This window comes from Podarcis cretensis (genome assembly GCF_951804945.1).
Source record: "Podarcis cretensis genome assembly, chromosome: 14".
Classification (NCBI taxonomy): Eukaryota; Metazoa; Chordata; class Lepidosauria; order Squamata; family Lacertidae; genus Podarcis; species Podarcis cretensis.
Window position 1 is genome coordinate 25,866,307 of NC_137183.1, and position 71,500 is coordinate 25,937,806.

At 45.8% G+C, this 71,500-nt stretch overlaps 2 protein-coding genes and 1 pseudogene across 5 annotated transcripts in view; 2 read left to right on the plus strand and 1 right to left on the minus strand.

The window, feature by feature from the left end:
• FAM174B (family with sequence similarity 174 member B) overlaps positions 1-2,652 on the plus strand; it is a 14,873-nt gene extending 12,221 nt beyond the window's left edge. For both annotated transcript variants that reach the window (XM_079954377.1, XM_079954378.1), the window contains one exon: positions 1,582-2,652. Coding sequence is in view for 1 of the 2 variants with exons in the window: in XM_079954378.1 (XP_079810504.1) it covers positions 1,582-1,585 (4 nt within the window). In the remaining variant the exon portion in view is untranslated. The remainder of the gene's footprint in view (positions 1-1,581) is intronic.
• An 11,739-nt stretch (positions 2,653-14,391) lies between these two features.
• On the plus strand, positions 14,392-18,667 carry LOC307203494 (F-actin-capping protein subunit alpha-1 pseudogene; annotated as a pseudogene). Of its 2 annotated transcripts, none has more exons than XR_013843922.1 (2): positions 14,392-14,495; positions 17,676-18,667. The product of XR_013843922.1 is annotated as an F-actin-capping protein subunit alpha-1 pseudogene (transcript). The 2 variants fall into 2 exon arrangements; XR_013843923.1 differs by having other exon boundaries at positions 14,410-14,465.
• Positions 18,668-26,837: 8,170 nt separating this feature from the next.
• Positions 26,838-53,835, minus strand: ST8SIA2 (ST8 alpha-N-acetyl-neuraminide alpha-2,8-sialyltransferase 2). Its single transcript, XM_079954358.1, has 6 exons — positions 53,358-53,835; positions 38,954-39,016; positions 38,202-38,324; positions 35,511-35,768; positions 33,981-34,274; positions 26,838-28,263 (listed from the first exon to the last, which is right to left on the minus strand). Exons 1-6 carry the CDS (start codon positions 53,465-53,467, stop codon positions 27,978-27,980), a joined length of 1,134 nt encoding a protein of 377 aa, XP_079810484.1. The 5' UTR covers positions 53,468-53,835; the 3' UTR covers positions 26,838-27,977.
• Positions 53,836-71,500: the final 17,665 nt, after the last annotated feature.

Sequence of the window (71,500 nt, forward strand, 5' to 3'; positions counted from 1 at the left end):
CTCAACAAACCCTTGCCTTGCAAGGCGGTAGAACAGTACAAAAGGAGATAGTTGAATTCATCAAAACTTGGGATGCTTTCCCATCATAGCTGGATCTCCAGAGTACCTTTGTTCCTTCTGATAATAAAGGCCCCTTTAAATCAATACCCGTCCATAGAATATCCCCCCTTTCCAATGCACAGATGCCCTTTTGCATACAGACGCCGAGCATTGTGTTGTTCAAGGGTGTGTGTGTGCGTGCTGTTCTCTGGAGGTTGCTTTTAATTGGGTGTCTTGCAAGTGAGAGCTGAAGGGTCTTTTCTGTACACTGCTAGGTGGATTGTGTTGGGGGTGAAGCTTGTTTTTGAACACATTTATCTCTCAAGCAGGCTGACTTGCCTGCTTGGAAGGCATAATTGTTATTCCAAAATGGGATGTGGTGGTAGGCAGAAGGGAAGAATGACAAGTTTGCTCCCAAGGTGTAACAACAACAACAACAACAACAACAACAACAACAACAACAATGACAGCTACTCAAGATTGCCTTGAATTTTCCACCATCATTGAACTGTTTCAGCCCAAGGGTGGAGGGAAGGAGGAGAAGCATCAAAAGGCTTTTTCTAAGGCAAGCATCTTGCCTGGGTGATGTCCCTGGGTGCCATTAGGAGACAGATCCTGGGGCTGTTTCATGTAGTTCCCCAAAGTGTGTTGCAAGAGTCCTGCTAGCACACTTTGGGAGAAAAAACCTGAAACTATTAAAGCCTCTTATTGACCCTGAAGCCCCTCCCTCGGTTAGGAGGCATCAGCCACACCTTTGGGTCAGCAGTCATCCCTCCTGAAAGAGAGAGATGGAGCAGGTTCAGTCACTGCCCTGTCAGAGAGGTTGCCCACTGAGTCTCTCTGTGAGTTGCCATTCTGGAGGTGCCTCCTTCCATTAATATATATGCTCAGTATTGTTTCTCTGGCATTGCCCATGTTGCCTATTTGTGGATAGTGAATGTGTTGCAAAATACCTCTGTCTTTGGCAAATGTACTTCTGTCTTTCTCTGCCTTTAGTTTTTGAATTATCATCATCATCATCATCATCTTACATCATCATCATCATCTTACATCTCAGCATGCAGGCTCACCATTTAATAGATTCAGCATGTTAAGGAAATAAGGATGGGGATGGTAGAGGAAAACAAACATTGGAGAAACTGCTCCTCCTTTGGCCAATGGTTGGGGCCACCTTCGGCTCCCCTTTGCTTTGTTTTTCTTCCTGGGAGGCAAGGGGTGCAGCATCCCGGTGGACACTTGGTCCTTTGGACAATGCCAGAATGTGCCTCCCTTTAACTTGGCTGTCTCAGGTATTTGGCAGTGGGAGCAAAGTATTCCCCACCCCATGCATGTTGGGGAGCCACAAACTCCCTTCAGCTGCTCCTTCTCTGACTGCTTGACAGAGCCAAGCTGGTTCCCCACTGCCCAAAATGGGTTTGGAGCAAAGAGACTAGGTTGGCCACATACCCAGCTTGTGAGGATGGCCTGCATCTTGTTAAATTTTATGAGACACACTTCTCTGCTGTTTCTAATTATTTCATTTCTCTTCCTCGCTTTCTTCAGGTGAGGCTGTTGCACAAGGCTCATCAGGATGGAGGTCTCCTGTCAAGAACCTTGCAAGAACCTTGGCAACAGAGGGGAAAAGGAAGACAGAACCTTAGCATCAACAAAACTTACAATTTTCCACTGTTCCAAATATATATACATACATGATTTATGAAGGATTTTGACAGGAGACAGCTGAGCATCGGGCATATTCATTGCTACTATGTTCCTGGGTACCAGGTTGGAAGAACTGGAGGTGGTTTTCCTTCTGGACTGCTTTTCAACTGGAAAAAACCCCTCTCTTTTTGTTTTGTTACAGATTTGGTTACCTGCAACGTTTGTAGGCCAACCCAGAGCCCTAGTTATTAGGAGTGCCAGTTTTGTTCGAAGGCACCCAGGCTAACCAACAAACTCTCTGATCAGAAGTGCTAAACTTAGATGGATGGTTATTCTCCATGGCACCTGAAACGCCTGGCATTGTGTGGTTCTGGGTTGTAGCAACCTCTGCTCATCTCACGGAAGCTCAGGACTTGTGCAAACTCTGCTGAATTGATTGAACCTGTGTATTGATGTGTGAATGTGTGTGTGTTTTGCTTTTTGTGGGTGCGATGTGGGCCGCTGTGATGACTTGCTACTACTACTGATAACAATTGCACTAATCATCTGCTCTTGCAATAAGGCTCTCTGCCGTCTCTCTAAGGGGATATCTCCACAATCCTCTGGGGAGGGCAAACTCTGAGAAGCAGGGGGAGAAAAACCCAGCCAGTTCAGGAGGAAAGGAAAGATCTGTTTTGGCAGCCCCTTGCTCCTCTTTCCTTATTCCTGAGGAAGTCAAACCTTACTGCTGGGGGGGGGGGCCCTCACCTGTGACCCTGTGGATGTTGTTTTCACCGTTGGCTGTGCTGGCTGGGGCTAAAGGGAGTTGGGAGTCCAGAAACCTCTGGAGAACTGCAGGTTCCCGATTCCTGCCTTACACTGAGTGCTGTTTTGTGTCTGTGTCTCCCTCTGCCTGTGAGTCGCCTCTCTCTCACCTCCTCTATTGTATTTCACGACAATCTGCAGTGAGGCTATTAAAGAGCAATTAGGATAGTTTTGCTTTTTTTGCGTTGTCATGTGCTCCTGGTCAAATATTCTTGTTACCAACCAAAATGATTTTTAACATTGTTTTCAACTTTGGTCAATCAGGGTCCAGCTTTTGCAATGCATAACACAAAGCCAAATATAGTGGAACCTCGGAAGTCGAATGTAAGCCATTCCAGAAGGATGTTTGACATCCGAAATGTTTGAATTCCGAGGTGCGGCTTCCGATTGGCTGACAGCTAGGCTTTTTGCAGATCGGAAGCCACATCGGACGTTTGGGTTCCGAGGAACGTTCGAAAACTGGAACACTTCTGGGTTTTCAATGTTTGGGAGCCAGAACGTTCAGGAACGGAGTGGTTCGAGAACTGAAGTTCCACTGTAGCTGGTCTCTTTTCCAGCACAGACCAAGTTACAGTGGTGCCTCGCAAGACGAAATTAATCCGTTCCGTGATGCTCTTTGTATAGCGGTTTTTTCGTCTTGTGAAGCAAGCCCATTGACGGCTTAGCGGATTAGCGCTATTAGCGGTTTAGCGGCTTTTAGCGGATCAGCTGATAAGCGGCTTAGGGCTTAGGAAAAGGGGGGGGAAAGGGAAAAAACCCTGCAGGAACTCGCAAGACATTTTCGTCTTGCGAAGCAAGCCCATAGGGAAATTCGTTTTGCGAAGCGCCTCCAAAACGGAAAACCCTTTCGTCTAGCGGGTTTTCCGTCTTGCGAGGCGTTCGTCTTGCGGGGCACCACTGTACCTCTTTGCCATTGTTAACACAGCTGCATGTTTTACCACGGGTCTCTTTGAAAGACTTCATCTTCTGTGCAAAGCAGCCTGGAGAGAACAGTTCCCCTTTGCAATGGCCCTCCCTCTCTCGGCTACATTTCCCCCAGTCCAGGTTGCAGTCTTCTGTTCCAGCAGCCTCTCATTCACCCTGAGACTATGGTGGTACTATTATCAAAATCTTCTCTGTATCTTCATGGAGGGATGCTGACTTCTTTTGATGTTCTCTTCCCAGAACTGGACATTTAGTAGAGGTCAGTGTTAACAGACCTGCTGCTCTTTGAGAAAGGGTTTGTTTTAATCCTCTCTGCATTGCTGCCTTCTGTCCAGTGAACTTAGCCTGCCCTTCTTGGGACGTGGGTTGAGAAATATTCAGGGCTAGCCACGGGAGGCTGGCCTGCCTTTTGCTTCTTTGCTATCACACAGAAACCAAAAACCTCTCATCAACTCTTAGGATTTCCTGATAGCTTGGAACTGGGTGGAGTTCTCCATGGGTGGGTGTTATTCTTGGGGCAGATTTCAAATAAAATAGAACTGTTTTGAGAAAACCCTTGATGTCAGCTCCTCCTTGGAGGGACAAGGCTGATGTTCGTCTCCCCACGCCCTTGAAAATGTGTATCTGGTTGCTGCCAAGTTTTGTCTTTTGAACATACAGAGTGGGATTAAATCCTTGCTCACCAGTGATGGTTAAATCTTGCTGCATTGGCAGTGACTGTAGACCAGGCATGTCCAAAGTCAGTTTAGGGGTCTAAACCGGCCCCCTGTGGCAGTTTATTTCCTGGGGTAAAAGCCTAAAAAAACTCAACAACTTCAATCCTAAAAGGTCAACAACTTTGGTTGGCCCTTTGGTCGACCCTCATGGATGTTCACTTCATCAAATCTGGCCCTCTTTGAAAAGAGTTTGGACACCCCTGCTGTAGACCCCTCAACCCTACCCCAAGCATCAGCTAGGTGAGATTCTGGATTTGATGGTCTTGTAGTAAGCCAATCCTGCTGTGTTTGGATCCCTATTCTATTGTGTGAGTCCCTGAACCTCTGCCCTCAAGTCTTCCCTTGTTTATACTCCCAATTGTCATCTCAGACAAGCTGCCCTGAAAGATCTTGGCCCTTGCCCGAGACCTTGCCTTTTCTTCAAGATCTCCCTTCCATATGTGGAAAATGGCAAACATTTACTTGAGATGGTGCTTGTGAGGGCGAATGGGTTCAAGATTGTCAGGCTCATGATTTCTCTATCTCCGTTAGCCTACCTGGCTTTATTTATTCTCATTAGGAAAAGTTACAGGCCGCTTAATCAAAAGGTGACCTAAGCAGTGGAACTAATAAAACACAGATAAAATCAGTAAAACTTTTGAAAACAAATACACAGAGCTATGTATATGTCTGGGTAGGATTGCTTGAAATTTGAGGAATGTAAGCTTAAAAAGGGACGCGGGTGGCGCTGTGGGTTAAACCACAGAGCCTAGGACTTGCTGATCAGAAGGTCGGCGGTTCGAATCGCCGGGACGGGGTGAGCTCCCGTTGCTCAGTCACTGCTCCTGCAAACCTAGCAGTTCGAAAGCATGTCAAAGTGCAAGTAGATAAATAGGTACCGCTCTGGCAGGAAGGTAAACGGTGTTTCCGTGCACTGCTCTGGTTTGCCAGAAGCGGCTTAGTCATGCTGGCCACATGACCTGGAAGCTGTACGCCGGCTCCCTCAGCCAATAAAGCCGAGATGAGCGCCGCAACCCCAGAGTCGGCCACAACTGGACCTAATGGTCAGGAGTCCCTTTACCTTTTAAGCTTAAAAAGAAAGCAGATTCCTGGTCTGAGGTACTTGATGATGGTGATTTTATATACCACCCTTAAGCATAAGATCTGAGGGCGGTTCACAGAATAAAATACAGGATAAAAACATATACATGATTAAAACAAAACAGCAAAATGTTAACTCTCCCTTCCCACTTAGAATCTAAACTAAGACACCAGAGGGAGATGAGCAAAACCAAAAGAGGAAGGAGATGGAAAGATCATGATGACTGAGGGATGAAAGCTCATGCATTCAGGGTTTGCTTTAATGGTTGGTGATGACTTGAGGGTTTAAACCACAAGCTTCATGGAAAAGGTGGATTTTGGAGGGCAACGGGGGTGGCATCATGGAAGCTTATGTTCTAAATATGACATCAGTGCTCAGTCATAACACTGGAATTCTCCCAACTAGGTTTCGGAATTAAGTGCAAGGATTTGAGCCTGCACACTGTCTGAGCCTTCCCATGACAAAACTGTTTTGACAGCTGGAATAAGCCTTATCTGCCTCAAGTTTCCCTGATTTGTTGCCCTTCCAATCTTTCTGGTTCAGCTCTTTGATCCCAGAGGTGTGTGGTTCTTTCTCCCCCTGCTGTCTCTCATTATCCAGAAAGAAAAAGCTTTTTGCTTTACGGACGCAGGTAATGGCCTTAAAAGAGCTCTGGTCTCTGGATGAAAATCTACTTTCGCTTGCAAGTTCCCCTGCCTTCTCTTCTGGGCTAGGATTCAGACATCTTAAGAGCTGGAAACTGATGTTTAAGACCCAGTGCCGTTTTCAGGTTTTAGAGGGCCTTGAATAGTTGGAGGGGGTGCTTGCTAGAGTAGGGGTCATATCCCCTCTTGAAAATTCACCAGCATTTTAGTGTAAATTTCTGATGAACATTTTTGTACGCAATTTTGCATAAGATACACATTTTTGTAAAGCCGTTTCCCTTAATAACATGCCTTTGGTATGGTATTTCTTTTTGCTGATATATACATTTTTAGGCACACACTAGCCTAGTTCATGCATTTTTTTACTTATTACTTGGCTGCAGAACTGCATTGCAAAATGTGTTAGTGCATGAATTTCACAGGACGGCTTTTGTTTTGGAAAGGGCAACTTTGGTCGGTTTGCCTCTAAATGCTGTTGGTGGCCACACGGACCTCAGTGTGACAACAGTCTTACTTTTTTGCATGTAGGAAGATGTGTGCATACATACAGCACACACACACAAAGAAAGTGAATGCTATTCTAGGCTGCATCAATGGAAGGCTAGTGGTCAAGGGAAGTAATAGGCTCTATTCTGCCTTGGTCAGACCACACCTGGAGTCCAGTGTCCAGTTCTGGGCACCACAGTTTAAGAAGGATATTGACAAGCTGGAATGTGTTCAGAGGAGGGCAACCAAGGTTGAGAAAGGGTCTGCAAACCAAGCCTTATGAGGAATAATTGAGGCAGCTGAATCTATTTAGTCTTGAAAAGAGAAGACTTGAGAAGAGATATGATAGCTGTCTCCAAATATCTGAAGGGCTGTCACATGGACGATGGAGCAGGCTCTTTTGGGTTGCTCCAGAGGGTAGGATCAGAACCAACGGATTCAAATGACAAGAAAGGATATTCCAGCTAAACAGTAGGAAGAACCTGACAGTAAGAGCTGTTTGACAATGGAATGGACCAATTTGGAAGGTGGTAGATCCTCATTCAGGAAATCAGCCCTGAGTGCTCACTGGAAGGACAGATCCTGAAGCTGAGACTCCAATACTTTGGCCACCTCATGAGAAGAGAAGACTCCCTGGAAAAGACCCTGATGTTGGGAAAGATGGAGGGCACAAGGAGAAGGGGACGACAGAGGACAAGATGGTTGGATAGTGTTCTTGAAGCTACCAGCATGAGTTTGACCAAACTGCGGGAGTCAGTGGAAGACAGGAGTACCTGGCGTGCTCTGGTCCATGGGGTCACGAAGAGTCGAACACGACTAAACGACTAAACAACAACAGATCCTCATTGGAGGTTTTTAAACGGAGATTGGTTGGCTATCAGGGGTTCTTCAGCTGTGATTCTTGTACTGGACTAGATGACAATTGGTGTTCCTTCCCACTCCCATTCTATATATTGAAAGGTTGTCGATTTGGGGACATGGCCCTCAGGCTGAAGAAGCTTCCTGTCCTAACATAACCACAGTTAACTAAGAGTACTAGTGAGTTGCAATGGAGAATTCTTCATTTGTTTCACCTCCCTGCTCATCTTTGCATAGCGCTGAGGGTGAGGAATTATCCAGTCACCTCTTTTTATTTATAGCCACTGCATGCTATTTATTAACAAAGCACCACAAAAGAAGAATTTCTTGCCTGGCCATGTTCAAAAGGGAGTTTCTCCTGTCTTGAAATCAGAGCCAGGGCAGATTTGGAACACAGAGCACTCATTTAGCATTTAAAGCGTTTGCTAGACTTGGGAGGATGGGGGAGAAAGAGAAGGAAATCTGTGGCATGATCTCAAGAGGAAATGTTCAAAGGACACTGTGCTCTTGTGGAGCTCTGACTGATAATCAGCAGGGCGTGCAAAGCAGAATTCCCAGGTGATTGTGCTCAAAGCTGCAAAAACAGCCCATTCTGGACGCGCTATTAAATCTCTGGAGTGTGTTCAGGGCATCTGGAAGCAAGGCACTCGGAAATGGACGTGGCCTTGGCCTGCAAGGACTAATGAAGGGTTACATAGGGGCACATGCACACCATATGTTTAAAGCATAGTCAATGCATGTTTAAAACAGATGACCTCCCCCAAAGAATCATGGAAAGGGTGAGGGGGAACTACAGTTCCCAGAATTCTTTGGGGTAAGTCATGTGGGTCACTCCCGAGTCATTCCATTGGTCCATCTCTAGCTCAGTATTGTCTATAATGACTGGCAGAAACTTTGCAGGGTTTCAGGCAGGAGTTGATCCCAGAGATGTCAGGGATTGAATGGGAGATCTTCTGCATGCAAAGTGGGCAAATCTGTAAATTTCACTTTCTGTCTCTCATTTTCCCATTCCTAAATTCAGTTCTCTGCATTTATGCATGCTGGTTTGTTTTTTTAAAAAACTCCTCATGCAAATTCATCACTTTCTCCTAATATACATATGTTTGTAATGTATGGAATTTTGCCCAATATACACATTTTTGCAAAACACATTCTGCCTGCATTCAGGGTTAGTGCCTCTCCTGCATGGATGTTACAGCTGCATAAGAATTCTACTCTCAGAGAAGGAATTTGCTGCTAGTATATTATAGGATGCACTGTTTCTTTTTATTTAAAATCATTGATAATCTCCTTAACATTTTCAAAATCTCCAAGTAGTGTACAACATAAAAACAATAAACAACACCATCAGTAAAAAAACCACAAAACAAAAACGCAGTGTAAAATAGCAGCATAAAAACCTACTAAAAGAAGGTTCAGGGAATCCAAACAAAAACAGGGACCAGTCTTACTGGTCACGGAAAGCCTGGGCAGAAAGACATGGCAGAGGGAAGGACATTTCACAGTATAGGAGCAATAGCAGAAGCCTGCTTTAAGGGTTACCAGTCTATGGTATTTTGTAAGTAGAATTTCTAGGAAACGTATTCTGAACTATGAAATGCATGTTAGTAGGAGACATTAAAATAATGGTGGCCTGGTAAAGGATGGAGGTCTTGATGAGCAGCTGATTCCCCAAATGGAGCATGAACAAAGGTTCTTATCCAGGAGACAAAGGAATATGCACATAAGTAAGTAAACCTGGGAACGCAGTGGATGTAGCCTACCTTGATTTCAGCAAGGCATTTGACAAGGTGCCCCATGATATTCTTGTAAAGAAGCTGGTAAAATGCGGACTTGACTATGCTACCACTCAGTGGATTTGTAACTGGCTGACTGACTGAACCCAAAGGGTGCTCATCAATGGTTCTTCTTCATCCTGGAGAAGAGTGACTAGTGGGGTGCCACAGGGTTCTGTCTTGGGCCCCGTCTTATTCAACATCTTTATCAACGACTTGGATGATGGACTCAAGGGCATCCTGATCAAATTTGCAGATGACACCAAAACTGGGAGGGGTGGCTAACACCCCAGAGGACAGGATCACACTTCAAAACGACCTTGACAGATTAGAGAACTGGGCCAAAACAAACAAGATGAATTTTAACAGGGAGAAATGTAAAGTATTGCACTTGGGCAAAAATAAAAAAATAAAAAAATGAGAGGCACAAATACATGATGGGTGACACCTGGCTTGAGAGCAGTACATGTGAAAAGGATCTAGGAGTCTTGGTTGACCACAAACTTGACATGAGCCAACAGTGTGACGCGGCAGCTAAAAGAGCCAATGCAATTCTGGGCTGCATCAATAGGAGTATAGCATCTAGATCAAGGGAAGTAATAGTGCCACTGTATTCTGCTCTGGTCAGACCTCACCTGGAGTACTGTGTCCAGTTCTGGGCACCACAGTTCAAGAAGGACACTGACAAACTGGAACGTGTCCAGAGGAGGGCAACCAAAATGGTCAAAGGCCTGGAAACAATGTCTTATGAGGAACGGCTAAGGGAGCTGGGCATGTTTAGCCTGGAGAAGAGGAGGTTAAGGGTGATATGATAGCCATGTTCAAATATATAAAAGGATGTCACATAGAGGAGGGAGAAAGGTTGTTTTCTGCTGCTCCAGAGAAGCGGACACGGAGCAATGGTTCCAAACTACAAGAAAGAAGATTCCACCTAAACATTAGGAAGAACTTCCTGACAGTAAGAGCTGTTCGACAGTGGAATTTGCTGCCAAGGAGTGTGGTGGAGTCTCCTTCTTTGGAGGTCTTTAAGCAGAGGCTTGACAACCATATGTCAGGAGTGCTCTGATGGTGTTTCCTGCTTGGCAGGGGGTTGGACTCGATGGCCCTTGTGGTCTCTTCCAACTCTTTGATTCTATGATTCTATGATTCTATGGTTATCAATAGGATACAAAGCATAACTAGCTCTTCCTTTTACTCAGAGAGATGGGATGGCAACAATAGGGTCTGAACTATGAAGGATGCAACGTTCACAACCACAACCCACCTTAACAAAACGTCCCGTTATAAATGTTATAATCCAATAGCCCAAATATATAATATGGTTCATAGAGGGTAATGAAATGCAAAGCTTTCCCTGCCCTCTGATGAACCAGCGAGTGTTTCCCCCAGTCATTAGTCCAAATTAGCGAAGCTGAAATGAGAAGGAAGACTCGGCAGGCTCTCCTAACGGTTCTGATGCAGAGTTCAATCTGTCTCATTGTGTTGTTGGCAGAAAACAGCTTACTTTGTTCAGATTTTTGGAAGGCAGCAAGGGAACGGTTACATAATGGAGGCCTGGTCCCATTCCGTGGCCTTGGCCATCACAAATTTTGCCTAACACAAGCCTGTAATAAACAAAAATCTGCCCTTATTCCCTCATGGGGGACACAAGAACCCTTATGGAGTCCTTTATAGGTTCTCCATTGGTCGGAGAAAATAACAGAGGCCAACCAGAGAATACTGAGAAGCAAAGCAGCTCGTAAGCCTGATCTTTATTGAACTGTTGCAACAGGGTGCTCTCCTCACACGCAGGAAAAGAGGAGGACCCCGAACAAAGAAGTGCCTGCCCTTATATAGACATTTTAAATTGCCCGCCCTGGAGTCCAAGACCACCCCCAGACACATCATATCTACATCACAGAAGGGGTGGTCTACAACAGAAATCTGAGTGCATTGTTTATCTCCTGTCGTTCTTTATCTCCTGTCTGGCAGGTTACCTATTAATGCTTACTTGATTGGCTATCCTGGGGAGCCTGGCCAGTCTTTTGTAGTGACAAATACTTAGTTCCTGAGCCAGGTCACAGGCTCACCCTATTCATACACAGATATACCCTTAAGACAGGTTTTGTGAATGAAAAGACAATGGGGAGGCCTTTCCATTTTCCTTTGACCTTGCAGAGCAAACATTTGGTCAGTTTGGGTGCCAAAATGGCTCCAGGGCTGCCCTCCTGTGCTGCCTCAGACCTGTGGCCCATACATTTATGTACATGTTTGCCTGGCTCATCCATGAACATTTATTATATATATAAGACCTTAATTTGTTTATTTCAAGCCCCTGAAACTTTTGTCACCAGGAGTTCTTTCCAGCTAAGGAGGCAACAGCCTGACCTCTCAGAAACTCCCCAGCCCTCTGGGCTGCATCTTGAAGGCTGGGGTACCTTCCTCCTCGGAGCAAAATTGCACACACTTTTGTGCAAGGAACTCAATGCTATGCATGTGGCTCACTCCTTCCATTGTATCCCCGCAACAACTTTGTGGGCATAGGAGCCAACTCCAAGGTGTTGAGGTTAGTTTGCACCCCCCACAATAAAATATTTGAGTACCCCACCCCAAGTTGATGGACATTGCCATTCAAATGGTGTCCGTGAACTGTGTCATGTGATTGATTATGCAGGGCGGGGCTTACCTGCCCCCCCAATATTTTATTCAAGTTGGCACCCCTGCCAATAATACTACGTATATTGAAACAAATGTCGTATAATAACCGATAACAGGGGTTCCCAAACTGTGGTCCATGGATTCAGGTGGTTCGTGGTGTGTTTGTAAAAATACAAGTAAACATTGTACAACATTTAACATGCTGCACTACATTTGCTACAAATGGAAAACCATTAAGGGGTCCACTAAGACCCTCAGAAATTTTCAAATGGTCTGGGGGGGGGAGAGATTTGGGAACCATTGACCTATAAAACACTCCCCCAAAATAGCTGCAGAAATTTATCAATAGACAGGAAACAGATAGGGTTGTTTGCATCAGAAAATGCACTTTCTTTATCACTGCTTTGCTGAGACCATTCTAATAGGTTTTTCTCTCCATCCCTTTCCCTTCCACAATCAAAGTGTTCAGGTAGCTTTCAAAGGCCAGCCCCGTGGGGACCTGTTAAAAAGGCCTTCATCAATGCCCATCTCCTCCTGCAGGAGTGACCTTTACCTCCTCTCGGCTGCTGCTGCGACCAGATTCATATCACCTTGGAAGGAAGGTTGCCATAGCGATCAGAGATGAAATTCAAAGCTGTTTCTGCTCCATCCCACCTGTGCAAACTGAAGTGCAGTCGCTTCTGTCGCTGCCTCTGCCTTCTGCGGTTGTGTCTTTCTACTCTGTATATATTTGCTGATGCATGCCCAAATTATTTTTTAAGTATACAACTACAATATGAAGGTACTTGCAAAGGTGAGCATTGTGTACGTATCTTCACCTGGAAGCTGAGTTGAGTTGCAGCCCCAATAAGTGCAGTCAGCGGCAAAGCTCTCTCTGTGTGTGTGTGACGCCAAAAAAGGACAGTACTGTGAAGATCTGCCTGAAGAAGTACTAACTGGATGAATATTCTGTGGGGTGAAACTTTCCCCACCCCCCAACACACCTTTATTTAGTCATTGTTTCATCCTTGGGACTGCTCAGCAAATCTCACTGAATATTAGCAACTAATTTCTTCCAAAACCAGCTGCTTACTCTATCTCATTTTACTTGGAGGAATCTCTGGGATTTATGAAGTTGATTTTTGCTCCATGGCTGTTTCCAAAGAGAGCAGGGAGCATCATGGAATGTGGGAACAGCAGCATCCTTTAAAGTAAAGGTAAAGGGTAAAGGGACCCCTGACCATTAGGTCCAGTTGTGGCCAACTCTGGCGTTGCGTTGCGGCGCTCATCTTGCTTTATTGGCCGAGGGAGCCGGTGTACAGCTTCCGGGTCATGTGGCCAGCATGACTAAGCCACTTCTGGCGAACCAGAGCAGCGCACGGAAATGCCGTTTACCTTCCCACCAGAGCAGTACCTATTTATCTACTTGCACTTTGACGTGTTTTCGAACTGCTAGGTTGGCAGGAGCAGGGACTGAGCAACAGGAGCTCACCCTGTTGCGGGGTTTCAAACCGCTGACCTTCTGATCAGCAAGTCCTAGGCTCTGTGGTTTAACCCACAGCACCACCCGCGTCCCTTAAAGTAGCAGGGCTGAATTCCTTGTGGCTATTAAGGAGAGAAGACTCACAACATCCTTCCCCAACCCCATGCCCAAACATCCTTTCTTTTTGCTCTGGAGCTTTCACTGTGATAACTGCTCTTTAAAGCTGAACTGGAGCAAATGGAAATCCATGGAACACCTGAATTGCTGTTTGTTGTGCCTTAGGTTTTTGCTGGGAAAACTCCAGGGGAGGAGCAAAGAGCGCTCAGACAATGAGCTTGAAAGCATGGCACTATGCTTGGGAAGAGCAGAGTAAAAGGTAAGTATGGATAAGCCCTCAGACACTTTTTCTGTGAATGAATTTCAGCCTCCCTCTGAAATGAGCATCTTTAAACACCCAACACAAAGCATCCTGCATTGCTATCTTCACTTTAGTTAGTGAAGAAGAGGTCAGTTGAGAAGCATTTTGATTATCTGGAGCCCCATTTCTAACTGCGTATTAGTTGGTGACCTCAAGAGAACTGCAAAAAAGGGCAAGAACAAAATCCATACTAGAGAAACCGACGTTACCACGATCTGTTTCACATTTAAAAAAAGCATAAATGAAGGCACTGTCTTCCTTCCACCTCCCTGATTATCTCCTTTCCCTCACACAGATAAAAGATAATGAAGGATCCCATGGTGTTAATCTATTCTGTGGCCAAGGAATTGTCTCTCTCTTTCTCATTCTCTCTCTCCATTCCTAATTATGCTTCTTTTCAAATCTGCAATTAGCAAAATGACTTTGTCCAAAAAGAAATTGCAGAGGCTCCCAGGCCCAGAATTACGCTGAATGTCTTTGTCAATTCTTGAGAGTTATAACACTGTTGGCATTTTGCTGACATTTGGTATGACAAATGTGTTAAGTATTCTAGGATTTAAACACGCCCTCCCCCCCAATTCTTTTGGTTCAGAGAAGGGCTCAATTCACTCAGGGCCAAAGAGAATGGAAAGTGTAAATTAAGGTGCAAATCTCTCTCTTGCTCTCCTTTCCAATGGGTTGGGGATTGTTAATGACAAAGAAGGTGTGAGTGTGACCCTTTCCCAAAACATCTAGAGGGAACCAGGTTAAGGAAGATGGTTTTAAAGGAGCAGCTTGAGGGATGCACCATGTGAGAGTCATAGCTGTTAAAAGCTCTGGGGAATGCGTCATTGAGTTATTTTAGTGGGGAACTATCCTCCCTTCATGGGATGGGCAATGCTACTGTTCATATAGGACCCAGGTAAGTATCTCCTGGTTGCTATGGGAACATAGAATGCAACCACTTTGAAATCCCTACTTGAACAGTGCAGCAGAAACAGGTCAGGATAATTCCCCAAGTGTCTTTTCAGGTGTGTACAGCCTAGAGTCCTATTTGATGATTTCAGAGTCTTGTGTGGTCCAGGGTCAAGATTCATAGAAACAAAGAAAATTGAAGAGGAAACATGTGCCATATGACAGAGGTTTTCAAAATCATGAAGTCGGTGGAGACGGTGGCTAAGAAAACCTCTCTCATAATACTAGCACCCAGGAGCCTTAGAGGAGCTTGCAGATGGGTACTTATTATGGGATAGACACCCTTCACACAGGCAAGTTAATGATGTTGTTTGTAGGGCTCTGCACACACTCCAATTTCGGGTCTGATCTGGTGCTTCAGAGTAGTCCCGATCTGACCTAAGACGGCTTTGAAGTCAGGAGATGGCAGCTTATTTGTGGTCTCTCTTGCACTGCTTGCTGTCTGTCAAAGTGACTTTCTCTTGGGGAAAGATGTTGAGTACCTCCCCTCCAACCTGCTGGCTTTCAAAACATCCTCTTGAATGCCAAAAACACTCTACTCATGATAAAGATAAAAGATAAGAGCGGGGGAATACGCTGAAATTGTGAAACATCTTAGTATATTTCTGTTCATTCAGACAGGGTTCAGAAAAGAACTGTTAGGAAACCAAACACATTTCAGATGCACTGAGCAGCAGATCAAAATATCATTATACTCTATTTGTAAATTCCAATCTAGGCATCTCCCATTTAGCAAATTAGGCAGAGGTGCTAATTAAGGTGATCATTAAATGTTCATTTTCCTGAACGCTTTGGTAAAATCAACATCAGAGCAGCTAGATAGCTCGAAAGCACAGGGCGGGGGGAACCTGCAGCCCTCCAGATGTTATTGGACTCCTGACTTCCACCAGTCCCAGTCAGCAAGGCTGTTGTTCAGGCATGATGGGAGTTGTAGTTCAATAGCCTCTGAAGGGCTGTATGTTCCATGCTCTAAAGTCTCAAGTTCACTTGGAATAACTTAGGTCTGCAGTATCCTATAGTCTTAGTGTAATAGTTATTTTAGGCCAGCTTTTGATGACCTGGTGCCGTCCAAAGGTTTTGGATGCAATTCCCAGCAACCTCAGCCAGTGCACATCGTCATAGACTTACAAATGAACTAGAGAGACCACTGGTGGTAGAAACACCAGCTTCTGGGTTGGCTTCTCCTTTTTGTCTTATTTTGACACATAGTAATAAGTCATGAACCCCTATCCGTAGGTGTCTCTTCCAGGAAGGATAATCAGTTGATCCAACTGAAATAGAGGGCGCCAGAATGAAAGAACTCACACCCACACCAGTTACCAAGCTACAGGGGATGCCTAATGCATCCAACAGTTCCCGGGTTCTAAAAACTCTCCCCAGGGTGGTGTCATAACATACATTCAGGCGAAAGGCAAAAGCATTCCTTTTTAGCCAGGCTTTTGGGCTATTTCCTATCTAGGAAAGTGATTGGAAAATGCAGTGGAAAACGTAGGATTGCACTCGCTTTGATGCAAGTTGTGTAACCTCCTGGTAAAACAAATGATGAACAGCTTGTCTGGATGTAACCTGATTGTTTGGCAAAATGCTGTCCTTGAGGCTATCATTTGCATCTGCAGCTTGGACAGAGCTGCCTTTTGGAAAAAGATATGGCTTCTGCTTCACTTAGTGCAGTGCTACTCAAAGTGGTTGTCCATGGGCAAGGGCCACAAGCCATTACTTGCTGGTCTGCAGTGACTCCACACAGCCCAGGTTGTGTAGGCAGCTTCAGGGACCAAATATGGTATCCACCGCTGAAGAGCCAATGCGAAGACAGTGCCAGGTGGCCAAGGAATCCTGCAATGATAGAAGTCATCATGTGATTCTCTCTCAGTTTAATGTTCTATACAGGTATCCTCAGGCCTGTAAGCCCCAGTAACAGCAATTAAACTGTGAGCTCACCCATACTTCTGTTTGTGCTGTGATTTATGGGCACAGGCCAATGATTTACAAGCACAGGTCTGAGCAGGGTCCCCCCCCCTTCCATCCTGTCATTTCCCCCAGGAAAACCTGCTGTTTACTGCGGAATTGGAAGAAACACCAATCAACTTTTCTATAGGTTGCCAATCATTCTAATTCAGTGATAAACGTAATTGTTGGACTCGTGACTGAAAATCATAGATCTGAGACCCCACTCTCAGTTAAGTGTACATAGGATTACAGACACAGACTTGTCTCCAACTAAGTTTTACTCAGAGTAGGCCTATTGAAATTAATGGAACTAAAATAACCATGCCATTGAGTTTAGTGGGCCTGCTCTAAGTTAGTTTGAGAAAATCCTCAGTCTTCTCAACAAGGGAGGGTTTGAACAATTCTCTTGATTCCAGAAGGTTCCTGGTGGTAAAATGTAATAATTTATCATTACTACTACTTCTACTTGTACTCAGTTGTTGCTCAGGGATTCTGAGAAACCAACAAAATCAGTACAGTTTTTAAATAAGTGGTTTAAAATGAGTGCAGTTTTGAAAGGTTCAGTCCACCACCATGGTTGCAATATACTGTATTAAAACGTGTCCAAAAGCATAACTTTCAAAAATATATCTAGATCAACTTTCAAAAATATATCTAGATTAAAGATCCTCCAGGTGTCCCTATTTTTCAGGGACAGTCCTGGATTTACAGAAGATGTCCCAGTTTCTGAATTGATCCCAGAATGTCCCGCTTTCCCCTAGGACATCCCTATTTTCATCGGAGAAATGCTGGAGGGTGTGGAGTTAGGCGACTCCTGAGCCAAGGAGATAACTAACTATACAACCTTTAGAAGACATCTGAAGGCAGCCCTGTATCACAAAGTCTTTTAATGTTTAATAATGTTTTTATGTATGTTGGAAGCCACCCAGAGTATAAGATTATTATTATCCACCTGTCACCAGAAGGTCCCAGGGCAGGTTACAACAATGTAAAACACAACAATTAAAAACAGTATCTGAAGAAGTGTGCATGCATACGAAAGCTCATACCAAGAGCAAACTTAGTTGGTCTCTAAGGTGCTACTGGACAATTTTTCAATTTTTTTTAAATATATTTCTACTGTGTCAGACCAACACGGCTACCTACCTGAGTATAAAGCAAAGTACTGTAGTAACTAGGGTGGGTCCTTATATATCACGTGTCATAGGCCAGTGCATCAAAATAAGTCGATCCATTTGGGCTTTTTGCAAGTCAACTGCATTCAAAATCCTATGATTTGTCATTTGCAGACTGGGCAAGCATGTCAAAGGAACAAGAGTCTGGGGACCACACCCTAGCAAAGCCAGAGAAAGCCCAGGTGGTGAGCCGACTCTTGAAGCAGGCGCCACCGGGAGAGTTCAATGAGGCCTTCAGCGACCTGCGCATGCTGGTGGACGATGACACCATGATGTGTGAGGAGGTGGCCAGCCTTTGCGCTGTGCACAACAAAGACCATTTCACTCCAGTCAAAAGCAAAAAGTGTGAGGTGTTGCTGACCCGCCACAATGAACTGGAGGAGAACCGCTTCCTGGACCCTCAGAACAGAGTCTCCTTCAAGTACGACCACCTGAAGAGAGTGCCGAGCAATTTCCAGGATCAGCCTGAGGAGGATGAGAAAGGTGAACTGTGGAGGAGAGCACTTCAAGAGGCCTTGAAGGTCTATGTCAGCAACCACTACCCTGAGGGGCTTTGCAGCGTCTTCATCAAGGACACAGCTGTCCGGAAGATCTTTGTGGCTTGCATCGAAAGCCACCAATACAAGCCCTCTTCTTTCTGGAATGGACTGTGGAAGTCGGAATGGACTTTTGCATTGGCACCGGCCTCCACTTCTACCGAGGTGTCTGGCACCATCATGGTCCAAGCCCATTACTTTGAGGATGGCAACACACACCTGACGGTCATCAAGGATGTCGAGGAGACCCTGCTGGTCACGGATGAGACCCAAACAGCACAAGACTTTGCAAAGCTGGTGGAGAAGGCAGAAAACGAGATCCAAGGTGGGCTGATGGAAGAGTATCAGCACATGAATGGCACATACCTGAAGTCCTTTAGGAGACAGCTGCCCATCACCCGCACCAGCCTTGACTGGGAAAAGGTTGTGATGACCAAGATTGTTGCGGCTCGTGCTAGCCAGTGAAGGTCCCACTTCAATGTGGCAGTAGGGATGAGGGAAGGGAGGCAATGCCTGTGGAAATGTGAGATGTTTGGAATAGCATTTTAAAATAAAGTGAGGTCACTTCCAGGCTGTTGCTGGTTTCATGTGGGATTCAGTTAGGTAAAGGTAAAGGACCCCTGACAGTTAAGTCCAGTCGCAGACGACTCTGGGGTTGCGGCACTCATCTCACTTTACAGGCTGAGGGAGCTGGTGTTTGTCCGCAGACAGTTTTTCCAGGTCATGTGGCCAGCATGACTAAGCCGCTTCTGGCGCAATGGAACACCAAAACCAGAGTAGTGCATGGAAATGCCATTTACCTTCCCCTTGGAATGGTATCTATTTATCTACTTGCACTATTTTGGCATGCTTTCGAACTGCTAGGTTGGCAGGAGCTGGGACCGAGCAACGGGAGCTCACCCCATTATAGGGATTCAAACCGCCAACCTTCTGATCGGCAAGCCCAAGAGGCTCAGTGGTTTAGACCACAGTGCCATCCGCGTCCCAGCAAAGTCAGGTTGTGAGATTGCCTTACCCTAAATAGGTTTGACCACTTCAATCTGTGAAACTGGCACTGTTACAGGTGCCACAAAAGACCTGCTATGCAGTTGTAAGAAAGCAGGTAATTCCTGAGTGTGGGTGCTGCCACACTGAAAGATCCAATTCTTACAAACGTGGCATCTGTATTGTGTGGCACCAATTTCACAGAGGAGATGTTGGCAGAGGCTGCTGTGTGCATACTGAACACTGTAGAAAGAGACAGTGTTCTGTACTCTCACCGTGGCCAACCAGATGCCCCAAAACAAGGCCCAAAAGCCGAACCTGAGCAGGCACACCTGGTTCTACCCAACACTGTGGGTGCCTGGTGTATGTGTGTGTGTGTGATGTCATGTGCAGCAGCCATGGGGAAATGGGGAGGTCATCCAGAGAGAATACACAGAAGCAGCCTGTCCTATTAGAGGGAAGCCAAAGGAAATGGGAGAAAATGAAGAGAGACAAGGCAGTCCAAAATAGACCTAGAGGCAGACATAAAGCGTGAGTGAGCTGAGGCGTGTGTGTGTGTGTAGTAGCTGGGGAGGGGCAGTCTGTATAGAAAGCTGCTGCTGTCATTTGGGATGTTATTACAGATGCTCACAGTGTGACGCACACATGCAGATTCCCATCTGAGGAGCATGATTCCCCTTTCCCTCCCATTCTCTTTGGAAAACGGGCGTTAATTAGTCACAGAGATATTCATCAAGCTGCTGCCTCTTGGAGCTGGTCAGTCCCAGAGACATCTGGCGAGCCCGCTTTCCACCCTGCTTCCAAAAAAGCAGAGAGTCTGGCTTATGAAGAGCTGCAGTTCTCCCTAGTCCCCGTTCTCTGTCTGCTGGAAAAAGGCAAACTGCAGGATGTAGCGCTGAAATGGCTTTAACAACACAGGCCGAAAATATTTCTTTCTCTTCATCCTTGACCCAGAAGAAGGGTTCTGCAATGCTAAGTTCCCTGTGTACCAGGGATGGGGAACCTCAGGTCCAGGAAGGAGGAGAAGGAGGAAGGAAGCAGAACTCCACGTGGTGCTGGCTGGAGGAGGCTACACCAAGGGATTGGGGCCATGACTGGCTGCTGCTTCGGATCCCAGCTTGCCATGAATGTGTCTAATCTACTTTTGAATCGACATTGGTGGGCATCAACAACGGGAGCAAGTTCCACCATTTACACTGTGTGAAGAGGGACTTTATCTGCCCTGAATCTTCCAACATTCAGCTTCATTGGAAGTCCACAAGTTCTAATATTAGGAGAGAGGGAGAAAACACTTTTCTCTCTACTCTTTCTCCATACCAAGCATAACTGTATAAACGTCTATCACAGGCTTCCTCAACCTCGGCCCTCCAGATGTTTTGAGACTACAATTACCATCATCCCTGACCACTGGTCCTGCTAGCTAGGGATCATGGGAGTTGTAGGCCAAAAACTTCTGGAGGGCTGAGGTTGAGGAAGCCTGGTCTATCATGTCACCTCCTCTTCCTTGTTTTTGCTCTAAACGAAAAAATCCCAAATGCTGCAACTTAAAGGATTTGTTCCCCTTTGCCATGCAGGCCCCTGCATTGACAGACATGGGAGCCAAACAATAAGGGTAGAGACAGAAAGAGCTGGGGAAGATTTAGCTCTTGTATTATCAGTAACCATGGGAAGCTCATGGTAGCCAGAAGCGCAAACCTGCCCAGCTTATACACTGTGCTTGACTTGGTCTCCCTTGAGCCTGAGTGGAGAGAGGGAATGCATTCGCGTTTCCAAAAACAATGAGACACCAGCTGTCCAAACCTTCCTAACCCAGCTCCCAACCAAGTTCTAACTTGGCTTGGCAAGACGCCAAGATGTAGCAAGCTTTTCTCTGCTCAGCTTGGAAATGTCCCACTATTGACGACCTTCCTTTGGCAAATTGTCATGGAGCTTTGTAATGTGATGGCAATTGATGGTGCTTGCCGATTTTTCTTTTCTTTTTCTTTTAATTAAAACTAAACAGAACATTTTTATCCCCACCCAAAGGCTTCCAGAATGGCTTACAAATACCCATGATAAGACAGCCCCTGCCTTCAGATTTACAATCTAATATACATCACACACGGCCCCTGCTCCTGCCAACCTAGCAGTTTGAAATCACCTCAAAGTGCAAGTAGATAAATAGGTACCGCTTCGGCAGGAAGGTAAACGGCGTTTCCGTGCGCTGCTCTGGTTCGCCAGAAGCGGCTTAGTCATGCTGGCCACATGACCCGGAAGCTGTACACCGGCTCCCTCGGCCAATAAAGCGAGATGAGCGCCGCAACCCCAGAGTCGGTCACGACTGGACCTAATGGTCAGGGGTCCCTTTACCTTTACTATACATCACACACAAACACAATGCCAGGGTGGGAGGAGGAAAAAGAAAAGCCCATGCTCTAATTCTTCGCTACAGAGTTGTACCTGGAAGTACTTTCTGTGGGCAAGATATTTTGACAGTGGAGCAGACTCCCTTGGAAGGTGGTCGACTCTCCTTCCTTGGAGGTTTCTACACAGAGGTTGAGTAGCCATCTGTCATGGATGCTTTAGTTCAGGGGTCAGGAAACTTTTTCAGCAGGGGGCCGGTCCACTGTCCCTCAGACCTTGTGGGGGACCGGACTATATTTTTTTGGGGGAAATGAACGAATTCCTATGCCCCACAAATAACCCAGAGATGCATTTTCAATAAAAGCACACATTCTACTCATGTAAAAACATGCTGATTCCTGGACCATCCATGGGCCAGATTTAGAAGGCAACTGGGCTGAATCTGGCCCCCGGGCCTTAGTTTGCCTACCCATGCTTTAGTGGCAATTCTTGTATAGCAGGGGGCTGGACTAGATGACCCTTGGGGTCACTTCCAACTCTACAATTCTATGATTCTATAAGTTATGCTCTTAAACTCACCACCATCTGGCATCAAACAGAATTGATTGTGGGGTTGAGTTATGACAACCGCTAAAACCTCTATTTAACCAACCCATGCCATTTTCTTCTAGTACGCAACAATTGCCGCAACTGAGATTTTTCTTCCTAAGCTTCAGTCTGTGATGTATTATTTTAAACTGTTCACCAATGATTTTGTCATGTCATCAAAGCTGACATTATTTTTAAAGTCAATAGCGAGTTCTCAGCCACAAAGATCACTGGATGACCTTAGGCCAGTCACTTGCTATTAGTCTAATCTACCTCATAGGGTTGTCCTAAGCAAGCCTTCTTTACTGGATTCCCATTTCCCCCACCTTTGGTGGTTCTAAACCCACCCACCACATCCAACGTTTTTCAGCCTTGCACCTTTATGGAAAGAAAAACTTCAAAGAATAGGAAGAGGTTATCAGCTTGGACCACCCCCTTGTGGCTTAGTAAATAACAGAGATTTAAATAATATGTGCTTGTATGCCAGGCGTGTGTTTTGTGGGTTGTTGCGTTGACTTCCCCTCCTGCAGTCACACAAGATTCCCTGAGAATGCTTGGCTTTGAAGGCCCGCTAATGAAGTCATTAATTGAACAGAGCCTTTGATAACTGCAAAAAGGCTTTTTGTGTGTGTTCCAGCAGCACTTTCCCCCACTGATGTTTCTCAAAACGTAATCCATCATGTTCTTGTTGTGAAGACTCAAGGTGAATGTAATAAAGTGCCAGTTCACACACACACAGCAGACACCGGCAAGCGGCTTCACACTGTGGGTTGAAGCAAAAACAACCTGTACAACCTGTAGCATCGTAAAGAAGACTGGAGACCCTCTCTAGTCTATATAAAAAGGTTTTTTCCATATGCGAAGACCACAGGGGAGTTTGAAGTGTAAGAAAATAGCAGAACATATTAAGAAACATGTTAGAGAGGATGAAATTAGATAAGACAGAACCTTAAAACACAGCTGCATGTCATTTGGGTTATAAACATTGATGCTGGGTGAGCGGGAAGTGACTAGTTTTGTTCAATTGGAATATGATTGTTGAGTAACAAATGTAACTTTCCGCATGGAAAAAGGAACAAAATATTATTATATTTAGAAAGACTTCTGTAGCATCTTAGAGAGTCAGGGTGCATCTAGGCTCTTACTATTTTCATGTGGGATTCAACCACATACCAGAAAATTTAATGAGCATTTAATGTGTGTGTGTGTGTGTGTGTGTGTGTGTGATGATTTTAGTTCACAGGGAACGTGTTATGTACTGAGCTAGGATCCTAGACCAATAGGCAGGTAGGATCCTAGAATGCAATAACCGGATTGGCCTGCAGGAGCAGCCCAATCAGGCCCCAGGAGGAAGTTAATCAGCCTATTAGGTCAGGAGGATCCTAGAATGCAACAACTGATTGGCCTGCAGGAGCAGCCCAATCAGGCTCCAGGAGGGAAGCAGAGTCAGCCAATCACATGGGACCCATTGTGTAAATAATGTATATAAAGCCTGACGGGTTTTTTTTTTGGGGGGGGGGACTCAATTCACTGTTACGAGATGCAATACAGAGCATGAAATCACTATGCGACTCCGAGTATATTTCAGAAGGGCTTTTAGCACCTCCCCTCTCACATAGGGAGCTATGATGGTATTCCTGGTTGGAACACTATCAGTCCAGAGCGATCCATTAGCAGCTGCTATCAAGTCGTGTGCTTCCTCTCACATTAGCACCTCAGCATCACCCGGAAAGTCTTTGATCATTTCCAAAGAAAGGGCACTTTTACAATCAGTTAAAACATGCTCCTCCACTGCTCAGGTGATACTCTTCTCACTTCCCTCAGTTGTCATTGCCTCTGCCAGTCTCCAGTGTCACTTCCCATGCGACTCTTGTATCAAGCGAGTAACCACCCTGGAAAGTTGTGGCAATCCTTTGTGCCTGCTACCTCTCCTCTTATATAGTCCTCAGTTGCTGGGCACAGACTCTCCACCTGAGTCTTGGCTTCATCGGTTTCAGGTGCTGACCTGGCCCTTAACTGGTTTCAGGTGGTGAGTCATGAGCTCTCAGTCTGGCACTCCTTCATAACGGTTGCCTCAGCTGTTCTGCCCTCTGCCTTCTGGCCCTTGGAGGCAGCAGGGGTGGGGAGTTATGCTTCTCCAGCATCCTTTAAAAAAAATAAAATTACTCAATTTTACAAATATATTTTAAATTCAAATATCAGTCATACTCTTAAACAAACTAGGATTCCCTGAATCCTAAGACTTCTTTGTTAAAAAACCAGAAGCTTTTTTATTAGGTATAGTGGGTAGAGAGATACTGAGACAAGATAAAAAATTATTATTGTATACAACAACTGTGGCAAGAATTTTGTTAGCTCAAAGATGGGAACAACAGGAGTCACCAACAAAAGAAGAGTGGCAGATGAAAATGATGGACTTTGCAGAACTGGAGAAGAATCCGGAACCAGCAAGACCAAGCATTCCAAAAAGACTGGAACAAATTTATATTATATTTGAAATACAACTGTAAGCAATTAACAACATTAGCAGGGTTATCTGAAGATTTGTAAGGTGAAATTGCTACCTATTCAGGTTGAGTAATATAATATTTTAGGTAATGATATAACAAGGATAGGAAACGAAGCAAAATGTAAAGATGTACAGTTTAATTTTGTAAACCATCAGACGAGAGGGAGGGAAGTCCTTAGGCTCAGTTGAGCCAAAGAGATAAAACAAGAGGATACGATGTTACGTAATGTGATTATATGTAAAACCAATAAAAATCATTTATAAAAATCCTAAGACCTCCCTCTACCCCTCCATGGTTTCCGTTATTCCGTCAGAAGACATCTTAAGGCAGCCCTGTTCAGGGAAGTTTTTAATGTATGACATATTAGTGTATTTTTGGTATTTGTGGAAGCTGCCCAGAGTGGCTTTGGAAACCCAACCAGATGGGCGGGGTACAAATAATAAATTATTATTATTATTATTATTATTATTATTATTACTAGTCTTTTTCAACTGCATCTTATAATATCTTCCGTTTTTTCTTAAAACTCTTACCATAGGTCTTGTTACAAGTGTTATAACAGTCCTGCCAATGTTTTTAATTCTTTAGAGTGTTCTCCAAGGGAACTTATAAATTCCCCCCATTTCCTATTAAAGTTCTTGTCTTCTTGATTTCTGATTCTCCTGGTCATTTCCCCCATTTCAGCATAGTCCACCAGCTACTCCAGCATCCTAGCTCCCTTCGTGTTGGAGGGCTGTGGGATCTCTTCTTCTCTTCTTCCTGCTCTTCCATTGGCTTCTCATCCACCAGCTCCTCTGATGCCCTTCCATGTTCCACTTGGGTGCTGAGGTCTCCTGGCCAGAGTCCCAAGGACCCCCAGTAGTTGCTGGTGTGATTTCCTCTGGGTTATCCTCTATCTGCCAGAACTGTGACCCCCACTGCTCCACAACAGGAAGTGGGCTTGTTGTGCAAGGCATCCCAATTGACTGTAATGGTTCAATATCAATTTGCTGGTATGTGAGCACCGAGTGTGGCTGAGGGCTCCCATGTAGGAATGCTGTTCCATGCAAGCAAAAATCCCGTCTACTAAAAATAAAATGCTGGAGGGAAGTGTTAGCAATTCATTTAAATAATGCTGACAGTGTCCAGAGAGGAAAGTCTGGATATTGCTTTATTGAGGAAACTGGACAGAAAAACAGTGTGTAATTTGTAGAGAAAGGAATGGAGAGGTTTTGTCATTCTTAGTTTAGACCAGTGGTTCCCAATCCTTTTTTTTTTTTTTTTTGGCCATGCCCCAACTAAGCATCTCTAAAATCCTGATTACCCTACCCCCCCCCCCTGTGACATATAATTCTTATTATTCAAAAAGTGAACTCCGATTCACATGGAGGAAGCCTAAAAGACCATTAACTTGGTCTAACTCATTCTCAAATTGCCCCCCTTAAAAATCAAATTGCCCCCCTGTGGGGCATGTGCCCCACATTGGGAACCTTGTGTTGAATGGTTACTTTAAATGTAAAGGTTCATCATTGTTCCACCTAATGTGTATGTCTTTAAGGGGCCAGAGCAAGGGCCAGAGCAAGATAACGAGACCCAGCTTTACAGCTGTGAAACATAGCAGGTGCTGCTGAGTTGCATTGATTAAGGTGTGTCAGCATTTGCTTGTAGTATATAAGGAGCAGCACCTAGCTCTCCCATTACCCTGGGGGTTGGGTTGGTGGTTGGGTCTGGTTTGTTGATGTATTTAGTGTAAATGGAGTTTTTGTTTTTTCGTAATTAAAACCTTGTTATTTTTGAGTCCCTTTCTTTTTAATGCATGATCTCCCCAGCAAGCTCTCTGCAGCGCTACCATACTGCAAAACCCAACATCTTTTACATAGGGAGCACTTTTTACTAAACAGAGGGAAGACACCCTCAGAACCACACAGCCAATCAGAACACATGCTACCTCAGTGAAGATCATGTCACTCTGCTTGGTTGCTAAGCAACACCCCCCTCTTATTTAGCTGATGTACTGGTAACAGAATTAACCCTTAAATTGCAAAGAGAATGATCCCTGCTGCTGGCCTTTCAACAGGGTGGTGTTTCCACCCTACCCATCTCCCTGATGTGATAGTTTTCTACAAAGGGTTCTTCTTTTTGCTTTGATACGAGGAGAGTTCAGTCAATTCAGACCTCAGCTGCAGTCTGCATTGATGCATCTCACATACAGGATTACCTTCTTAACCTGCCGCCTGTGAAAACCAGGCCTATATCCAGAAAAAGTGATTGTTGTAAGTGAGGATGACATACCAACGTTTTAATAAAGAACTACAAGAAGAAACAGAAGGCAACAGTGACTTAAAAATAACTGGTTTAATAACAAATCAGCTAGACCACAGCAAAGCAGTCACTTGGGTGATCTGGAAAATTCAGCTTGTTTTTTGAACTCTGCAGTTTGATTCAGTTAGAGAACTCGGTCATGAGTTCAAATCCACCTCAAGTCTTCTAAAAGCTGGAACTCTTGAAACCAACTGCTTTCGGTAGGCACCTTCTACATACTACATCCCAACGACTTTTGTTAAGAAAGATAGAAAAGGAAAGAAAACCAAGCGGCCTTTCTAAGTCCACCTCAACCGTGTGTGTGTGTGTGTGTGTGTGTGTGTGTGTGTGTGTGAATTTCGTTTATTTTACATCAGCCACATTACATCTTCTTGAGGCCCTGGCATTTTCTCTTCCTGTAGAAATGTCAACAAACCCAGCCATCTAGTTTCCAAGGATCTTCGGTTCGCCTTTCTGCAGCAAGACGCCGGAGAACTTCTAGCGGTTTCCGGAAACCAAAGGGCACCCCTTCACTTAAGAAATAGTCGCAGATTGAAAGGGAGAAGCTCAGTCGACGTCTCTTGGATTGATGCCCTTGGAGAACCGGCCGTGGCTGCTACTCCTCACTCCTCACTCCCCTCCCCTCTTTGCTTTTTCAGGCAGATCTAAGGATTGACCCCCACCCCTATTCCCCCCTTGTTACCACTAAGCCAAGAACACAACACGAGCCAGAAGTCTGGCTTCTTGGCCAAACAGGCCCTACCTACCAACTCACAACACTTGGCCTAACATTTAGTTGTCACGCTAAAGTACCCACACAAACCACAGTGACTTCCCAAGCTTGTTTTTTTTTTTTGTGGGGTGGGGGGAGGCTGCCGTTAAGTACCAACCCCCATCTGCACCCAGCCACTCTCCCCTGCCTGGGTCCGCTTCTCTCACCAGTCCTGTCCCTCACGTTCCACCCGCGAACACCAAACAGCAACACCATCAGAGGTTGAGCACAACCTGTACCCCGGATACAGGTCTCATGCATCCCCCATTCTGGACGTCAACAAAGAAAACCAATCCCACTACTGCCACCACCATCACCACTTGCTGCTCATCTGTGCCTCCCCCTCCCCCTTCCTCCCATGGGGCATAGCCTCTAGGAAAGTGGGTCCCCCAGAAACCCCACCCTACGTGGCCCCCTCGCACTCCCCCACAGTGAGTTTCAAGGCTCCTTGCTGGTGGAGCGCCTTCAGGGCTTTGAACTCCAAGGGCATGGTGTGAGGGCTGGCCTGCGATGTGTAGCCATATCTCAGAGTGTCATAGTAGTGATACTTCACGGGGTTCTGGTCTTGATCTTGAGGAAAGGGCCAGAAGCCGTAGAGATGGATCCGGTTGCAGAAGCGAGTGGCCAGGGTGTACATGAGCAGTCCGGTGGTTGGGCGTTTTATGTACACTTTGTTTGTCAGCCAATACCTAGGAGGGAAAAAGAGAAAAGAAGGCTGGAACTCATCGACCAAGGAAAGTGGACTGCGGCAGGTCAAGGACAAACAAAAGGAAAATGCTGGCCACATCCAATGTGTAAAATTAAAGCGCTCTTAGACAACTTCAGCAGTCAAGAAGACTCCTGGGAACTTCAGTTTAAGGGTGCTGACCTCACAGAGCTATAAATCTCCGTCCGCCCTCTTCTTTCTTCTCTTCCCTCTGTATTTCCTGGGAACCTGTCTCTTTAAGGCAAGGATGGGTACTCCCAGGCAGGGAAGAAATTTGATTCAAATTGACCTCATTTGCACTTTCTGAAACTCTGTGCGATCTGAAACACAGCCATTCTTCAAAATGTGCACACCTCCAAATTTTGCAGTTACAGTTCTTCATGTGTAAATGGGGTAAATGCATCTCTTAGTGAAAATGACATACAAAAATGCATTCTATAGGGTAAATAGTGTGTGTGTGGTGTGCGTGCATGTGTGCATATGAGAAACATTGCAAAAATGTTTATATTAGGCAAAAGTGTGTACAAAATTGTGTTAGGAGGAACTTGCACTAAAATGCTGGAGAATGATCACAAGGATTTGTTTATTTTTAATCACAAACCTGTGGACCTGTGGAAAACTGAACTCGTTTGGAGAAATGAGAAATTGACAGATTTGCCCCTCCTTAGTGTGTTGCAGGATCTCTTGAGGGTGGTGCAAAGGGAGCACTGAGGGCAGAACGTTTGAACTAGGGAGGGAAAATATCCTGGCTAGACTTCTGAATGAGGAACAAATTGCTGCATTATCTCTTTCTTCACACTCAGGTCAGCTTTGACACTGTCCATGTAGGCGCCAAGCACAGCTCTCCTGTTTTGCAAAACAGCTGAGGACCGTAACAAAAGCTAATTAATTTTGCAGACCCAAACGAAGGTGCCTCAAGTGCACGTGGGATGCCACATCAACGATGAACCTTTTGCTGCTGGAGATTCCAGGTTTTAATTAGGAAGGGAGGCTGTCTTGAGGAAGACTGTAATTATTTCCCCCCACTGCCGCCAAATTTGTCATACCAATCAGCCTTGCTGTTAAAACCTGAGATTTGTGTCGACTCAGAAAGCTGGGAAAAGGGCTGAGGGCCTGCCGTTTGATACCTCTTTTCAGCAAGCCATAGTGGCAGGGAGTATTTTCTTCCTAAGCCAGAAGAAGAGAATTTGTAAAAATAAATATCTGATAATAGGGACGTGGGTGGCGCTGTGGGTTAAACTACAGAGCCTAGGACTAGCCTATCAGAAGGCTGGCAGTTCGAATCCCTGCGACGGAGTGAGCTCCCGTTGCTCGTCCCTGCTCCTGCCAACCTAGCAGTTCGAAAGCACGTCAAAGTGCAAGTAGATAAATAGGTACCGCTCTGGTGGGAAGGTAAATGGCATTTCTGTGCGCTGCTCTGGCTCGCCAGAAGCAGCTTAGTCATGCTGGCCACATGACCTGGAAGCTGTACACCGGCTGCCTTGGCCAATAAAGCGAGATGAGCGAAGCAACTCCAGAGTCGGTCATGACTAGACCTAATGGTCAGGAGTCCCTTTACCTTTTAAATATCTGATGGGGGGCTTTAAGGGCACCCAAGAGGTCCTTTTTATTGTGCACCCCTGATGATTTTCTCATGTTGACATAGAAACAGGAGAAGAACCTTCCTTCTCCCCATTTCTGATTCCCAGCAACTGTCATTCAGAGACATATTGCCTCCGGCAGTGGAGGTAAGACCCCCTGGCATCACAGTGACTTAGAGACCCCTCCGGACTGCTGTCCCCCCCACTGCCCCATGCATATACTGCAACAAGTCACTGATGCAACACTAGTGCATTAGTGGTAGAATTACACTCAACCACCGACCCACCATTCTGCTTTCTTAGCTCTCCTGCACTGCTTTCCCAGCATCCCTGCATTGTTGCCACAGGGCACTCCTGTGCTAAAGCGCAACAAACTGGAGTACGAAAAGTTAAAAGGGCTTCAGCAGGAGGTTATGGGGCACACACTGATTGCAAATGAAGCAGCAGGTCTGCCGCTAAATCTTTGCGGCAGCTAGACTGGTGACTGGGGGCGGCCGCCAAGACCACATAACATTCGCTCCCAGTACGTTTCCGAGCACAATTCAAAGTGTTGGTGTTGACCTTTAAAGCCCTAAACGGCCTCAGCCCAGTATACCTGAAGGAGCATCTCCACTCCCATCATTCTGCCCAGACGCTGAGGTCCAGTGCCGAGGGCCTTCTGGCGGTTCCCTCATTGCGAGAAGTGAGGCTACAGTGAACCAGGAAGAGGGCCTTCTCGGTAGTGGTGCCCGCCCTGTGGAACGCCCTTCCATCAGATGTCAAAGAGATAGACAACTACCTGACATTCAGAAGACATCTGAAGGCAGCCCTGTTCAGGGAAGTTTTTAATGTGTGATATTTTAATTATTTTTAATTTTTGTTGGAAGCCGCCCAGAGTGGCTGGGGAAACCCAGCCAGATGGGTGGGGTACAAATAATAACTTCTTCTTCTTCTTCTTCTTTGCAGGTACAAACAGCCTTGAAAGCTCTACCTCAGAGTTTCCCAAACTTGGATCTCCAGCTGTTTTTGGAGGACAACTCCCACCATCCCTAGCTAGCAGGAGCAGTGGCCAGGGATGATGGAAACTGTAGTCCAAAAACAGCGGGAGACCCAGGTTTGGGAAACCCTGTTCTACCTTCACTGTCAGAGGCAAGATTGGAGAGAGATGTGCTGTTGTTCTCAGGTCCTGCTTTTGTGAGCATCTGGTTGGAGAACTGGATGAGAACTCGGCCTTGGCCTGATCCACAAGCTCTTCTTATCTTCTTAGACCCTCACCTGGAGAGTGCACTGGTCAACCGGGTATAGAAGGGATGGGATGATCTCTTGGGGCCCTTGTTACCTGGGCAGGAGGATGCCATGGCATCTTGGGTGCAAAGGAGCAGCGTTGTGTAGTCATCAACCATCTGTTTTCATCCTTGCCTTCCCTCCCCATTGGAGCAGAGTGACATATTATACATGCCCACAAGACAGCTGGTCATCTTGCTGCCTTTTTGGCTGCAAGCGTGGACCTTGTCCGTGGCTTGGAGCTCTAATTGAATTAGCTCTTCCCAGCCCCAGCTGTTGGCTCTCCTCACCCCGCCCTCCCATCTTATTCATTACAGTGCGGACGTGTCTTTGCAACAGACAAGCCCCCTGCGCTTCTCTCGCCATCTGACCTGCTAGCCTGCGGCACCGTTTCATGGGCGGAAAACCAAACAAGCAGAGAAAAGCAACCCCTTGACGGACAATGTACACAGAATATTTGTCAGCTGGACAGCCGGTTCCAAATTTAGATGCAAGTATCTTCCCCGCTGTCACCAATTCCTCCCCCTCCCCTCCCTGTGGCATAGCCCAGGTGGCTTTCAAGGCCCCCAAAATCCAACAGCTGTTGAATTTCTGCTAGGCAATGCCTTAAAGGCACAGCTCCCCTGCCAGAAACAAAGAGCTGGCAGTCCTACTCAATCCCTACCATGATCTGCACAATTACACTTTGGCCCCATACCTTCCTGGCTCAGGATGAGTCAGAAAAGGAGATCCAAATCTGCTCATCCTCCACCTTGTCTGCCCTGGTGGTGCCTCCAGGGATCCAGGGAGCCTCTCCAAATTGCAGCAAGCCTGGCTGATAGCTTATGGCACGAGGCGACAGATGCAAGCACAGGTTTAGGAACCAGTTGATATGCAAAGCTTCTTTCATGAAATCCACTTAATTACAGCCCGGAAAAGAGCAGATTTGAGTAACAGACCCTTGTTTTCCTTCCGGTCCACCCACCCACCAACCTTCTCCTTGCTGTGGAGATGTAGGATTAAGCCAGAGCTGGATTTACGTATAAGCTAAACAAGCTATAGCTTAGGGGCACACTCTCTTGGGGGGGGGGGGGCAAAAAAAAATAAAAGGGGAAAAAACCCTGGATGTACATTTCCAAAATATAAGATAAAAAGCATATAAAATAAAACCTACCTACAGCAACAGTGTTTTGTGTTGTGTAGGCTCTTATGATGTAAGTAATGGGCCCCACCTGCTAGTCTGCTCCCTAAAATATCACTGGTTTGCTCATTTCTATATATAGGGTGCCTACATTCTGCATGTGCAAATGGCTTTAGATACCTATTAGGTCCATAAATTACCATATAGCATATATTCAACACAAAAAACAGCGGTAATTTGTTGTTGACAAAGGACAGCTAGACATATAAAGGGCCCCATTACCTTCAGTAGCTTAGGGCCTCATCAAACCCTGGGTTAAGCCTACTGCAAAATGGAATCTCTCTCTCTCGTATGTTTAGCTACTGTTGACAGTGTCATTCCTGTTGGCAGACAGAGCAAAACTTCACCTGTTGTGGGCTAGTGGGTTCTGCTGTGTGTGTTGCTGGAGCCATTCAGGCTTGTGCACCTGCATGCAATGGGCTGTGATTCCTCTTCTGCTTTTCCTTGTGTTGGCAACAAGGAGCAGAACCACAGCCAAGGGTCGAAATCCCCACCTATATCTCCTACCATAGATGAGGCAGGGATTAATTCATGCATATATGTGTGCATCAATATTTAGTGCCGATCCACACATTCAGAGTAAACATGCTATTAAGCCTCGTGTAGGAGCCAGGGAACACCATACATTTAAAGCACATCCCTCCCTAATAGTTTGCCAAGGGTGCTGGGAATTGTAGTTCTTTGAGGGGTAAACTACAGCTCCCAGAGTTCTTTAAATGTACGATCTGTATAGAGTTATGTGTGCATGTGCCTTCTCTAACCCAACCAACAAACCTCCCTGCACAAAGAAATATAGCTCATGAAGAATTACCCTTGCACTAGTTTTTAGCTCTCTCTTTTTCTTTTTTAAAATGAGCATGGCATTTGAACATGAAACAAACAATCCCAGAACATGCTGTTTTGCTGAAGGCTCTGAACAGCGTACAGTTTTTAAAAGCCATCACTCAAAACTGAATTTGTGAGCGTCATCCCTGATGGGAGATGTGAGGCATGCTTGGTTTAACTGGGATGCCTCTGCAGGGGACTTTATCTTTGATCGGTGCCACCAGAGGATGGCCTGGGAAGAGGGGCATTGCTTTTTCCTTGCAGGCTGTTTGTCTGCTGATCAAAAACAAGCAAGCATGCAAGCAAGGTACCTCTTCAAACTGCTTTATTTTCCAGCAGGGGAAAAAGATACGTGGAGCTAGTATATATTCCCCTACGCGTTAAAACAACAACGACACACAGTTGGGTGTTGGTGATTTTGTTCAGTAAAACAGCCCACAAGGAAAGTTAAGCATCCCTTTCTCTCTGCATCTCTGCTCAAATTTAGATAAATATAAGCTAATGCAGGAGTAAGGAACCTTTTTTGGACTGAGGTATGCATTCCCTTCTCAACAACCTGTTGAGGGCCACATGCTAGAAGTAGACAGGGCCAGAGCAAAGGAGAACAGAGCAATGAAGGTGAGTTTTATTCTTGTAAAGCAGGGCCTGTGAGGGGCGTGGCCTAGAGATTAGAGGTGTGGCCTGGGGAATAGAGAGGCTTGGAGGGCTGGATTTGACCCCAGGGCCTGAGGTCCCCCACCCCACATCCCTGCACTAAAGCATTAAAGACAAAGACCATCAGGAACTGTTCTGCATGTCTCCCAAGAGCCCAATTTTGAGTGCTTTTTTGGCCCGGGGTGCAGAGTTCCTCACCCTCTGACAGCGTGCAGCAGCCGCAGGGATGGATAGGCGGTGTGGACGTTGATGCGGTGCTTGAGGATGAGCTCGTTGACCCACTCCACACGCTCCTTGCCTCCTTTGGCCATGAAGGCTGGGATCCAGAGGATGCTGCCGTTGAGGCTGTGCAGGCGCTGGAGCAGCTTCTCCCGCCAGGTATCGTTCACCAGGTCCTCAAAAGCACGCTGGATGACCGATGGGTTCATGGTCACCAGATCTGTCTTGGTCCCCACGTCCCGGGTGTACTCTTGGACCGGGGCAAGGTTGCACCTGGAAGGGGAAATGTCAGGGCACATATCCAGGAAGTGGACATTAGAGCAGGCACCAAAAGAGGGTCTGAAATGATCAGGGAATGGGTCTATTTTTTGGCAAGGAAAAAACCTTTCTGACCCGAGGGTTCCATTCCTTTCCGGGAAACTTCCTATGGGTTTCATGTCAGGAGTGGTGGTGCATGAGACCATGGGCAGAAGAAGGTTGCCCAGCCAAGAACTGGTAAATCCACAAGAGGAATGAAGCGCCTCAGCCCCCATTGCTTCATGCTTCCTTTCCCATTGTGTAAAAGTCATACAGACAACCCACAGAAGTTAAGAACAAGGCAAGAAGAGCCCTGCTGGACCAGACCAAGGGACATATAGTCCAGCATTCAATTCTCACAGTGGCCAACCACATGGCCCAGTTGGGAAGCCCACAAGCAAGACATGAGCACAATAGCATTCTTCTGCTCAGTTTCCCAGCAACTGCTCTGTCTGATCATGAAGGTGATACAGCCTTCATGTAGTGGTGTAATAGTCTGGAGTCCTTGGAGGTTGAAGACCCTTTACTATTTCTTAATCAGGGTACCTGCCCCCGGCATCCTAGAGCTTTACAGTCAGCATGAAAGGGGAGCTTTTTAGCCACCGTATGTGGCTAAATGAAGCATTTAGGAACACTCAAAACACAAGGGGCTTCCGTTTCAAGAGAATGGTGTTCAAGTTCTGTTACGTACAGTGGAACGTCAAGAAAAACGCATATTAATTCACTCTGAAAGAAGATACTGGAGCACTGCAAATCATTTGCCTATGTATGTGCATGGAAAGTTGCTGAAAGGCAACACATGGAGATCTGCAGTGATGCATCTCTACACAATGCATCTCTTATTATTATTAATGTGATTATTGTATAATTACAAGATTACTGTATAATTTTGGCAGGCGGTATCAGCTTAGAAAAGGTGTGGCTGTGAGTGGGGAGTGGCTGTGACTGTCATGCACTTCTGAATTTCTCACTAACTACTGCCTTCAAAGCTTCAAAGCCTCATCCTCCGTGAACTTGTCTACCCCCCATATCTATTCTGCCTTTGACTAGATGATCCTTGGGGTTCTCTACCAAGTCTATTGTTCATTTAAATGCAAACAGAATTGGATTTCTCCCCCACCCCTAGTTGAGATGCATGGTTTGGTTGGGGGTTATTTTAAAGAGAAGGGCCTTCTTCAAAGCCGAGTGCTGCTTCATGGAAACCACCATTACCTTATCACAAAGTTGTGAGCATCTATCTCCTCTCCACAGCTGCTGTTCAACAGGATGCCTGAGTTGCCCACAATGGCGCATGTCTGAAAGTGTTTGCCTTTCAGTGGTGAAGTCCTGGGCAGGAGGGCGTAGAGGTTTTGGGAAACGTTCATTGTGCTGTCTCTGTCAAACACATAGTGGATAATATCCCCAGGCTTGAGAGTTCCCTTGAGCACTGAGATGTCTTTTTCAGCATCCAGAAATTTCAAGATGTGCTTTCTTTTTAAAAGAAAAAAGGAGGGAGGGAGGGAGAGAGGCAATAAGTCTAGTTAGGAACACAGGAAGCTGTCTTCAACTTAGTCAGAATCATTGTCCTTCTAGCTCAGCATTGTCTACACCAGGGTTGGTAAACCTTTGGTCCTCCAGCTGTTGCTGGACTAAAAAGGTAAAGGACCTCTGACCATTAGATCCAGTCGTGGCTGACTCTGGGGTTGCGGCACTCATCTCGCTTTACTGGCTGAGGGAGCCAGCATACAGCTTCTGGGTCATGTGGCCAGCATGACTAAGCTGCTTCTGGCGAACCAGAGCAGAGCACGGAAACGCTGTTTACCTTCCCGCCAGAGCGGTACCTATTTATCTACTTGCACTTTGATGTGCTTTCGAACTGCTAGGTTCGCAGGAGCAGGGACCGAGCAACAGGAGCTCACCCCGTCGCAGGGATTTGAACTGCCTACCTTCTGATCGGCAGGTCCTAGGCTCTGTGGTTTAACCCACAGCGCCACCCACGTCCCACCGTTGCTGGACTGTTGCTAGTCCACCGTTGCTGGACTACAACTCTCATAATCCCTGACTATAGTCCATGCTGTCTGGGACTGATGGGAATTGTAGTCCAACAACATCTGGTGGGCCAAAGGTTCCTCAGCCTTGGCTGACACTGATTAGAAGCAGCTCTCCAAGGTTTCAGACACAGGACCTTCCCAACTGTGCATGGAGATGCTTGGGATTGAACCAGGGACCTTCTGCAGCTATAACCCTTTCAGAGTCAGGCAGCTAGTTATGTAGCTTGCGGACTCAACAACTAAAGAAGATGAGATGCAAGGACCATCACACTTGAGTAATGCCATTTCTTGCAGTGTTGCTGCACTGTATATGTTATTATGTAATCCAGAGTAACCAATGTGATGTTCTCCAGATGTTCCTGGATTGCACCTTCCATAATTCTTGACCAGTGGCCCTGCTGGGTAATGGGAGCTGCAGTTCACCTACATCTGGAGGGTACCATGTTGGCTACCTCACATGTAAGCTATGGCTTGATGCTATGGTTGTGCTGTCTTAATGGTATGGTTGTGATGTTGAGGGTCCTGTGTCATGGAGCCATCAGTAGACTGCATCTAGAAGGTTGCAGGTTTCCCATCCCAGCCTTACATTTTTTGTATGCCACTCTGCAAGTCTTTGGGGCAAAAGGATAGTGTATAAACAAACAAACGAACATTTTTACAGATATCTAAAAGGCTGCCACATATGCAGCACAAAAGCGTCATTTTCTTGAAGGATCTCTTTACACACACAAGCCATGTGTGCACAAACCCCATTCATGATGACAGGCATTTCACTGTAATAATAGTGAGTCTGCTGTTTGGAATTTATAATGCGAGTGTTTCAAGCAGCTCACATCGAAATTATCTCCGTACTGCTTACATCAGCCACCTTGGTGGCCGCATTACCTCCAGCTGGGAGGCTGAGATGAAGGGATTTGCTGAAGGCTGCCCACTGAGTTGATAGCAGAGACAACATTTGAAATGGCGGCTTCGTGACTTAGATGCTGCACCAGCAATCCTCAGTCCTCACTTCCCATGGTACTCCTACTTTGGTCCCCAGCTCCCTGCTGCTGCTCTGTCTGGAATTACTAGTAATGCTGCCCAAACTCAAAATAACCTGGCTTGTAGATCTAATGCTTTAGTTGAGATTCCTACATTGCAAGGGGTTGGACTAGAATTATAAGGGGTCAGCAAACTTTTTCAGCAGGGGGCTGGTCCACTGTCCCTCAGGCCTTGTGGGGGGCTGGACTATATTTTGGAGAGAGAAAAAAGAATGAATTCCTATGCCCCACAAATAACCCAGAGATGCATTTTAAATAAAATCACACATTCTACTCATGTAAAAACATGCTGATTCCCGGACCATCCGCGGGCCAGAGTTAGATGGCGATTGGGCCAGATCCGGGCCCTGGGCCTTAGTTTGCCTACCCATGGACTAGATGATCCCTGGGGTTCCTTCCATCTCTACAATTCTATGATTCCATGAAATCTGCCAAGTTTGTAAATTCCCAAATAGAGAACGAGCTTTGCTACAACGGAATTTAATATTTTTTCAATATTTTTTTTGAATAACTGAGATCAATTATGGGTCAACTTATTCTTATCTGGGTGAAGCGGTTGTTTTATGTTGTTGGGTGCTATTTGTGGATGAATGCTTTTATTGCTTTTCTGTTATGTTATTAGTGCTTGTCTTCTTTATAAATATTTTTATATTTTCTCCGTAAATGGCCTCAAGCCTTCTGCTGACTGTGTGAAATGATGCACAAATTGAATAAACTAAACCAAACGGAAGAAAACCTGTAGATACGTCAAAATCTCGAAACAAACGCCAAACTTTCATCCAATCTTGTAACACTGGATTTTGATGTGCCCATTCTTAGAAATTAGATAGTACCTGATCTTCAAAGAGAGTGTCTGGTTGTGTTGCCATTTGGATGGAGCTGGATGGTGCTTAATACTTTCATTGCTTCTGTCAACAACAGCTGGAGATAAGGAGCCATTTATTAACACTTCAGCTCTGGAGAGGAGAAAAAGAGAGAAAGGGAGAGGTAGTGGCGGAGGAAGAAAAAGAGCAGGATCCATTAGCACAGATTCCAGCAAGATCTCTCAAGATACCCAAAAGAATTATGGGCGCTGTAGTTCACCCTTCACAGAGTCACAGTTTCCAGCAACCCTGAACAAACTGCATTGCCCAGAATCCTTTGAGGGAAATCACGTGCTTTAAAGATATAGTGTGTACACAACCCTTGTGGAACTCAGTAAAGTGAGGGGCAAAGCTAGAATTGTTTGGTGCTGCCTGCCATTGGCTCTGGCGCCACCTACTGTTGATCTCCCTGCTTTCTGCCCAATCAGTCTCAATGACTACAAGCTGCTGGTGGTAATAAGATAGGAGAGTACTGCGGGAGAGGTGGACGATTCTGGGTGAACAGAGGGATGATTAAGAAAATCTGCAGCAGAACAGGAAAGGAACAGATATCTATGAGGTGTGTGGAAAGAGCACCATCTCACATAAAAGAGAAAGGGGGGGGGAGAGAATATGCATGAGAATGTGTGAGCATGAGTGTGTGTATGAGAGAGAGAGAATGAAGCAGATTAATAGCCCTCTTAAAGCAAAACACAAATGAACGCAACATCCAATTTACGAACCTATTAGGTTTGCCATGTAAGCTGCTCAGTGCCGATCTGATTGCACCTCTGCTTCCAGAATTCCTACAGGACAAAGGAAATGCATTATTCATCAAACTGGTGCCTTTTCGCAAAGCTTTTGCTCAACCGTCGGTGTGATCTCCTCTTTGCTGTATAGTCTGGAGGGCTCCAAAGTTAGAAGCTTTCATTTATATATCATGTGTAGGTTCCAGGGCATAACGTAAAGGCACACTTTGTGACTGGAGGCATTTTCCTGTAATTAAACATCTTCCAAGAATCCTACAGAATTCTATTGGCCACAATAAAATATTTACCCTAGCAGGTGGACTCCAGAAGTGATGGATGGCTAACCCCCATCAGCCCAGCCCGCCCAGCTGTCACCTGGTCACTGGCTTCTTCACTAGGCAGAAATGGATTGTATTTCTATTTAAATTACAGGGTTGTCTCTAAGATAGCACAAAATGAAAGCCACTTATACCTGCCAAGCTGGCGAAATGTTTTGCACCAGCAGAAATTCATTGTGCAATTGAATTGTGGAGCAGGTTGCTGGTAACTGTGTTGCATAGTAGATTGTGCAATCTGTTGCACAAGAGGTTTCTGTTAGCACAACAGTTGCATTAGATTACTCTGCTGTGCAACATTAAAGTGCTTCCATTTGTTAGCCCGAGAGTCCTTGCTAGAAGACAGAGAACACTGGATACAGACCATAGTAATTCTTTCTAAGCCTGCATATAAAGATATGTTTATTAATATGCACACACACATGCAATTGCATAATATAATATACATAATATAATATATATAATATGTATAATCGGTGCTTTTTTTCTAGGGGTATTCGAGGGTATGCAGTACCAGAACCATTTTTTTCCTAGAAGAAAAGCACTATATATAATATAATACACACACACACACACACACCTGTGTCCTTTTGGGGGGTTGATGCTTATGTGGACAGCCTACTAAGGGCCCTTTTACTCCGGTATCCACAGGAAGCGGGTGGCACAGTGGTCTAAACCACTGAGCCTCTTGGGCTTGCTGATCAGAAGGTCGGCAGTTCGATTCCCCACAACGGGCTGCGTTCCTGTTGTTCTGTCCCAGCTCTTGCCAACCAAGCAGTTTGAAAGCATGCCAGTGCAAGTAGATAAATAGATACCGCTGTGGCAGGAAGATAAATGGCATTTCCGTGCGCTCTGGTTTCCGTCACGGTGTTCCATTGCACCAGAAGCAGTTTAGTCATGCTGGCCACATGACCCGGAAAGCTTCCTGTGGATAAACACCGGCTCCCTTGGCCTGAAGGGAGATGAGTGCCACAACCCCATAGTCACCTTTGACTGGACTTAACTGTCCAGGTTCCTTTGCCTTTTTTTTACCTTACTCCAGTAACAATAGTGACTGATCGGATGTTTCTGGGAAGCTGACTAGGGTGCTTGGAAGCCACAGCTATCCCTCCTATTGTTTGAACACCACCCTGAGCACCTGATATTCAGAGGTCCTCTGCCTCTTAGATCGTATCCGAATCATATATCTAAAGCAGCTGTACACCTCTTTAACAGTCGTGGCTTCCCACAAATAATCCTTGGAAGGGTAGTCTGTAAAGGTTGCTACAGGAGAGGGAAGCAACAGTGACCTTATTGTGGGTGTCTGCTATAGACCTCCAAGCCAGACTGAAGACTTGGATGATGCCTTCCTAGAGCAGATTACCAAACATTCAGAAAGGAGAGCTATAGCAGTCATGGGAAACTTCAGCTACCCAAATATCTGTTGGAAATAAAACTTTGCCAAGAATGTAAGGTCCAACAAATTCCTCAGTTGCCTTGCTGACAATTTCATTTCCCAGAAGCTGGAAGAAGAAACAAGCGAATCAACTATCGTGGACCTGTTCCTCACCAACAGGGAAGAACTACTCAGTGAGGTGGAAGTAGTGGGAAACTTGGGAGGAAGTGATCATGTCCTCTTGTAATTCAGGATGCAGAGGAAAGGGAAAGCTGAGTGTAGTGGAATGTGCACTCTAGACTTTAAGAATGCCGATTTCAAAAAGCTTATAGAACTACTGGGTGAGATCCTATGGTCAGAAATGCCCCAAGAGAAGGGAGCTCATGATGGATGGGAGTTTCTTAGAGGTGAAATACTGAAGGCACATTCACAAACAATTCCAATACGAAATAAAAGTAGGAGGCATCTAAAGAAACCAGTGTGGTTGCATAAAGAATTTATGGATGAACCGAGATTTAAGAAGAGATGAATAAGAAAATTGCAAAGGTAGGGTATACACGACTAGCCAACACTCACAGGTCAGGTGGGCTAGAGCCCAGGATTGCAAGAGAGGTTAATAATAATAATGAGATTTTTTTTGGCTATGCTCAGAGCAAGAGGAAGAATAAGGAAGTACTATTTCCTCTGTGTGAAAAAAAAGGAGAAATGCTATTGACCAAGTGAGATAAGGCAGAACTGCTCAACACCTACTTTCCCTCTGCCTTCTCCCAAAAGGAAAACAGCGCCCAACCTGGTGATAGTATAATAAATGATGCAGAGAGGGAGCTGCAGCCCAAGATAGGAAAAGAGGCAGTAAGTAAACACCTAGCTGCTTTGAACTGCATCCAAGGGTATTAGCGGAATGTGCAGATGTAATCTCAGAGCCTCTGTCTATAATCTTTGAGAATCATTGGAGAACAGGTAATGTCCCTGCAGACTGGAGGCAGACAAATATTGCTGCCATCTTCAGAAATGGGGAAAAGAGAAGCCAGGTAACTAGTGACAGCTTGACATTCAAGCCAGGAAAAGTCCTAGAATAGATAAAGAAACAGGTGGCCTGTGAGCTCTTGGAAAAGGAAGTTGTGGTTACTAAGAGCCAGGCTGGGTTTCTGAAAAACAAGTCATGCCAGACTAAACTTATTTCTTTCATACACACACACACACACACACACACAGAGAGAGAGAGAGAGAGAGAGAGAGAGAGAGAGAGAGAGAGAGAGAGAATTACAAGCTTGGTGGATCAGGGGAATGCTGTGGATGTAACGTATTTGGATTCATTAAGGCTTTAGGCAAAGTCCTCCATGATATCCTTGTGGAGAAGCTGCTAAAATGTGGGCTAGACAATGTTACTGTTAGGTGGATTTGTGGTGGCGGTTGACTGACCAAACCCAAAGAGTGCTTACCAATGGTTCCTTGTCAGCCTGGGGAAAGTGGCAAGAGAACTTTCAGTGTACATTGTAGCTGTAACCTGCATCTGGAGAGACCATTTAGGGCAGCCAAGGTTCAGAAAAGGGAAACCAAAATAATGAAGGGGATGGAGTGGTTTCCTGATGAGGAAAGGTTGCCGCGTTCAAAATGGTGAGGAAGAAGTGACACGCAAGAAGTTCATTAAATTATACTTTGCATAGAGAAAGTGGATGGGGAAAAGTTTCCTCCCTCTCTTATACTTCTGGAAGCCATGAACAGCCAAAGAAGCCAAATGCCAGAAAATTCAGGACAGATGGAACAAAGTACATCTTCATGCAGCTCATAGTTAAACTGTGGAACTCCTTCCAGCAGGAGGCAGTGATGGCCTCCAAGATGGGTGGCTTTAAAAGAGAATTGGAAACATTCATGGAGGGGAAGGCTATTGGAGTTGAAGAACAACTGGAGGGCCACAGGTTCCCCTTCCTGGTGGACATGTACACTGTACTCCATGTGTTGGCAACTTTGAGGCTGGACTACAGCAATGTGTTCTCTGTGGGGCTTCCCTTGGGCCTAGTTTGTAAGCTCCAGCTGGTGCAGAACCAGGCAGCCAGACTGCCGGTGTGTGCATCTGGCCGACAACATGTGACGCCGTTGTTAAAACATCTGTACTTGGCTGCCCATCTACTACTGAGCCAGGGTCAAGGTCCTTGAAAGCTCTGAACAACTGAGGCCCAGGATACCTTAGGGAACCCCCTGAACCCTTATATCACTGAGATCGTGAGCAGGCGTGTCATTTGCTGCTTCCCAAGTCTGCTTCCCCAAGAAACTGAGCCATTAGTGCTCTGTCAATACAGATCCAGCAGGTGACTTCGAGTTACACCTTTGCTGGGAACTTTTATTTGTTCTCAGGCTTATGCAGACAAGATTAACAGTTTCTGTGTTAGCTAGCTGATGATCTAAAAAAACCTGAACCACCTGTGGTTTTTTATTGTGTATGTATAATTGTTGTGAACCATTTAGATTTTGTTGTTTAAATCAAATTTCAGGTCCCCAGTATTTTTAAAAGACAAATAAATAAACTAAGTGCCCATGTGTAGCTTCTTTTCTACTTTACTTGACACCTTGCATCATTTTCAATCTCTGCCATTCCTCCTTCTGGGAGTTAAGTGTTTGATAAGTACTCTGAGAAACAGTCGGATGCCCATCTTCCCAAAGCTGCAGGCAGCAGCTGAATCCACTCTGCTGGTTCATGTGTATCATTTTCCTCAGTAGATTCTTCTTCCCCTTGCCCTCCCCCTGCATCCCCACCCAGACCTTTCATCTTTATGTGCTCAACCATTCAGTGGCCTTGGGAAGAGAGAGCTCACTTTCATGTCTCTTTATTGTTTGCCAGTCCCAGGGAGAGGAAATCCAGGAGAAAGGGCCTTTTGTTTGCTAAAGAGCGAAGTGTGTGTGTGTGCATCCATTTTGGCTTTACAGGTGGCCTAGGGCACCCTTCCCCAACCTGGTGCCCTCCAGATGTTTGGAGTGAAGCCCCAGCTAGCACAGCTGTTTGATCCATGTGTGGTTTAAAGATTCTCAACCTTTATGAAAGGAGTGGAAACCCTTGCAGTTAGCAGCTCCTAGACAGCTGATAGTCACATCCACACCAAACATTTAAAACACAGGGTTTCCCCTCAAATAATCCTGGGAACTGTAGTTTATCCTCCCAGTGCTACAATTCCCATCTCCCTTAACAAACTACAGTTCCTGGGATTCTTTGCGGGGGGGGGGGCACATGCTTTAAATATACACTTTAAATATACCAGGCAGAGGGCCTTCTCAGTAGTGGCACCCGCCCTGTGGAACGCCCTCCCACCAGATGTCGAGGAAAGAAACAACTATCTAACTTTTAGAAGACATCTGAAGGCAGCCCTGTTTAGGGAAGTTTTTAATGCTTGATGTTTTATTGTGTTTTTAATATTCTGTTGGAAGCCACCCAGAGTGCCTGGGGAGGTCCGGCCAGATGGGCGGGGTATAAGTAATAAATTATTACCTTATTTTTATAATTATGGATATGATCTGAACAGGTATAATTCACCTGCTCACGATCTGTAAAGTACAATGTGTTGTACTTCTGTCTAAATTATGTTAATTCTTTCCATGGATATGTATGCAAATTGGATGCAGACTGTGCAAAGAAAAACCTGGGTATTTGCAGAAAGGATCACTCTCCCATAAGTCTATCCTCACATAGCTCCTGGCCTTGAAGTTTCTCTACTCCATGGCTGTGGTAAGCCATCAGAAAGCACGTTGCACAACATTTTTAGCAACCCTGATCAGCTCTGCTTCCTGGGCTGCCTCTTTGTGGAGCAGCAAAACCAGCCATGTCCTGTCACACATTTTGTGTTACTAGATGTGATGGTAGAGGAGGGTGGAAGATGACTGAAGGGGGTGCAGAGTAGCTGTGTCTCCTTTGAGTGAAGGGATCTCCCATTTGAGCACAGCCTCCCCAGACTTCATCTCCCCTGCCCAGGACAAGGGGAACCTCATATTCCTGCCTCGCCAAAAACGACTTGAGATCTCGCACATCAATGTTTAAAGGTCTCATCTGCTCACGTTGTCACAGCCTGGCAACGAGGTGTCTAAAAAAGCTCTCCTCCGAAACAGCAGGTACTCTCTGGGGAGCCAAATCGTTCTTCAAAGCCATGGCAGTGAATTCCAGCAACGTCTCTGCCAATAAAGTCAAGAATTGCCTTTCTCTGTAGCTATACAGAACTTCTCCTTCTTCCCTTGGAACCATATAAAGAGGAGGCGGGTCAGGAGGCAGACCCCTGCAGTTCAAATAATGCCCTGAAAGGAAGGCAAGATAACTCATAACTTTCAGGTTTAGACAACTGGGGTGGATGGCTTTATAGTGCAAAAATCCATACCCTACCAGGGAGACTCAGAATATTATGCTTGTTTTATGCTTTTCTTCATTCAGGGCTGTGTCCACCACATTCTGTCTGCTAGCACAAAGTCTCTTGCACTATTGGACGGGTGAGTTTTTATGTTGAGCGGCAGAGGAATTCAAAGCAACAGTTGTGCTAGTAGGAACTTGTTGCACAACAGATTGTGAAATTTACTGCACAGCAAAGTCACCAGAAAACCTGCTTATGCATTCTTGTGTGCAACCACGTTTTGCTGATGGCAAACCTTTCACCAGCAGACAAGTATGCTGCTAAGTGACTTTAATTAGCACCACAGCCTTTAGGTTTTACATAATTGTATTCAGAATTGCAAGCATTCATTTTTGTTTCATCTCATTTTAACATTTTATCTTTCTTTTTAAAGGGAAATTTACCAGAGAGAATTGGCATTTTACATCTGTTTGCGTGGCGGTTTATTCAGCTCTGAGTTCACTTGTTCTGTGATGACCAGATACAAATACACCAGTCTAATACTACTGCTCAGAAGTAAGGATGGGTAGAAATTTGGTTCACAGGAATTCACATTTTAATGTGAAACTACCTAATCTTCATTCTCTGAAGCAATAAGAGAACTGAAACACAATTATCCCCAGGTTCAATCCTTTGCATCTTCAGGTAAAGCTGGAAAGTCACAAGCCGATCATTGTAGATATTACTGAGTTAGATAGGCCAGTGGTCTGACTCAGTAAAGAATGCTTTACTCTTGTATATGCATTGTTGTACACATGAAATACAATTGCAAAATTCAGAGGAACGCGAAATTTGGAAAAGGGCTGTGTTTTGGTTTGTGCAGTGCTTCAGTAAGTGCAAAGGAGATGGATTTGGATTGGATTTCTTCCCCATCCTTGCCTCTAAAGATCCCCCAGGAAACACGGAGGGAAGAGAAGAAAGAAGACAGGAAAACAAAGAAGGAGAATGTGGAAAGTGGGATCTAAAAGGTCTGCTTGCTGAGAATGGGTGGGAGAGGACCGGGGGCGGGGGTGGGGAGACCAGCATCCTAAACATAAATATAGCCTGACATGAATGTCATTACACTGGGACCGCCAGACCAGAACCGGCCACCGGCCCATTTCACATCTCATCCCTGTCTCTTCCAGTGGTTGCTCCTGGTTAATTCAAAGGCAGGTTATTATCCCTCTGATAACCTACCTCACCTGCACCTCATCATTCACACTGTATCCTGGTGTAGTAGAAGGAAGGAGATGGTGAATTAATTTTTGCTGCTGTTGGGGGGGGGATCGGGAATAAAATAACCGCAAGCTGTGTGCCAGGAAGACACTGGGCACCCTTCCTAAAGTACTCTCTAGTGCCTAATTGATTTCATGATAAAGGGGAATGATTAGGACACAATGTGGTTTTTTTCAGGGTGGGGTGGGGGAGAGGGACAGAAATTTGGATGGGGAAGTGATGCTCTGCTTCTCCTTAGATGACCCAAGTTTCCAGGTGTAGAGAACTCCTGGGCCTCCAGATGTTTCAGCGTGGTGCTGATAACGCCAAGGTTGCAGGTTCGAGTCCCATAAGGGACAGCTGCATATTCCTGCATTGCAGAGGGCTGGACAGGATGATCCTCAAGGTCCCTTCCAACTCTATGGTTCTGTGATTCTCTGATTCTCTGATCTACAGCTCCTTTGGCTTCACTGACAGGCACTGATGGGTGTCCAAAAAGATCTGGAAAGTCATGGGTTCCCCAGTCATTGAGACCAAGGCCTTCTATGGATAACCCTCTGGTGGATTTAGGTTAAAAACCTGAGCCATCTCTACAGTCTCACAGCTTTGTGGGAGGGATTAAGTGCCTATAGTAGGTGTAAATGTAAAGGTAAAGGGACCCCTGCCCATTTGGTCTAGTCACAGATGACTCTGGGGTTGCAGCGCTCATCTCACTTTTTTGGCTGAGGGAGCCACCGTACAGCTTCCAGGTCATGTGGCCAGCATGACTAAGCCGCTTCTGGTGAACCAGAGCAGCGCACAGAAACGGTGTTTACTTTCCTGCTGGAGCAGTGCCTATTTCTCTACTTGCACTTTGATGTGCTTTCGAACAGCTAGGTTGGCAGGAGCAGGGACCGAGCAGTGGGAGCTCACTCCGTCGTGGGGATTCGAACCACCGACCTTCTGATCGGCAAGTCTTAGGCTCTGTGGTTTAACCCACAGCGCCACCCACGTCCCTATAGTAGGTGTAGGTTTGCACAATTAAAGTGCAACAAATGGTGCAACAAATCCATTTAAAATAATAATAATAATAGACTTCTGGCGGCTTGAAAAATGATAGGGAAATCTGCTGTAAAGTATAGTCTGAGCAAATTACTAATGGGACTAATGACTAAACAGCCCTCGAGCAAATCAGGATGAATACCAGGTGAGTGTTCATTGTCTTATGACTGCCACAGAAACAAATCAGCACAAATGCTCAATCAAGTTCCAGTATAGCTTGTTTCCAGGCTGTCACTGTTTTCAAGTGGGATTCAGCCACACATGGACAAATTTTGGATGTGCGATTAAAGCTGATTGGGAGGTTTTTGTGCACAATCTCACTTCCCTAAAAGATTGGACTTTTTTGTGATACGGAAAGTGATGGAGAAATGCCCTGGGAAGTGTGGAGTGATGCTTGATGCAACATCATCTAACCTTCCTGCAAACATATCAGAATGAATGCTCAATGAACAAATTATCTGGAATTGGGGGGCGGGGCATGCCCCATTTTGCTGTTTGAGGGCTCTTCTCCTTGGGTCTTGCTTGCAGGTTTCCCATTGGGGCATCTGATTGGAAGAGGGTGCTGGACTGAGGCCAGAGATGGAAGGAAGAGATAACCCCGACTAGAGAAGAATGGCAAATCAAATTGATGGACTATGCTGAAATGGCAAAACTAACTGGGAAGCTTAGGAATCAAGAAGACACGAAATTTAAAAAAAGAATGGGAAATGTTTATAATGTATATATAAAATCATTGTGAACAAGTCAAAACATTAGCAGGATCTTAAACACACTTGTGGGATGTGGGTGGTGCTATGGTGTAAACCGCTGAGCCTTGGGCTTGCCGATTGGAAGGTTGGCAGTTCGAATCTCCGTGATAGGGTGAGCTCCCATTGCTTGGACCCAGCTCCTGCCAACCTAGCAGTTTTAAAGCATGTCAAAGTGCAAGTAGATAAATGGGTACCACTCCAGCAGGAAGGTAAACTGCGTTTCCGTGCACTGCTCTGGTTTGCCAGAAGTGGCTTAGTCATGCTGGCCACATGACCTGGAAAAATTGTCTGTGGACAAACGTTGCCTCCCTCGGCCAGTAATGCGAGATGAGTGCTGCAACCCCAGAGTCATTTGCGACTGGACTTAACTGTCAGGGGTCCTTTACCTTTTCAAAACACACTTGTAATGTAATAGAACGTATAGATAACCTAGGAAGATGAAAAATTGGAGAAGTATTGATATGTAGCTGAAAATAGAACCAATAGGACCCATGGAAGGGATGGGGGTAAGTCAGGAGCTTCAGAGTAATCTTGATAATTAGATTGGGAATTGTTTTTGTTGTATGTTCATATTTTGGAAAATCAAATAGAAATTCTTTTTTGTGTTTTTTTTAAGGAACAGGGTGCTGGACTGGATGGGCCATTGGCCTGATCCAAGAGGACTCTTCTACTGTTCTTCTGTCCTATCCCATTCCAGTTTGGCAAGTACCAAATCTCAGACCCTCCTAGTGTCCCTATTTTCCAGGGGTGGTCCTGAATTTACAGAAGCCATCTCGGTTTCTGATTTGATCCCTGAATGTCCCACTTTTCCTTAGGATGTCCTTATTTTCTTTGGAGAAATGTAGGAGGGCATGAATCTCTCCCTGACGACTGAGACTCTTCCCTTCTGATTTATATCTATTTTCACAATTGCACCTCTAAAGGTGTACCTTTTAGTTAGGGCAAGTAAGGAGCAGTCCCTCTTCTGGATACCTGCACAAGAAACTGCTCCGCTTCCTAATTGGAAGGAAGAAGGTGGTGTTTTGTGCCAAAATGCAGAGCAGACAGTCTGCTGCATCAATGGCTACTCTGGAGTCACAACAGTCTTTAATTACGTGATTGATTTCTCATGGCACAGTCTGAGAACTACATTTTTACACATTGCTCCATCCATATCTCGACTAGCAGCTTCCCCTTCAACTTGATGGAGTGCTCCTCCCTCCTTGGTCTAATCAGGACCACACGCTCCATCACAGAATAATAGGAAAGAGGAAGAGCTCTCTTCATTTTATCCTCTACTCAGCCTAAGACAAGATTGACAGCAACATCTAAGGCAGAGGTGGAGAGACTCTAACTTCTGTCCTCCCTCCCTGACTATTCGCCAAACCCATCCCTGACCGGGACGTGCCCACAGCAGATATCCACCCAACCCTTTTCTCCAGAATGGCAGAATATAAGAAAAGCTCTGCTGGCTTAGGGAAGAGAACTGTCTACTCCAGCATCCCTTTTCCATGGTGGCCAACCAGATGCCCCAGTGGGAAGCTTGCAAGCAGCACCCGAGCACAATAGCAGCTCTCCCCTTTTGGGATTGCCAGCAACTGGTGTTCAGAAGTCATCTTGAATTAGATTGACAAATGGTCTCAGTCAGCACAAGACAGTTTCCTTTGTCCCCAAACAGCCTTTTCCATGGGAGTTCAAGTCCACAAGAACATAAGAAGAGCCCAGCTGGATCCAAAGGCCCACCTATCTAATCCAGCCTCCTATTCTCACAATGGCCAATCAGTTGCCCCAATTCGAAACCTACAAGCAGCATCTGAGCATTTAAAGCACATTTGGCGCATGTGGCTTCCCCCGAGGAATGCTGGGAACTGTAATTGATGTGTCGCAGAGCTGCAATTCCCAGCATCCTTAGCAGTTTCCAGTGTTCTTTGGGGGAAGCAATGCTATTTAAATGTATGGTGTGTATGGTGGCACCGTAAAGGCACCATACATTTAATGCACACTTAAAGAACGTGGATCTGAAATTATTATTCCGTATTGAGAGAATTGCACTCAGTACCTGCCGTGGGGCACTGGTGTCTCCTCTTACTTCAGACATTCCCTTCAAAACAAACACCAAGGCTGGGTCCTGCAAGTGTAGAGTAGGTACACAGAGAAGGGGAGAACCATCGCAAAGGGGGAGAACCATGTCACATGCACTAGGGCAGAAAAAGGATAAGTGCAATGAATGGTTATTGCCTCTCTGCTAGATATACCTGAGGGACGTTCATGGTGCTGTGGTCTAAACCACTGAGCCTCTTGGGCTTGCCAATTGGAAGGTTGGCAGTTCGAATCCATGCCATGGGGTGAGCTCCTGTTGCTCTATCCCAGCTCCTGCCAACCTAGCAATTCGAAAGCACACCAGTGCGAGTAGATAAATAGGTACCGCTGTGGTGGGAAGGTAAACGGCATTTCCATGCGCTCTGACACCCCTCATGGTGTCCCGTTGTGCCAGAAGCAGTTTAGTCCTGCTGGCCACATGACCTGGAAAGCCATCTGTGGACAAACGGTGGCTCCCTTGGCCTGAAAAGTGAGATGAGCACCGCAACCCCACAATCGCCATTGACTGGATGCAACTGTCAAGGGGTCATTTACCTTTTACCTACACCTGAGCATGATGCCTAACACTTTCCAGCTTTGCCAACAATGCCATTGTTGTCAATGGGGTGTGGTGAATCCATGTCTCTCACATTAAACTTCCAACATTTCTCAAGTGCTAAACCTGGAGCTTTTCAGTACTTCTTGCATGAAACCAGCCCTTGTACAAGTCCCTATCCCAAGATGCAGAGATGTAGCTCAGTGGCAGAGCATCTCCTTTGCACACAGAAGGTCTCAGGTTCAATCCCTGGGGTCTCTAGGTTGGCCTGGTGGGATAGACCCCTGCCTGAAACCCTGGAGAACTACCGCCAGTCAGTGTAGGCAATGCTGAACTAGAGGAGCAACTGTATCTTTCATAGAACCAGAAAACTGTGGAGTTGGAAGAGACCCCAGTCTTCATGTAGTCCAACTTCCTGCGATGGAGGAATCACAGCTAAGAAAACCCTAACAGATGGGCATCCAAGCTGTGTTTAAAAGCCTCCTGCGAAGGAGAGTCTACCACCTTCCCAGCTCATCTGCTCTACTGTTCTTACCATCAGAAATTATTCCTCAAGTTTTGTTGGAATCTCTTTTCCTGTCACATGAATCCATTGGTTTGGATCCTCCCCTCTGGAGCAACACAAAACAAGCTTGCACCTTCTTCCACATGACAGCCCTTCAGACATTTAAAAGACGGCTATTGCGTCATCTCTTAGTCTTCTCTTCTCCAGGCTAGGCATACCCAACTCCCTCAACTGTTCCTCATAAGGCTTGGTTTCCAGACCCTTGATCATCTTGGTTGCCTTCCTCTGCAACCAAGTTCTAGTTTGCCAATATCCTTCTTAAATTGTGGTGCCCAGAACTGAGCACAGTACTCAGTGGGGTCTGATATAAGACAATATAATGGTACTATTACTTCCCTTAAACTGGACTATTACTTCAGTTGATGCAGCCCAGAAGTGCATTAGCATTTCTTGCTGCAGAATCACACTGTTGACTCATGTTAAGCTTGTTGTCTACTAAGACCCCCTAGATCAGGGGTAGGCAACCTAAGGCCCAGGGGCCAGATGCAGCCCAATCGCCTTCTAAATCCAGCCTGCAGACGGTCCGGGAATCAGCGTGACATGAGCAGAATGTGTCCTTTTATGTAAAATGCATCTCTGGGTTACTTGTGGGGCATAGGAATTTGTTCATCCCCCCCCCAAAAAAAAAACATAGTCCGGCCCACTACACAGTCTGAGGGACGGTGGACTGGCCCATGGCTGAAAAAGGTTGCTGACCCCTGCTCTAGATCCTTTTCACATATACTACAGGCAAACCAGGTGTCTTCCTTCCTATATTTGGGCATCTGATTATTCCTGCCTAACTGTACAATCTTACACTTGTCCCCACTGAAATGTCATATGTTAGTTTTGGCTCAGTTCTCCAATTTGTTAGGGTCATCTTGAATCTTGATTCTGTCTTCTGAGGTACAGTATTAGCTACCCCTCTCAATTTGGTGTCCTATGCAAATCCTCTTCAATTCCTTAATCCAAGTCATTTATAAAACTGTTGAACAACACCATGTCCAGGACAGAACCTTGCAGCACCCCACTTGTCACGTCCCCCCTCCCCCGCCTGGATGACAGGGAGTCCTTGGTGAGTACTCTTTGGGTTTGGTTAGTCAACTCCCTACAAATCCACCTAACAATAACATTGTCCAGCTTCTCCGCAAGAATATCGCGGGGGACTTTGCCAAAAGCCTTATTGAAATAAAGATATGCTACATCTACAACATCCCCCTGATCCACTAAGCTTGTAACTATCAAAATAAGGCATGAGGTTCTCCTGTGTCCCAGAGGAGAGACCAGAGCTCAGTGGTGGAGCATCTGCTTTGCACGCAGAAGATCCTAGGTTCAACCCAGGGGCATCTTCAGGTGGGGCTGGGAATTTTCCCTTCTGTCGGTTAGGGCAGACAAGCACGGAGCTAGATGGACTTGGTATCCAAGGCAGCTTTCTCATTTCCCGTTTTTCTCCCCCCCCCCGCAACTTCCAGCCGGTCCACGCCCCCCTCTCCTCTCCCGCTTTCCAGATCTCCCCAAGACCCACATCGATTGACTCCTTAACCCCCCAACCCCCCAACAACTGCATCTGATAAGCCCGACCCCACCCTCGAACCTCACCCCGCGCTGGCTGGTACAGGGGTTGGGGGCTCGGTCCGCGAGAGGCTAGAGCGAAAGCGCTCCCCCCTCGCTACTGAGAGCTCTAGCAGCCGAGGCAGCGCGCGCGGAGACAAAGAAACTCCGGAGTCCCCCCCTCGCCCAGCCCACCCACACACTCCTTCTCTTGCAGCCCCCCTTCCACTCCATTGCGCCCCCTTCCTCATCCTCCTTCCCCAGAGAAAAACCATCCTTTGTAACCGCACTCCCCCCCCCGCAGAGGTTTCCCTTCTCCTTTGTAAACCCCCCGCCAGCATCATTTCGCATCGATCCCTCTTTTTGGAAAGCCACCCGCGAGCTAAAAAGTGTCCCTTACCTTACAAGCCCCCCTCCGCCACGCCCCCCTCCTGCCCGAACCAAATCAGAGCTTGATTCCCCACCCCACCCGGCTACTCCAGCCCGGGTCCAAGCCCCCTGCTTCTCCCAAACTGTTTCCCCTTAGCCCCCCCCCCAATCGCGCCCCCCACAACAAGAGCCACCTGGATCAGAGCGCAAGGACGCGCGGGGGAATCGAACCCGGCTCCATTGTTTCTTTTTTTACCCGATTTCCAGCTCGATCTCGGAGATGTCCGCGAAGATCAGGATCCCCACCAGCAGCGTGAGCAGAGCCAGCGTCCAGCCCCGGCAGGGCAGCGGCAGCGGCGACGGCATGGCTCCGGGGCGCAGGGAGAGAGAGAGAGAGAGAGAGAGACCGGCGGGGCTCGGCTGGGCTGCAGCCGCCGGGGCGCCTCCTCTGCCGGTCCAGAGGCGAAGAAGGTCCCGAGCGCAGGAGTTTGGAGATCTCCCGAAAGAGAAACCCCACTCCCACCCCTTACACACGCCGCTGCCTACAAGTTGAGGGCTCCCTCTTCTCTCGGGGGTCACCGCCTACTGCAACCCCAGGCTGGGAACCTGGGCTTTCATCCTCGCGAAAGGGACCTGCCAGGACAGAGCCGCCTCCTCCTCCTCTCCAAGATTTCTTGACACTGAGAGGGGAGAGAATGAGTGAGAGAAAGAAAGAAAGAGAGAGAGAGAGAGAGAGATAAGTCTCCCCTCCTTCCCTCCCTCTCTCCTCCCCCTCTCCAATCCTCCCTCCTCATCTACAGCCTTTGCAAAGTCTCTCTCTCTCTCTCTCTCTCTCTCTCTCTCTCTCTCTCTCTCACTCTCTCTCTCTCTCTCTCACACACACAGCGGAATCCCCCTCCAGTCCCAAGAAACAAAATACATCTGTCAGATAAACATCTCACAATGCCAGCAGTAGCAAGAGCCATTTAGAGAGCACTTGTCAGAAATCCACTTTGTTGTCACCCTTACAACCTGGTAAGGTAGGCCAGCATTTTCATCTCTGTCCCTCTCCTTTGAAGAGTGGAGTTTCCATGCCCGGGAGATTGAGGCTTAAAAGGTGTGACTTCTCTAAGGACAGCTGAGTGGTTGGGGTGTTCCCTTTTGGGTTAGCATCTAGACCAGAGGTAGCCAATATGATGTATTTTAGATGACTCCCATTATTCATGTTGGCTGGAGCTGATGGTAGTCCGGCAGTCAGGGCCCTTCCAGCGATACGATACAATAAACATTATTGTCATTGTCCCATACAGAACAACAAAATTGAAAAATCTTCATAAGACATTCAAAAACCAACAAGCCTGCTATCCCAGCTATCCCAACCTGGTTAGCCCCCTGAAAACTCTGATACCCTATTTTAAAATACAATACACTCCCATAGAGACTCCTTAAAGGTAAAGGTAAAGGGACCCCTGACCATTAGGTCCAGACGTGACCGACTCTGGGGTTGCGACACTCATCTCGCTTTATTGGCCAAAGGAGCTGGCGTACAGCTTCCGGGTCATGTGTCCAGCATGACTAAGCCGCTTCTGGCGAACCAGAGCAGCGCACGGAAACGCCATTTACCTTCCTGCCGGAGCGGTACCTATTTATCTACTTGCACTTTGATGTGCTTTCGAACTGCTAGGTTGGCAGGAGCAGGGACCAAGCAACGGGAGCTCACCCCGTCGCGGGGATTCGAACCGCTGACCTTCTGATCAGCAAGTCCTAGGCTCAGTGGTTTAACCCACAGTGCCACCCGCGTCCGTAGAGGCTCCTTACATTGTGTTTAAAACCAAAATCGCATTTGGGTAGAAATTGTTTCTCAGGTGGCTAGTCCTAGTCTTTATAACCCTGTACCTTCTTCCAGAAGGCAGAAGCTGAAAGAGATCGTTTCTGGGGTGCGCACTATCCTGCACTATCTCTGTAGCTTTCTTATGACACCTGGAAGCATAGATTTGATCCAAGGTGGGACGAGTGCACCCAATTATTCTCTCTGCAGTCTTTACAACCCTGGGCAGCATTGTTTTTTCCCTGACCGTGCAGCAGATGTGTTTATTGAGCGTTCATCCTGATTTGTTTGCAAGGCGAGTAGACAGCCTTGGTTACTTAATGAGCATTCACAGGAAGATAAGAACATAAGAAGAGCCTGCTGGATCAGGCCAATGGCCCATCTAGTCCAGCATCTTGTTCTCACAGTGTCCACCCAGATGCCTGTAGGTAACCCACAAGCAAGATCCAAGCTCAAGAGCACTCTCCCCCCCTGTGGTTTCCTGCAACTGCGATTCAGAAGCATTGTTGCCACCGATTGTGAAGTCCGTGCATAGCCATCCTGGCCAGTAATCATTGATAGGCTTCTCCTCCATTAATTTTTCAATTCCCCTTTGAGGCCATCCTATTTGGTGGCCATTGCCACCTCTTGTGGCAGTGAGTTCCATTGTTTAACGATGCGCTGCATGAAGAAGGACTTCCTTTTATTTCATTGGCAGAGGGTGGGGTGTTGATGCTTTGTTGACGCTGTGCCAAAGCAAGTGCTATCCTTATACATTCTCTAGTGCCCTTCCCCTTGTCACTTTCCTTATGGAAGAAAGCTCAGTCTTTGGGGGAGGTCGGTTTGTTTCACCAGAGTTTCAGATTAGCTTTCATTGTGCAGCCTGTATTTGCTTGTGTGTGGCTCAATCCCATCCGAAAATCGTGACAGCCTGGAAGTGCCCTTAGATTAAATTGGTACGAAATAAGATAGTTTATCGCCCTGGATTTTGACTCTCGTAGCCATTATGTTACATCAGTTCTCACTTATTTCATTTCTGTGTGTGGTTATTTCAATGGCATTATATCATATATTAATACCTTTTATAATTATACTTTTTTAAAAAAAGCAACCCACAAAATAAGCACTTTGTTAAAAGGGTGCCAACAGACGAGACAGGAAAGTCAAAGTGTTTTAAAATCCTCCGCAAATTGCACAAAAACACCTGTTCACCCAAGTGCTGTTACGTTTAATAATGAGTTTAACAAGGCAGGTGAAATAGTGCAAATTAACAGATCATTTAAAAAGAAAAAAGGGGGTAGAGAGCTATAATGGCTCAGACTGGGACAGAAATAGTAAAGATGTGCTGAGATAGGGACAATAGGTTCAAGTACCTACTATTTCCTTGCACATGAAAACCATGCTTCTCCCAAAAGATGGAAAAGTAACACAATGGCCACCTGTACCACCCATGGCTCAATTCTTTATGCATGCAAAAGTTCACTCTTAGCTCAGTCGGTAGAGCATGAGACCCTTAATCTCAAGATCATGGGTTTGAGCCCCATGGGTGAAAGATTCCTGTGTTGTAGTAGCTTGGATTAGAATATCCTTGTGGTCTCTTCCAACTTTACAGATCTATGATTCTGTGATTCTGCAAGTCTGAAAACACAAGAGGGCAAAAGTTGGGTGCCAGTGTCTTGTGGATGCCCCATAAAAAGTGAGTGGCAATGCCACAGGAAACACACAAGCGCCCTGCGACTTTGGTATAAACATTTTATTTAGTATTACAAACTAGGGGTGTGCCCAATGTTTGTCCCACATTTTTCACAGCCATTCCCCATCAACGAATGAGAAAAGAGATCACAATGGAAAATCATCAAAGGGGGGAGAAATTGTTCAGTGAAATTCTCATGGGGAAAAGTGCAGGATTTTTGTTAAGAATATCAGAAGAGCCCAGATGGATTAGCCAGTCGCTCGTCTAGTCCAGAATCCTGTCCTGACAGTAATCATTGAGATGCCTATGCGAAGCTTACCTTACTTTTGAGGTGACCAAGGAGAGTTTGTGAGTGTTTTTCATTCTACAGATACCATATTTTTCACTCTATAAGACGCACCAGACCACAAGATGCACCTAGTTTTTGGAGAAGGAAAACAAGAAAAAGAATATTCTGAATCTCAGAAGCCAGAACAACAAGAGGGATCGCTGCGCAGTGAAAGCAGCAATCCCTCTTGCTGTTCTGGCTTCTGGGATAGCTGTGCAGCCTGCATTCGCTCCATAAGACGCACACACATTTCCCCTTACTTTTTAGGAGGGAAAAAGTGAGTCTTATAGAGCAAAAAATACGGTAATTGACCGGTTGTGTGTCTTCTGCAGGCTTCCCAGGTGCTCACACTTTGCAGAATCACAGAATTGTAGAGTTGGAAGGGATGACAAGGTTAATCAAGTCCAACTCCTTGCAGTGCAGGGATCTTTTGCCTACTGTGGGGCTCCATCACAGCCCAGGGGGATGCATTGTGAATAGCTCATCCCATGATTTGTTTTTGGGTTTTTTTAGTTCAGGAAGTGTCAGTGGCCAGGGATGCTGCACCATGCTGGAGAAATGTTTATTGAAAAGAAACCAAACACCCACACACCCCGACTTTGACCAAGTCACAAAGTGAGATAATCTCAAATCTCCACACCCACTGATATTCTAAATGTATTCTAAAGTGCCCTGAGAAGTGAAGCAGAACAATGAAAGCCTCTTTTGCCAGGGTAGAAGAAAAATGTGACCATATTACATTTGCTCCTAATTCAGAAATGGTGTTATTTTATTGCTAAACCCTTTCAATTTGAATTGTTGGTGGACTGTGCAATTTTGAATTTAACGGGATGAAGAGTTTTTGATTGATTTGCTGATATGCTGATTGCAGGCTTAAGTTGGGAAATGAATTGTTAATGATTGGGTAGAAATAAGATCATACATTGGCTTTGTACCATTGGCTTCTCTGTATTTCAGCTTGCGCTGACAGACTATTTAGCTGTTAACTTGGATTCTTAGGATTTTTATTGCAAAGCTTCGGTATTTTCCATTGCACAGTCTCTTGAATGTATCGAAGTTAGATGTTTTAATGGGCCGACTGAAATGTTGATTCAGTGCTTATATTTTGCTGATAGGTTCAGAATTGTTCAGGAATCATCATGGAATGCTGTGGCAAATTCAGGCTGTGCAGTTAAAACAGATTTGGCCTCTTGCACAACAAAGCCACTTCTAAAAGGAGACTTCTTCCTATAAAAAAGTGATGAGGGAATGCTTGGTAAAGTGTAGGTTGGTGCTTGACAAAACATTTTCTACATCCACACCATACATTGAAAGTACTATGATACCCCCTCAGACAGTCACGCCATTCCTCAGAGAATCCTGGGAGCAGTCGTTCATTAAAGGTTGCTTCCAACTCTACAGTTCCATGATTCTATGAAGGGCAATGAGAGTTGTTGTTGTTGTTGTTGTTGTTGTTGTTGTTGTTTAGTTGTTTAGTCGTGTCCGACTCTTTGTGACCCCCTGGACCAGAGCATGCCAGGCACTCCTGTTTTCCACTGCCTCCCGCAGTTTGGTCAAACTCATGCTGGTAGCTTCGAGAACACTGTCCAACCATCTCGTCCTCTGTCGTCCCCTTCTCCTTGTGCCCTCCATCTTTCCCAACATCAGGGTCTTTTCCAGGGAGTCTTCTCTTCTCATCAGGTGGCCAAAGTATTGGAGCCTCAGCTTCAGGATCTGTCCTTCCAGTGAGCACTCAGGGCTGATTTCCTTAAGAATGGAGAGGTTTGATCTTGCAGTCCATGGGACTCTCAAGAGTCTCCTCCAGCACCATAATTCAAAAGCATCAATTGTTCGGCGATCAGCCTTCTTTATGGTCCAGCTCTCACTTCCATACATCACTACTGGGAAAACCATAGCTTTAACTATACGGACCTTTGTTGGCAAGGTGATGTCTCTGCTTTTTAAGATGCTGTCTAGGTTTGTCAATGAGAGTTGTTAGGCGACCCCTATTCCCCCCCACAGAGCTACAGTTCTCAGAGTTCCCTGTTGTGTGGTTGTTTTATTTTTCTGATTAATGTTCATTTTTTCACATCACACATAAAACACCACAAGTCACAACACATTAACTACATTGCTTAAAAATATCAAATCTAATTCTTTCAGTTCACTCCAAAAAATCTTTCCACTTATTACCATGAGATGTCGGAGGGTGATAAACACAACCTTCTTGATGCATATAATCCCAAAATGGTTGCCACACATTAGAGAAAAGATGGAGGTTAGAATTCCCTTTGTCACACGAATCTGGCATGCCAGCTTTTCAGCCAGGGCCATTGTCCATGCTCTGGAGCACCATGCTTCAACATTCAAGTCCAAGGCAGTGCACTATTATCACATGAATATTTCCCTATGTGCTGCCACAAGGAGGAACATGAAAAGTTCTTTATGAGCAACTGGTGGAGCAGTCATGTCCTTTATTCCAAATAAAGCAAGTTGGAGGGAAGGCTGTAGCTCCAGTAATAATAATAATAATAATAATAATAATAATAATAATAATAATTTATTATTTATACCCCACCCATCTGGCTGGGTTTCCCCAGCCACTCTGGGCGGCTTCCAACAAAACACTAAAATACAGTAACCTATTAAACATTAAAAGCTTCCCTAAACAGGGATGCCTTCAGATGTCTTCTAAAAGTTTGGTAGTTATTTTTCTCTTTGACGTCTGGTGGGAGGGCGCGTGCCACTACTGAGATGGCCCTCTGCCTGGTTCCCTGTAACTTGGCTTCTCACAGTGAGGGAACCGCCAGAAGGCCCTCGGTGCTGGACCTCAGTGTCCGGGCAGAACGATGGAGGTGGAGATGCTCCTTCAGGTATACTGGACCGAGGCCGTTTAGGGCTTTAAAGGTCAGCACCAACACTGTGAATTGTGCTCAGAATATTAAACTCAATTCTTTAAATACCAGAACCCAAAATGGGTAAACAGATTTGCAAAACCACCACATATGTCTGTAGGATCCAGTCTCTCCATATCCCCTCCAACAGGTTGATGTTGCCCCTGGTATCATGTGGGATATTCACAAGGGGTGGAAATGCCACCTATGTAAGAGTTTCAAAGAAGATTCCCTTAATTGGGCCAAAACTGTTTTAAAATGTGTTTTCCCTGCAAAGCAGGTTTCATTACTTGAAGGTCCGTTTCCCAGGGAATTTTGTGGACATAAGATGGCCAGATTCTACCTCCATTAATATTTTATCTATAGTTGATACTACGCCCTTTGATGTAGCAGAAACATTGACCATAATTTATTCTAAAGAGGTCAACTCTCTGTCTGTTTGAATGGTTTTAACAGAAATAAAAACAATGGATTAAAATTAAACCACAACCACATTACATTGGGAATTTTAGCTAAAATCTGTTATTTACGAAGTGGGGTACCATGTGCATTAAAATCCCTGAGTCTATATAGACTTGCTTGTTCCCCCTCTTCCCAGTCCATCATATCTCCAGCTTCACAAAACCTGGGGTGGTATTTAAGTGGAATCAGCGGGGAGATCGGAGGAATGGCTTTCTTGTGTATTGTTTGCCAAACACTTAATGTACTGAGTAAAAAATGGGTTTTCCATTTTGTGAATTGATTTTTGAGTAATACGGTAATAAGAAAGGGAAATACCATAAACTTCCGATCTTCCAAGTCTATATCAATCCGTGGTTTTCCTCGTGGATCTTGAATCAAAGAGAGACCAAGTTCCTGACTTGGAATGCCTTATAATATATAAGCAAATGGGGCACTCTCAGATCTCCCTTGTTGACATTATTATCCAATCTACTGCTGCATAACTGGACTTTCTTTCCCCTATGAACCACTTTACTCAATGATCTCTGCTGAATTTAAGATGTTTAGGCATGATAGTCATTGGCAGAACTTGAAGCAGATAGAGAAACTTTGGGAGGATCAACATCTTTAATAATAATAATAATAATAATAATAATAATAATAATAATATCCCGCCCATCTAGCTGGGTTTCCCCAGCCACTCTGGGTGGCTCCCAACAGAATATTAAAAACAGGATAAAACATCAAACATTAAAAACTTCCCTAAACAGGGCTGCCTTCAGATGTCTTCTGGGAAGAGGGATTGATGGTTAAACCACTCTAGGACTTGTAATTTTCTGCGGAGAATGAGGGGTCTCCTGGCAACTCACAGTACCCTTAACAAACTACAGTTCCCATGTTTATCATTTTTTTTGGGGGGGGGGAGCCATGACTGTTTAAAGTGATACCACAGTACTTTAAATGTATGGTGGAACCTCCTTGAAAACAAATCAGAATGAATGCTCAATAATCTAAAAGCAAACATAGATGCATCTTCTCCTTTATTCAGGGTGGGAGAGTGAAGTGAGGTGGTGGCAAAGAGGAGGAGAAAGAGGGAAGGATTTAGCTGGCTGGTCACACAAGAGGTTCATTTCTTCCAGTCCTGTCATCTGTGAGCTGATCATCAAACATTCAAGTGGGAGAGGTGAGCTGAGGCCAAGCTATCCTCCCACAATCCCTGTCTCTGACCAAATGAGCTAAAGGTTGCCAAAGGTAACAGTGAGCTATCTGGCAGCAGGACCTGCCCTCTCCACAAAGTGGAAAGCAGCAGCGGTGTCAGGGAGAGAGATTGTCACTGTCTTGTCGCTCCTTGCCTATCTAAAAAGCACGCACTTTAAACTTCAGCGGGAGGTACCATTAAGCCAAATATGTGTCTGTGTGTCCTGAATTTGCCTAAATTAGAGGATGCCAGCTTGCTATAGGGACGCAGGTGGCGCTGTGGGTTAAAGCCTCAGCGCCTAGGGCTTTAAATTTCTTAAATTTCCTGCACAGTTCTCCAATTTTTAGAATCTGAATTCAGGATGAAACGGAGCAGTAACACCTTCCCCACAAGAAAGTGTATATTTGAAGCACCTGGTGGGGTGTAGTAGTAGCTGTCCTGCCATTTCCTGATTTTGCAGCACAGTTCCTGATGGGGAGATCAGTCCCTTTCTGTTTCTTCCGGTGTCTCATGTTCCCAAGTTCAGTTCTCATTTCCACATTGGTTTGCAGATTTATGTTTGTGAAACTCCACCAGCATTTTAGTGCATTTTTTCCTTGTATACATTTTTTCTTTGGCATGCAATTTTGCCCAACATGCACATTTTGGTAAAGCAATTGTATGTTATTTCACTAATATGTGACTTTTTAAAAAAATGCACATTTAACTGTATGGATTTCTTCCTTGCTTGGAGAACTGAACTGTAAACTTTGGGGAAGTGTGAATCTCAAAGGATGGCTGTGTTTCAGTTCACACATTGCTTCCGAAAGTGTGAATTAGATATAAAGGTAAAGGTAAAGGTACCCCTGCCCGTACGGGCCAGTCTTGACAGACTCTGGGGTTGTGCGCCCATCTCACTTAAGAGGCCAGGGGCCAGCGCTGTCCGGAGACACTTCCGGGTCACGTGGCCAGCGTGACATCGCTGCTCTGGCGAGCCAGAGCCGCACACGGAAACGCCGTTTACCTTCCCGCTGGTAAGCAGTCCCTATTTATCTACTTGCACCCGGAGGTGCTTTCGAACTGCTAGGTTGGCAGGCGCTGGGACCGAGCAACAGGAGCGCACCCCGCCGCAGGGATTCGAACCGCCAACCTTTCGATCGGCAAGCCCTAGGTGCTGAGGCTTTTACCCACAGCGCCACCTGCGTCCCGTGAATTAGATAGGTTCACCTCTAAATGCACACTAAGTCAACTATCTCCCCCATCCTTAGCTGTGTGACTTTGCAACAGTCTTGTCCTTCCTTACTTTCCAGTGCAGTTGGGGATCCTTTGAGCAGACTGTGTCTAAAAAAAAGGTGTTCCTTTGGAAATGTCAGAGGCATTGAGAGCATTTGAGGCAGAGGCCCAGAGACTCCAATTTGCATAAAAGTTGCAAATGCTAATCTATACGTGGAGATACACATCTATAGACTTCAAACCAAGCCTTATGAGGAGTGGTTGAGGGAGTTGGGTATGTTTAGCCTAGAGAAGAGGAGACTGAGAGGAGATATGATAAGCATATTCAAATATCTAAAGAGCATTCACAAGGAAGATGAAGAAGAAGAGAAGAGTTTGGATTTGATATCCTGCTTTATCAACTACCAGAAGGAGTCTCAAAGCGGCTAACATTCTCCTTTCCCTTCCTACCCCACAACAAACACTTTGTGAGGTGAGTGAAGCTGAGAGACTTCAGACAAGTGTGACTAGCCCAAGGTCACTCAGCAGCTGCATGTAGAGTAGCGGGGAAGGGAACCCGGTTCCCCAGATTACGAGTCCACCGCTCTTTACCACTACACCATGCTGGTGGAGCAAGCTTGTTTTCTCTTCCTCCGGAAGCTAGGAGCTGAACTAATGGATTCTAATAACAACAAAGGAGACTCTGGCAAAACATCAGGAAGACCTTTCTGGCCCTAAGAGCTGTTCTACAGTGAAATGGACTGCCTTGGAAGGAGGTGGACACTCCTTCATTGGAGGTTTTTAAGCAGAGGTTGAATGGCCATCTGGCCATATGCTTTAGCTGTGATTCCTGCATTTCAGGGGTTGGACTGGATGATCCTAGGGGTCTCTGCCAACTCTGCAATTCTGTTTCTATGAAATGTCACAGGAGGCAAGCCAACAAATTCCCCTCTCTACATTCATTTGTGGTGCAAATGAATTAAAGACCCCACATACCTGTAGGTTCTTTAATTCATTTGCGCACCAAGCTTGGTCACCCCAAATCACTCCTTCAATTCATTTACCTCCCATTTAATCGATCAGCAGATCCTGCTCAAGTTAATTCCATTCTCTCATTTCCCTCAAATCACCTCTGGTTGTAGTAATCTTAAATTAATTTATTTTCACAAATTAATATCTTCTCCAGGAACTCAGTTCACCCCTCAGTTCAATCTCCTCCTTCATCACCCACCCCAAAGTATCCAGGGTACTCAGAAAAAGGCTGCCCAGAAGTACTGGGGGCAATCCATGTCCCCACAGGACCACCCCTATCGAGACCCCTTAGAAATGGCAATCTTTCTCTCCCTCTCACTGATTAAGCCTGTGAACAATCTTATCCTGGCTCCAGAAATCACATTCATTGGCTGTGGTCACCTACTGCCCTGTACATGTAAGTAGGAGGAGAATTTGCCTTCCTCTGCACATTCTGTTAACCAAGAGTCCAAACCTATGCATGCTTTCTCTGAAGTAACCTCCAACTAAATGCAGTGGGGGATCTGGTCCCATGCAAACCTAAAACGGTAAAGGTAAAGGACCCCTGGACAGTTAAGTGCAGTCAAAGGCAACTATGGGGTGCAGCACTCATCTCTTTTTCAGGCTGAAGGAGCCGGCATTTGTCCACAGACAGCTTTCTGGGTCATGTGGCCATCATGACTAAACTGCTACTGGTGCAACTGAACACCGTGACAGAAGCCAGAGCACACGGAAATGCCGTTTACCTTCCCGCCACAGCGGTACCTATTTATCCACTTGCACTGGCGGGCTTTCAAAGTGCTGGGTTGGCAAGGAGCTGGGACAGAGCAACAGGAGCTCACTCTGTTGTGGGGATTTGAACCGCCGGCCTTCCAATCAGCAAGCCAAGAGGCTCAGCAGTTTAGACCACAGCGCCACCCACGTCCCTACAAATGTGCAGTATGCTGGTAGGGTGGAATTCAGGGAGATGCACAGCAGGGGGCGCCAGAGTCAATGAGAGGCAGAGCCAACCAATTTGAGGTTTGCCTCCACCCACTCCCTGCTGAGTTCTAGAAGGGCAACACTTGGGATTAAGAAAGGGAAGAACTTAATTATGCATCTTATAACTGCAGCTCCTCTTGCTGTTGCTAGGCACTGCAGGGCACTGAATGCAAATTTATATGCTATGCTCATGTTTGGGACTTAATTGTGATTGAAGAGTTGAAAAGGTACAAGAAAGATGACGACGCAGAATCTTAGAATGGTTGAGTTGGAAGGGAAACCAAGAGTCAATGTAGGAATCACAGCTTAAGAATCCCTGACAGAAGCCCCCGTCCCCCAACAGATGGCCCCCTATTTAAGTGAATCTACAAAATGTCTTACAAAATGTGGTCCACTTTGGTAAATTTTTGGGAGAAGGCAATAGAAACGATTAATGTGATTATACAGAAAAACTTTAAATTTGCAGAGGAAAATATCCTTTTGAATTATATTCCCAATACATGGAATCTAACTAAGGGATAGTATGAATGGATTCTCCGTGCCCTTAAAGGTAAAGGGACCCCTGACCATTAGGTCCAGTCGCGGCCAATTCTGGGGTTGTGGCGCTCATCTCGCTTTATTGGCTGAGGGAGCCGGCGTACAGCTTCCGGGTCATGTGGCCAGCATGACTAAGCGACTTCTGGTGAACTAGAGCAGCACACGGAAACGCTGTTTACCTTCCTGCCGGAGCGGTACCTGTTTATATACTTGCACTTTGATGTGCTTTGGAACTGCTAGGTTGGCAGGAGCAGGGACCGAGCAACAGGAGCTCACCCCGTTGCGGGGATTCGAACCACCGACCTTCTGATCAGCAAGTCCTAGGCTCTGTGGTTTAACCCACAGCACCCCCTGTGTCCCTCCATGCCCTTACTAGGGCAAAAAAGACTGGCATTGATGAACTGGAAGAATAAAAATATGGCTCCCTTCAACGGGCAGATAGAAGATATGCATAAATTCGCAACACATGAACAAGTTGGGTATAAATGTAGACTTGCCATGGACAAATTCAACAATATCTGGAAATCATTTGTATAAACACTGTATTAGGTAAAGTTTAGAATAAGTACAATAACAATCTTGCAAGTTTATAAGTTTGAAAAAGATTCTAAAGAGGATGGGACAGCCATGATATGAGAGTTGCTCTGTCCCAGCCTCTGCCAAACTAGCAGCTTGAAAGCACACCAGTACAAGTAGACAAATAGGTATTGCTGTGGCAGGAAGATAAATGGCCTTTCCGTGTGTTCTGGTTTCCGTCACGATGTTCTGTTGTGCCAGAAGTGGTTCAGTCATGCTGGCCACATGAGCTGGAAAGCTGACTGCAAACGAACACCGGCTCCCTCAGCCTGAAAGCAAGATGAGCGCCACAATCCCATAGTAGTCTTTGACTTGAACTTAACCATCCAGAGGTCCTTTACCTTTACCCTCAGACCAGAGCTTTGGGGCAGATGTCAAGACCTTCAAACGTGGCAGGGCTGGTTGACCACACTTTGCAGTAATGCACATTGCCATTTAAAGGTGGTGCATGTATCTCTGAGACCATTAAAGTACCAAGTTTAAAAATATCTAACTGCCCTTCCAGATCCAATTAAGTCCAGTGCCACCTAGTGACTTGACTGCAATGGCATTTTCCCTGCAGAAGGGAAATCCCCGCATTTAAAAGTCTCTACTTTGAAGCAGGCAATGATACCATTAAGGACCAAAGTAGCAGTTCACCGAAGAGACAGAGACAAGGTAACCAAACCAAACAGAGACTTCCCTTGGCAGGGCCCACAAGAAGCATTTGTGTAGCTAAGGGTCTTGTCAGCTTCTCTCCTGACTCTCCTGGCCTTTGAATCAGCTTTAATAAATCTGTCGTCAACCTTGGTGAATGCAAACCCATTTTTGCAGTGCGGTTTGGGACAGTTGGGTGTGGTGCGTTGGATGTGATGAGCAGGCCTGGCTGATGATGGCAGCAGCTGGGCTCTGCTGCAGGATCCCATGGTGTTGCTTTCTGCAAACAACTTTCAGTCAAACCTTCAAATCTTCAAGCCTTTTTTTTTTTTTTTTTGCAAATCCCCAAAAATCTCTCTAGGGGCAGAAAAGAACTTCTCTCCTGGAGAAATTTGTTAGGATTCAGTAATGCTAATCTGAGCAAAGCCCTCCATCTTCTTTTGGGAATGCTCTTGACAATAAGATAGCCCTTGCCTAGGAATCTGACCAATGCCACAACTCTTGCAGGACGAACCTTCTCTCCCCTGCCTGCACCATTGCATGGATATGTCCTGAGCAATTCCACTCGCCTGCCAGAAGTGCAAAACGAGCAGGAAGCCCAAGACTTTTGTCACTAATCTGTTTCCACAAAGGGAAGACATTTATCTAAAGATTGCACTTTTTAAAAACACATCCTTAGCAAGGCTTGTCAGAAAACAGGCAAGCTTATGCAGAAGACTGTTGAATTTAAACAGAATGCTAATCCTTAAATCTGGGGCATAGAATGTCTTGGGCCATTGCGTACTGAAGGGCAAACTATAAAAATAGTTAATTGTCGTAAGTCAGTGTAACCCAAAAACGGGGAATCGGTTTCTCATCTCTGAGCCCACACCCTCCTCCAAGGCTGACATCTGACCTCCTTGTCATGTTCCCAACCCGTTTTTCTTCATGGATGTCACAAAGTGTTAATTGATCATGTGAGAATTCCAGGACATGTGCTTCAATGAGCTAAAAAAACCAGGATTCCATTATGTAACATAGGAGGAATGTAGGAAGCTGTCTTATACTCAGATCATGGGTCCATCCAGCACAGTGCCTTTTACACTGACTGGCAGCAGTCCTCCAGGGTGGCAGCAGGGGACAGTCTGGAGATGCTGACGATCGGACTTTCTGCCTGCAATGAGTTGCTCTACTATGGAGCCACAACCTTCCCCTGTAAATGAGATGATGTTTCATGGTTATATATACACTGATGATGCAAAATCACTGACTGTGAGGAAGCAATTCTATGCCACCATTGTCTGCAGAATGAAATATTGTAATGACATATGATGCTCCAACTGCATGGCATGATTCAAATATTTAACTGAAGATGCACGAGAAGATTTTGTTATGCGCCACTAGGCTCTCTGAGCAGTTAGTGGTACCAGACATGCCTGCATTGTACCCTGGGTACAGTTTCCTTGCAATGAGGGTCAGCAGAGATACACCCTGAGCATAAAGGTAAAAGGTAAATAACCCCTGGACGGTTAAGTCCAGTTAAAGGCGACTGTGGGGTTGCGGCGCTCATCTCGCCTTCAGGCCGAGGGAGCTGGCGTTTGTCCACAAACAGCTTTCCAGGTCATGTGGCCATCATGACTAAACTGCTACTGGTGCTACTGAACTCTGTGACAGAAGCCAGAGCGCACGGAAATGCCGTTTACCTTCCCGCCACAGTGGTAACTGTTTATCTACTTGCACTGGCATGCTTTCGAACTGCTAGGTTGGCAGGAGCTGGGACAGAGCAACGGGAGCTCACCCCATCATGGGGATTCGAACTGCTGACTTCTGTTCGGCAAGCCCAAGAGGTTCAGTGGTTTAGACCACAGCGCCACCCGCTGAGCATAAGGTGGAGGGGCTCACAGCATTGACACTCCCATAGATCTTTCTTATCCTTTAGGTTTACAGTTAAACTCCAAAGTCCAGCACAGATCAGCATATAGAGCAAGATATGCCCCTGCCTCTCCAGCCTCCAACATTCAGCTTCCACCTCTCACACACAGTAATGCTGGCTATCCTTATTTTACGTAGGATCATGTGGCCTCCACCAGGTGAGAGGGTTTGGGGAAGATGCCTACTCAATTTCCTGGAGAGCAGCATCACTCAGCTCATTCTTTTAGATGCAGGAGGAGCAATTAACTGGCCATCTGAAACCATTACCTAGAGAAAGGGATCAGTTTGACATGGACACTAGTTTCCCTGATGTTGATGATTTTTTAACATCAACTTTGTTGGACTGGTCATGTTGTGCGGATGCCTAATTATCGTCTTCCAAAGCAACTACTCTATTCTGAACTTAAAAATGGAAAGCATAATGCCGGTGGTCAGCAAAAGAGGTTTAAAGACTCTCTCAAGGCAAATCTAAAAAAATGTAGTATAAACACTGACAACTGGGAAACTGGTCTGCGAGTGCTCCAATTGGAGAACAGCCTTTACCAAAAGTGTCATGGGCTTTGAAGATGCTCAAACTCAGAATGAAAGGGATAAATGTGCTAGGAGGAAGGCACATTTGGCAAACCCTCACAATGATCAACTCCTGCCCAGAAACCTATGTCCCCACTATGGAAGGATGTGTGAATCCATAACTGGTCTCTACAGTCACTTATGGACCTACTGTTAAAACCATGTTTATGGAAGATAATCTTACTCAGCTACGAGTGGTTGCCTAAGAAGACGCTTCCCTCTTCTACATTATAGCCTCACAGATACAGGGTCACAAGAACTGGAAGAGACCCAGGATATCATCCAGACAGATACCCCCCAACCCCACATAACACTATGTAAGGATGCTGAAGATGGGGAGCTTGATTATGCAGGAGTTTCAAGGAAAGGCAACACCTACAATTAGGTAAAGAAGAAAGAGTTGGGACATTGAAAATCATCTGGACCAACCCAAAAGCAGGGTCTGCAGTGCAGGAACTTACAACAGTAACATCTCTGATAGGCGCCCACCCAGCACCTGATTAAATGCAGCAGCTAGACTGGTGACTGGGAGTGGCCGCCGGGACCACATAACACCGGTCCTGAGAGATCTGCATTGGTTCCCAGTATGTTTCCAAGCACAGTTCAAAGTGTTGGTGCTGACCTTTAAAGCCCTAAACGGCCCCCGTCCTGTATACTCGAAGGAGTATTTCCACCCCCATCGTTCAGCCCGGACACTGAGATCCAGCACCGAGGGCCTTCTGGCGGTTCCCTCATTGCGAGAAGTGAGGTTACAGGGCACCAGACAGAGGGCCTTCTTGGTAGTGGCGCCCACCCTGTGGAAAGCCCTCCCTTCAGATGTGAAGGAAATAAGCAGCTATCTTCTCTTTAAAAGACATCTGAAGGCAGCCCTGTTTAGGGAAGTTTTTAATATTTAATGCTGTATTGTTTTTAACACTTGATTGGAAGCCGCCCAGAGTGGCTGGGGAAACTCAGCCAGATGGGTGGGGTATAAATAATAAATTATTATTATTATTATTATTATTATTATTATTATTATTATTATTAAATGCCTCCATCACAGGAGAACTCGCTATCTTCTGTGGCTGACTTCCCCACATCCAAATAGCTTCACCATTAGGAGGTTTGTCTGAGGACGACTCCTGATAACCTGTTGATTCAGCATCCATACTATTGGGGTTAACCTGTGACAGGGCCTTTTCAGTGGTGGCTCCTCATTTTTGGAATGAGCAAAGAATGAACCCAGAGTGGAACTAGGGGTGAAATTTTCTGAAGATCTCAATGTCAAGCTAATCTGCACAGATTCCACACACCCACACACCCCAATCTCGCAGTTGTATTAAAAATATGAACAATTCTAGCATATTATATGCATTATTCTATGTGTTATTATACACATAATATTCTATGCATTGCTATACATATGTGCATATACACTCTGGCTTACACTCAGCACACAACAGATATAACTATGAAAATACATATGTGCCTCCCTCAGAATCAGCCATATAGGAAGGTCCTGTTCTTTAGCATGTAGCTAAAGGAAAGGAAGACGCGGGTGGCGCTGTGGGTAAAACCTCAGCACCTAGGACTTGCTGATCGTCAGGTCGGCGGTTCGAATCCCCGCGGTGGGGTGCGCTCCCGTTGCTCGGTCCCAGCGCCTGCCAACCTAGCAGTTCGAAAGCACATCAAAGTGCAAGTAGATAAATAGGAACCGCTTACTAGCGGGAAGGTAAACGGCGTTTCCGTGTGCTGCGCTGGCTCGCCAGATGCAGCTTGTCACGCTGGCCACGTGACCCGGAAGTGTCTGCGGACAGCGCTGGCCCCCGGCCTCTTAAGCGAGATGGGCGTGCAACCCCAGAGTCGGACACGACTAGCCCGTACGGGCAGGGGTACCTTTACCTTTTTAAAGGAAAGGAAAACAAGAAACTACAAGCTGCTGCCTGTCAGTGTGAACAATATTGAGTTATGTGGATACAAAATCTGATGCAGTCAAAGGCAGCCTCCAATTCTCCTAACATATCCACTGTCGGGAATTGGGAGCCAACAGCCATCGCATCATCTAGGATGAACCTTGCACAAAAAGATAGAACAAAATTGAATTATACAAAAAAAGATAAGAATCAATCAGTAGGGAATAAGACTCTACTTCTCAGGCACTAGGAGAGAATTACAAATGAAAGGGGGGGTGTTAACCCACTTATTTTAGAAAATGCACCAATTTTCCTTTCGTTGGAGAAAAGGAGAAATTAAGCAGGCTGTATAAACAGCCAATTGACTTCCATTTGGGATGAATGCACAATGACAATAATCACCTGTTTTCCCTTCTTTCTCCCAATGTAGCATGTTGCAAAATAGGATGCTCCTCTTTGGATAGCCAAAGGTTTTTGTTTTTATGTGTGTCTATTCTGCATCGTGCCATTGATGCAATAGCAGTGCATTTAGTGGTGGAGTTCTATTGGGGTGGCCACACATTTATTAGTTGTTTCGCAATGGTTCCGCGATGTTGTCGTGTTGATGCCATCTGGAAAGGCACTCTTGCCCCACAGAGCACAGCAAAAGCAGGACCTGGATCGTTCAGAATATGAAAAACTACAGGAATTCAGCAGGGAGTTATGGGACATGCACTCACTGGAAACCAGGCAGTACTTTTGCCCCTAAACCTTTTGTTAAATTAGCGTATGGATG

Bases quoted from the DNA above. Each gene is read 5' to 3' on its own strand.
- ST8SIA2 (XM_079954358.1), bottom strand. From the start codon at position 53,467: ATGCCGTCGCCGCTGCCGCTGCCCTGCCGGGGCTGGACGCTGGCTCTG. The intron at 35,769-38,201 runs GTACTATCTAAT...TCTTTTAAAAAG, and splicing joins ACACTCTCTTTGAAGATCAG to AAAGCACATCTTGAAATTTC. The intron at 34,275-35,510 runs GTAATGGTGGTT...TTCCCCTTCCAG, and splicing joins GCTCACAACTTTGTGATAAG to GTGCAACCTTGCCCCGGTCC.